The sequence below is a fragment of the Papaver somniferum genome, chromosome 2, assembly GCF_003573695.1.
Source record: "Papaver somniferum cultivar HN1 chromosome 2, ASM357369v1, whole genome shotgun sequence".
In the NCBI taxonomy this organism is placed as follows: domain Eukaryota; kingdom Viridiplantae; phylum Streptophyta; class Magnoliopsida; order Ranunculales; family Papaveraceae; genus Papaver; species Papaver somniferum.
Genome location: NC_039359.1, coordinates 20145401 through 20216878, shown reverse-complemented (window position 1 = coordinate 20216878; position 71478 = coordinate 20145401). Strand labels below are relative to the sequence as shown.

Genomic DNA, 71478 nt, shown 5'->3' with positions numbered 1-71478 from the left:
AATCATAGCACATGAGCTACATTATTACCAAGTCTATTTATAGACTTACGGAACCAAAAACTACTACTACTGAATTTGGTTTTAACAAATTGAACTAAGTTTTGATTAAACCAATGAACCTGCAATTCAATTCCAGTTATTGATTTGACTACAGCTTCACAATCCATCTCAAAGTTTGCCTTTGTTATTCCAAGCTCCAATTACCAAGTCTATAACTGCAATTCAATTCCAGTTATAGACTTCCTGTAATCATAGCACATGAGCTACATTATTACCAAGTCTATTTATAGACTTACAGAACCAAAAACTACTACTACTGAATTTGCTTTTAACAGATTGAACTAAGTTTTGATTAAACCAATGAACCTGCAATTCAATTCCAGTTATTGATTTGACTACAGCTTCACAATCCATCTCAAAGTTTGCCTTTGTTATTCCAAGCTCCTCCATCCAGCCAACAGCTACCTCTAATGCTTTGCATTCAAAATATTCATCCCCATATTCTTCATCCACCTCCTCATTACAGCATAATCCTTTTGCTCCTAGGCACGTACCCGCAAAATTTCAAAATATTAGTTCCACACTTCCTTTTTTAGTTAAAGGTATATAAGAACCATCAATATTAATTTTCACAAACTTCTTGTCCGGAGGCCTACAAGTCTTAACCTGCAATTCATTAGTAAGGGAAAACTGGTGCTGATTGTTCAGGTTAGTACATCGATTATACAAGTGATTAATTTTAGCAACAGTGATATGCAAGTTTGACTTCTTGTCTTGAAAAACCACTAAGCAACTGTCTTTCCAAATGTACCAGACTGTACACATGAATCTGCATATCAGACTTTCATTACTCAAACATAAAGCAGATACATTATTAACTACATAATGAAACCAGCCTATAATCCATTGTTCAAAATCTGTATGTTGATTTTTAATAGCATCAATATTAATATTCATAACAAACCAGATAGCCCTACTGTAATTGCACTCCATGAAAATATGATTCATGGTTTCCTCATTGCTTTTACAGAAACAACTGCCTTGTTTATATCTAGCAATCCTAGTTCTAGTGGGAAAAATATTTTTAAGATATTCCAAACAAATATTTGGATTCTACGTGGAACTTTAAACTTCCACAAATTTTTCCAAACATCAGTAGGGATAGTACTACCTGCAATAATGGAATTAACAACTTTAGAACAAATAGTATGATAAGCATTTTTCACAATGAACTTTCCTTTCCTATGGAGACCATATCATGGAGTCTTCACTTGTATTAGGGATTCTCATACTTAGAATTAGATTGGCACACTCATGATAAAAAAGGGCATTAACAGTATCAATATTCCATTGTCCATTTCCAGCTAAGAATAAATCACGGACAAGAGTATAGTTATCAAAACTAGAAGATCCAACAACTGGGGCAGGTGGGTTATTTAGACCAATAACCCAGCAATATAGCCAAATATTCATTTTAATGCCACATCTCACTAACCACCTAGTATGTTGTTGCACAACTTCAAGACCAGAATAAATACTTCTCCAAAGCCAAGAACTTTCATCTTTGATTTTATCTAAATGAAGAAAACTTCCATTTTTAAAGTATTTAGCCTTGAGGATTTTATAACAAAGAGCGTCATTATCATTACAAGCATTCCAGGCTACTTTAGTTAGCAAAGCAGTATTAAGATGTTCTAGATTTCTAAAACCTAGACCTCATAGAGCTTTAGGAATCTGGAGTTTGTTCCATCCTATAAAGTAGATGCCTTTATGAGTACCATCTTTTCCCACCAAAATTGCCTTTGTAGAGAGTCCAATCGAGTAATGGTGTTTTTAGGAACTCTAAAAACACCCATTTGATGAGTGGGAAAACGGTGCGGCTATGATGTGGTCGGGCCACATACTTTAAGTATGTGGCCCTTCTTTAAATGCTGACACCTATTACAAAGTAGAAAAAACTTGAAAAACAGTTTTATTACTTAACTATTTTTTCTTTTTCTTTTTTTAACTTCCTACTTTTTCTAAAAAAATAGAACGATAAAGGGGATTTGGAGGGGGCACGTATTTTAGTTAAATAGGTGTCAAAAAATTAAAAGGGGCCACATCCAAAATGTATATGTCCCGACCACATCGCAGTCGGGGCGGTGGGCAAAGCATTCAAGACATACTTCACCATTGTAGATCTAGTTGCATGGTTCATATTTTTTCTGTTCCAGGGAATAAGCCTAGCATTAAAACTTTGAATAAGAGGCTTGAAAGCTTTGGATTTTTCTCTCCCAATCAAAATAGTCACATCTAGATATTTATCAGTGTCTTTCATTTCAATCATGTCAAGAGCTCTAGAAAGATCAGTTCTAGCAGAAGGACTAATGTTGTTACTAAAATAAACACTAGATTTATTAAAGTTCAACAACTGACCTGAAAACTTACCAAAATGGTTGAGAGTATCCATAATACCTGTCACCTTGTGCATATCACCTTCAGTGAAGATAAGGATGCCATCTGCAAATAAAAGGTGAATGATTGTAGGAGCATTTCTAGCTGCCTTAACACCAGAAATAACTTGGTTAGAAGCATCCTTAACAAGAAGTATGGATAAATAGTCCATTGGGGGACAAAGGATCCCCCTGTATTAAAACTCTAGTAGGACAATAATCACTAGCGGGAGAACCATTGAGAAGAATAGAAATTTTGGTAGTTAAAATACATTGTTCAATGTATTTACAAAATTTCTCAGGGAAACCAGCTTTCTTAAGCATTCCTAAAAGAAATGGCCACTCTAACCTATCAAATCTTTGGATAAATCCAATTTAAGAGCTATTGTACCAGTATAACCTTCCTTATGCTTCATAGCATGAATCATCTCATGAGCTATGATTATGTTGTCCTGAATGGATCTACCTGGAAAAAAAGCAGATTGATAAGGTGATACAATCTTTTTAAGATGAGGTTTGATCCTATTTTCTAAAATCCTTGAAATTATCTTATAGATTGTATTGCACAAACCTATAGGTCTAAAGTCAGCAGGATATTTAGAAATGTCAACCTTAGGAATCAAAGATAAGTAAGTCTTATTAAATTCTCTAGGTATATGACCAGTAATAAAGAAGTTCTGAAATGCTTGAACTACATCATTACCAACAATGTTCCAGATAGCTTGGTAAAAACCAGCTTGAAAGCCATCTGGGCCTGGAGAGCTCCAAGATGCCATGTTTTTAACAACTTTAAGAGTATCTTTTGTGGAAGGAATTCTGGTAAAATCCTCAGAAAAATCATTAGTGATGACAATAGGGATTATATCATAAATATTCTCAGGAACATGTTGTAAAGTAGAACAACTACTCACAAAGCTAAAATGAGTGACAAGAATATTGGATATACCATCTCTATTATCATACCAATTACCATGCACATCATATAAACAATCAATGTTTTTCCTAAACATTCTTCTATTAGCTAGAGTATGGAAATATCAAGAGTTATTATCCATATCTATGATGAATCTGTCTCTAGATTTTTTCTTATATAATTCTGTTTTGATATTGAACCAAAATTCTAATTGTTTGTTTGTGTCATCTATCATGTTGAGTACTGGATATTGGTTCATTCTAGATTTTATGAATCTGATCCTGCAGAGCATTAATATTACTATAAATATAAATATCACCAAATTCAATCTTATTCCAGTAAAACAACATTTTCATAGTAGAATTATGCTTTTCAATCAAAAGATGAGCAGGAGAACCTGCTGTTACAGTATTCCAAGCAATTTCAAGTTGATTTTTAAAACCAACATACTTTATCCACATTAGATAGAACTTAAAATGTCTCTACAGATTCTTAGTAACTTGTTCAGTTTGTAACATTATAGGACAATGTGCTTGAGCAAGATGATATAATCTAGTATTAGAAAAATCATTACCACTGTTGATTTCCCAATGCCATATCAATCCTAGAAGTTCTAATAACAATACCTAGATTATAACTAGACCAGGTAAAATATCTCCCAATGTAACCTAAATCCATAAGACCACATTCGTTTATTTTGTTTTGAACAAACCTGTCATCTTGGGGAAAAGAAGAACTAATACCTAAAGTATGAAGATGTACATTCAGATCCTCTATTACTAGCCAAGGTTGCATGATATTATCACTTATACTAGTCACGATATCCCATTGGATTTTCTTAATATCAGTATAAGTAGAACCATACATGAAAGAAAACAAAACATTTGGCTTAGCAGGATGAAGATTAACAATCACATTGATTATATTATTGGCTTTATCTTGTATTTCACATTGAATACCATATTTCCACATCAAGAGGAGCCCACCAGCTAGACCTACTTTATCTATGCAGTCATAATTACAGTAGTTTAAGGACTTAGCTAAATCAATCATTCTCAATGTGTTTATTTTTGTTTCAGTTAGAAACAAGAAATCAGGGGATTGTATTTTGATCAAAATAGCTAATTGGTCTCTTGTAAAAAAAAATTCTAGTCCTTGCACATTCCATCATAGAATTTTCATGATGTTATTAGACAATAAGAAGTATCTAAAAATATTAAAAGAGATATGAGATGTTATGTATACCTGAGAAGAGTCTTTGACACAATCATTCATGGGTACAGAAATTATTACAGCTGGTTCACCTGATTCCATCATAGAGTTGTGTTGATGGTACATATTAGTATTATCATGACCTTGCATAACTGCAGGTGGTTGAATGTGTATATTTTGGGGATTCATAGATGGATCAGTGTTGAGATTGGAATTTCTCATCCTCTTGACATTTCTAGAATCTTCTAGATTACCTTCATCAACTATCTCCTCTTCCATGTAACTTGTTGAATTACTTTCATTTTTTTCTTTAGTAGCTTCACTATCCTCCTTAAGAAGAGCTTCATTTTCAGAAGCAGTGAGGGAGTCTATGTAGAGTAAATGAGAGGTATACTCATAATTTTCATCATTATGATCAATCAAAAAGCATTTTGGGCAGATGTTCTTAGGCTGAAGTTCCCAGTGGTATCTAATCCATACATCTTCTTCAGTTAAAGTCTTCCACCAGCCTTCTCTGTGAAGAGATTTATTCAATTCTAGCTTTAACAGTATTTCCAGCTCTAGGTATGCAATTCTTTGGTTTTCTTCCCCACAAAATCAATTGCTTCATCTATCATAGCTACATTGATATGTTCCAGCTTCAAGTATTTAAATTGCATGATGAAAATTTGTTTATCAAATACATAATCCTTCAGTGGAATATGATTATAGTATTTCTGAACATGGAAGAGAACATCATCTATTAACCAAGGACCATCTGCAATAACTTCATCTCTTTCAACTTCATTGTTTAACCTGACCAGCATCAGATTATGCCCCATAATTCTAATTTCCTTGTTATGATATTTTCCCCAAAGTGAATTGATTTCAGATCTTATGAATCTCATCTTCATCTTAGTTTTCTCTTCCAGCTTTCTTAAAATTCCATATGTCCACTTATCGGCAGCTTCATTGATTGTTTGTGATGAACCCACTATTCTTCTTTGGTTAGCAAATAAATCAATATTTGCATTCCTTAGCTGCCTAGATAACTGATTGATACGATCACCTTGAGAAGTAGACATGATTCTTCCTGAGAGGTATACTTTCTGTCTTTTTCTATGACTTTGGTTATTGATTTGTGATTTTCCAATCTTTTCCTTAGTATTAATATACCAATAGGTATTGAGATAGGTTTTGCAGATATTTGGAGAATTGATTAAGTATTTTTTGTTTTGGGAAACCCTAAATTCAATTACATATGTGAGTAAAACAAGATTTAGATTGTAACCATAAGTAGTTCCATAATATCGGCAAGAATATTTTGGAGATATTGAATAAAATGGTAACAAAAAAATTGACCGAATTTCTCTTGATTGATTGCTAAAAACTCGGAAAAAAAAATTGACTGAGATCTGAGAGCCAAATTTTTTTGAATTTTCTGATAGGGTTTACTGATGTGAAGTAATGGTTGAGAATGATGATTTTTCCATTGGAAAATTGGTTGGAAAATTTGATAAGATAGAATAACAATATCCTTACTTGGGTTATCGAATTGACTTGATGAAGATTCATACTTTGATAAAATCAAACAACCTTTTGAACTACTAATTTGAGCCATCAACACAAAGAAGATGGTTAGCACCACTGCTGGCCACACCATTGTTGTTTTCCTAACTGCAAACTTCATGCTATATCCACCACTGGTAATCCCACAAAATGATTGATCGGAGATCTGAAAAATTCACAAACTCATTATTAATGTTTAAAAAAAATTGGAAAGTTTAAGTTCAAATCATAGAAAAGGGATTAGATAGTTTTAAAATAGATTGATTCCACAACCATCAATGAAAAAACAGATGAAACATTGTTAATCATAAAGAAGTGACTAGAAAAGATCAAGAATCAAAGAAAAGACATGAGATTTTCAAAATCGGTTTTTAGCGTGAGTTGACTCGGTAATCACCCGATCCTCAGAGCTAGAGATGATATGTCTATCAGAAGACTGATGGCTGGTGATTATCTAATAGTATAACTTGAAGATGAAAGAGAACTGCGAGAATTGGTTGGGGCATTACGAGGTTCTTTATAGCTAAAATATTGCCAAATTTGCATTGTCTAATGCTTAATTTGTACTTCCTAGTTACGGAAAGAAATAATTGGGTGCTCCGCACCAGGAGCACGGTTATGCTAAAAAAATAATTGGGCGCCACTCCAATGCTCATATATAATAGACTAGTGTTAATTTGTACTTTTGTTAAAAAAAATAATCCGTTAGTGGGTTACAAATTTTCCGGTGAAAATAATCTACTTTTGTTTTCAAACGGTTGCACCATTAGTAGAGTGTAAATCCGGGCAGGCCAGGCCGCCCAGTCCAAAAACTAAGAAATGTTGGGCAGGTCAGGCTTAATATTTGCGAATCCGTAAAAAAATTCAGGTCGAGTAAAAGTAGATAAATTTCTACCCAAAATCCTCCCAAAGCCCGCTTTTTATACGGGCAGGCTAGATCGGGCCGGACATACCACTATTTTTTTTTAAAGTTTAAATTTTCAAATGGATGATATTAAATTTATATATTTTTAATACAATTTTTCTTTTCTTTCTAACATTGCATATCATAAGTGATAATATTATTTTATATTTAAATTATTACAATGAAAAACTTCTTATTTTAGCCTATAATAGATAATTAACTAGAGTACAGTAAACTTTATAAATAAGAAAATATATTACCATTAATGTTTTGAAAAGATTAATTATAAGTAAAAACAACTATATTCTTTCTTCCAGATACACAATTGACAATTATAAAATGGTAATTTTTAAGTCTTTTTTAAGAGGATACTAAATGATTGACGACATATAGAAAGCTTTCAGGCCGGGCACCAGGCTGGGTATCAGTCCGGGCATCATAATTAATTGTAAATTTCGATCCCGCTCAATAAATTAATCCAGGCCAGGCCAAGCGGCCTGCAACGGGCCATAACAGGCTTTGGTTTATTTCGGGTACAGGCAGGCCGAGTATTTTCAGGTATTATTTACACCCCTAACCACCAGTTTCAAAATCCTCCTGTAAAATGGGTCCAAATCAAAGCAAAGTATTGGGATTTCCTGCAAGGTTTGACCCATATTCAGAAACCTATAATCCTGGTTAGAGAAACCATCTGAAACTTTCATGGTCGAAGGGCCAGAGTCAAGGTCAGTTTAGTAATTCTAATGCTCCCCCAGATTTTGGCTATACTAAGAATCCTTCAGGACCAGCTCGTTTTCAGAATCAGTCAGATAAGAAAATCTAAAGTTTAGAGGAATCTGAAAAAGCGGGGTTCTAACAACCACACCCAATATTTCGCTTAGCAATCTGTATGGACAACTCCAATATAATTCCAAGAGAATCAACTAGACATTCAGACTCGACCAATGGAAATATATCCAAGAATTTGTATCTTGATTTCTCAATTCAATCCGCAATCAAACGAATAGGAATTTGCGAGCCCGATTGAATATAAGAAATAACTTGGACGGTATCAAAAACCAATATCCAAGTGTCAATCAATTTGATCAACAACCAAAGGTTGGATTCACAATTGATTGAACTTACGCACAACCTGTGATATTTCAATTATATAAACAAATATAATGCGGAAAAGAAATAACACACACAAGAAGTTTTGTTAACGAGGAAACCGCAAATGCAGAAAAACCCCGGGACCTAGTCCAGATTTGAACACAGGTGCGTGTCGTTTACACAAAAAATTAATTACTTCTTTTCACACAATTAACTGCTAATATAATGTCAAGGAGTTCGTTCCCACGAAGAGCAGGGAGTTCGTAGCTGTTAAAAATAACCGAAACGAGGGATTTTAGATTTTTAATTCAAAGTAACTATTAGAAGAAAATAATAATACTTTGCTGTAAAAAATAATGAGAAATATTATTAGGGAATCCTTCGCAGTGTCTGAACGGAAACTAATTAGATACAAATTTATTTCTTGTTGAACCTATATTGTTACCAACCGTAGAATTGCAATAAGCTCTGGTATATTCCTGCTGTCACTGGATACGGAAGCGTTCGACTACCAGATTTTATCCAACCAACCCACCAAGAATAAACTCTCAAAGTTGATCCTAGCATCAGACGCATAGGCTCGGCCTGCTTACTAGTGTTATTTTTACACACAATTGCTTAACAAAATCCCTCTGTCAGCTCTTGCGATTTACTACTTGTGTAAAGAGTTGATGTGACAATTACACGTATCACACAACCTTAAACTAGTAGAAGAATTATTGATTGGTTAATTTAATTGATCATTTTAAATAACCCCTCAATATTCTTAGACATTAAAAATAATAAAGATAATCAACAATAAAATAAAATTTCAAATAAACGTGGTTAAAAAAATTAATGCTTCATTGTTCAGGATTTTGAAATCATCCCTATTCAATTAAAAATTTAGCTACTCATAATTATGGAGTTCAAATAAAATAGAAAGATTTAGAATAGAATTTGCAAACCAAAACAAAGTCACAAACTCCACTCTAAACCGTCTCCTATTCCCTCTATATTTTTCTCCACCCCAACAGTGAATGTAAAGGAAGAAGGGTCTTTTTTTCTCTTTCACCCGACCTCTATTTATACAGAAAGGTCACCGCCACCATTTCCTTAATTCCTCCGTCAAATCCGTTCTCGATAAAGACACCAGCCTATGATAAAATAAGTGATTGTAATTCAATGGCACGAGGAGCATCTTAGTAGAGTATATATGGCTTGATCGGATCGTATTTTTGATGAAATCCATGTGAACCAATGTGTCTTCTGAACGCCTGAATATGCATCGAGATTGATAATCCTTTAGATAACAAATCATCATTTTTCTGCAAAAACCACGTGAATCTTGTACCAGATAAGTAGAAAAATGTCTGCCAAAAGAGGATTGTTGCCGCTGAAATTAATTGGTGCTGATTTGGTGTAGCTGGAGCATCATAGCAGGATGTACAAGCCTTCTTATTGGGCCAAACTGCAGCGGTACCCATTGAAAGCTCATGTGTCCTCTTCTAATGTTGATTGCACATCCTACTCGATGCATGATGCTACACTAAATTTCCACCTAACTCCAACATGTCAGAGACATGTTTCTGCTACTTTTTAAGCCGGGTCCCACTTCACTTTTCTTTGTAAACCAAAGAGAAGTAATTAAATTCTCTTCCTTCATTTCCTGGCCTGTCAATAGCACTTGATCGTAAGAGTACTTGTTGTTAATTAATGTTTTGTTGTTTATAGGAGGAAGATGAAAAGGGGTCGCCCCTTAGCTATTCCTGACCTGTCAATAGCACTTGACTGTAAAATGACCATTTTACCCCTTAGCCTTCCAAGTTCCTTTTTTGCTCATAACTTCTTCATACGAACTCATAATAACTCCGTTCTTTCACCAATGGCTTCCTCATTTCCTCCTCTTCAATGTGATATCAAGAACTCCTAAACTTGAACGAGTTCCACTTGGTATTTAGCTTTTCTCCCTTTGTAGCTAGCTTCTTTTATTGCACAATTAAGAGAAAATTCACTTCTTTTTGGACGATTCTCCTAACGAAACACAAATAAGAGAAAACAAACATAATATACAATATTTTGCAAGAATATAAGCAATTATTAGCATGGAATTGACACTAAAATCATGTGAATTATGCACTTTTCAGATTCCCCCACACTTGCCTTTTGCTAGTCCTCGAGCAAACTATCTAACCTAAAATACGACAACTTCCTTTCGTTGGAGACCCGGTTGCACTTAGCATGTGCAACAAGCCTTTAAACCCCTTGGTGTCCCTAGTGGACGAGTTACAGTCTCTTGAGATATACCCACAAAACCTGCTCCAACTTCGAAGCATTCCGGCATCCCAAGCATCCAAAGATCTATGAGGACATAAGGGTTCTCAACCTATTGTCAAGAAGTCAGAAGTACAAGAGAAAATGAACCTGTAAAATGCCATTAATCGAAGAAAGTGTGACCGGTCAGCCTATGACATATTGGAAGAAATGCATGTTTGAGAGCGACTAATAAGCATTTCTCCTCGACTTCTGCCTCACTTAGAAGGGTTTTATGATAATTGCACTCAATAAGACGACCTTTTTGTATGGGTCTCACATGTGTGCAGGTAGGAATGAAGAGATAATTCCTACACACGTTGAATGGTGGGAAGAAAACCTTCCGAATTATTTCTGGAGACCCCACAAGATCGTGGGAAATAAGAATCTTTTTCTGATGATCTCTAAGAAAGGAAATCAACCATTATGCAAGGATGGGAGTACTCACTCACCTTCACATCCGATCGGCATTAATGGTAGCACCACTCTCACAGCATCCAATAGAAACGTCTTCGGCTCATGTTCTTCATCTTCTTGGTCTTCGTCTTCGGTTTAAACTGTTGATGATAACCCTTAAACTTCATAAAACTTTGACAATTTGTAACTCTTTTCTTCTATTTTCTTGTTGCTTGAAACTTCTCTATAGATTTTTTCTTTCTCATGGCTTTATTGATGAAATAACAACCAAAGTGCAAATCTTTTTGTATTTTTGTATTTTTTTTTGTATATATATATTTGTAATTTTGATAAAAAAATATTGCAACTACAATAAAAATTAAATTAAATTAACATGGTCATAAAAGAAGCACTGTACCACTTGAATTTTCACAACTTGTAATGTCTTTGTATCATAAACTTCAATAACTCTCATCTTTTGATTTTCTTTGCTCTTGTAAATAAGTCTTCGTACTTGGATATAGAATTATGCTCATTATATGTAAGTCTTCAACGCGTATATAAAATCTGCTCATTGTATGTTGCTTCACTTGGATATGAAATTTTCTCTTCCTTGTAATGTTGCTTATAAACCTTAAACGTCTTCATATTTCCTTGTAGATTTTGATGTCGCTCCCTTGTTGATGATAATGGTGTGTTTCTATGGACCTGTTGTTGGCAAGAGAGAGAATGGTGCTAACTTCAAATCAAACTACAAGAAGGTGGTTTTCATCTATAGATGTCACCCTCATGATTGATAAAATTAGCACTCAAGAGATCAAAAATAGTGCTGAAAATGGTGCGAATTTCGGTAGCTCACCATTCTACCCGGAATTAACATACGGTGACACACACTCAAAACAAAGCTTTTTTTAGTCAACTACAAAGAATTTAAAGTATGGTGCCTCTGTTGATGTGAAAATAGGTAGTCTCAACTAATGATTGATCAGCAACTCTAATAATGCATTTCTCCTCCACCTAATTTTCCACCGGCATGGTTAAGTTGAGCCATAAACAGTAAATGACTTCTCGCAAAGATTAATAACACATAATGTGTAGTATCCTCAAGCACTTCTAAGTTCCATTATTTCGGTGAGAGTTCCTTATGTAAACATTTTTAGAAGTATGCTAGTGACTCTAAAATCTCTACAAGTTGGAGGGTTTTTTTTTGTTTTTTTTTAATGCAAATATTTAGAAACATTTCTGAAAAATTCGACTCAAAAAGGGTAAAAACTCTATATGCAAAATACTCCCCCACACTTAAACTTTACATTGTCCTCAATGTAATTGAGTCATCCAAAGTAAAATAAGGTGGGATATCAAAATATTATAAAAAAAACTAAAAAAAAAAGATAAAGATAAAAAAACAAAACCAATGGGTTTCCTCCCACGTAGCGCTTAGTTTATCATCCTCAACCCGACTTAGTACTCATTCACATTACTCCTCCAGAGGGAGCAAATCACGAAGCTCAATCTCATCAACATCCAATGTAGTGAAGTTCTCGTAGTATGGCTTCAGTCTATGGCCGTTGATCTTGAAAACTTTCTCAGTTTTGGGACTAGAGATTTCAAATGCACAAATGGTCCCACCCATCGGGACCTTAGCTTTCCAGGAAATAACTTAAGACGAGAATTAAATAAAAGAACTTTCTGGCCCACAACAAAACTTTTTCGAGAAATCATTTTGTCGTGGAATAATTTTGTCTTTTCATTGTATATACGAGATCTCTCGTAAGCATCATTTCATATTTCCTCTAGCTCATTGATTCGTAGCTTCCTTTGTTTTCCAGCTTCATCATACTCCATGTTGTACAAATTTACCGCCCAAAAAGCCTTATGCTCAAGTTCAACCAGGAGATGACAAGCTTTTCCATAAACCAACCGATATGGAGACATACCAATTGGTGTCTTATACGCTGTTCTATATGCCCAAAATGCATCGTTAAGCATAAAGCTCCAATATTTCCGTGTAGTGTTAACAGTTTTCTCCAGAATTGACTTAATTTCATGATTTGAAACTTCAGCTTTCCCACTAGTTTGTGGGTGATACGGCGTACCAACCTTGTGTGTAATGTTGTACTTCTTAAGGAGAGCATGGAAGGATTTTTTTTGAAGTATGAACCTCCATCATTGATAACCACTCGTGGTGTACCATGTCGAGAGAAAATATATTCCTTCACAAACTCACAAACAACTTGAGAATCAGTAGTATGGGTGGCTTTAGCTTCCACCCATTTTGAAACATAATCCACAACAAAAAGTATAGAAAATTTTCCATTGGAATTAACAAAAGGGACCATAAAATAAATATCCCACACATCAAATATTTCTACAGCAAGAATCGGTGTGAGTGGCATTTGATTTCGAGCACCTAGATTGCCCATTCGTTGACATCTATCACAAGATTTGCAAAAAGCATATGCATCCTCAAACAGTGTAGGCCAAATAAAATCCACTCTCAATAACTTTGAGAGCGGTACGTTTAGAACCAAATTGACCACCACAAGCATAAGAATGACAGAAAGAAAGAATTGATTGAAATTCAGAGTTAAGTACGCACCTGCGGATAATCTGATCAGTACTATATTTCCACAAGTAGGGCTCATCCCACACATACTGTTTGGTTATTTTCTTAAGCTTTAGCTTTTAAGAATTAGACATTGTACTAGGTACTTGCCTTGTAACCAAATATTTCACTATATCAGCATACCAAGGTGTTGATTCTTCAATCGAGAAGAGTTGTTCATCTGGAAAACGATCACCTAGGGGAAGTTCTTCTTCAGAAACTACAAGTCTACTAAGATGATCAGCAACAATATTCTCAATACCTTTATTGTCTCTGATTTCAATATTGAATTCTTGTAGCAATAGAATCCATCGTATAAGTCTTGTCTTAGCCTCCTTCTTTTTTAATAGATACCTAAGTGATGCATGATCGGAATATACAATCACTTTTGTACCCACTAAATAAGATCTGAATTTTTCCAATGCAAATACTATAGCAAACAACTCATTTCCAGTGGTCGAATAGTTGATTTGAGCCTCATTTAGGGTCCTTGATGCATAATAAATCACATGTGACCTCTTGTGTACTTTCTGACCCAAAACAGCTCTGACTGCATAATCACTTGCATCACACATTAACTCGAACGGTAAACTCCAGTCAGGTGACTTAATAATTGGTGCAGTAGTCAACAACTCCTTCAATTTGTTAAAAGAATCCCTGCACTCCTGGTCGAATTTAAAGGCAACCTCCTTTTGCAACAATTTGCACATCAACATTGAGATTTTGGAGAAATATTTGATAAACCTCTTGTAAAAACCTGCATTACCAAGAAACGAGCGAATCCCCCTCACCGAAGTGGGGTATTGTAAGTTTCTAATCAAATCTATCTTTGCTTTGTCCACTTTGAGCCCTTGAGAGGACACGATGTGACCGAGCACTATACCATGGTTTACCATAAAGTGGCATTTCTCCCAATTTAGAACAAGATTAGTGTCTATACATCTTTTAAGGTTCAAGATTATTTAAAAAAATATCAAATGCATCACCATAAACACTAAAGTCGTCCATAAATACCTCAATGATGTTTTCCACATAATTAGAAAATATATTGACCATACATATCTGAAAAGTGGCAGGCGCATTGCAAAGACCAAACGGCATCCGTATATATGCAAACGTACCAAAAGGACAAGTAAAAGTCGTTTTCTCTTGGTCCTCTGGTGCGATAACAATCGGATTGTATCCCGAATAACCATCCAGAAAGCAATAATGAGAATTTCCCGCTAGCCTCTCTAACATCTGATCAATGAAAGGAAAAGGAAAGTGATCTTTGCGGGTAGCCGAATTGAGCTTCCTGTAGTATATGCACACTCGCCATCCTGTTTGAACTCTTGTAGGAACGAGTTCATCATATTAATTTCTGACAACAGTGACACCTGATTTCTTAGGCACCACTTACACCGAACAAACCCATTTGCTGTCATAAATTGGGTAAATCACCCTCACACTTAGTAATTTGAGGATCTCTTTCTTTACGACCTCCATCATTGGGGGGTTAATCCTACGCTGAGCATCACGTACCGACTTGACATCATCTTCCATAAGGATTATATGCATGCACGTGGCTGGACTAATGCCTTTGATGTCAGCAATTCTCCAACCAATAGATGTTTTGTGCTCCTTCAAAACCCTAAGTAAGCGTTCTTCCTGTACTGCTGTGAGATTCTTTGTAATAATGACTGTAAGTTCTTTTCCATCACCCAAGTAAGCGTACTTAAAGTGATCAGGTAGAGGCTTCAACTCTAATTTAGGTGCCTGCACAACAGAAGGTAATGGAACTTCATTAGTTGCGGGTAAAGAAATATAAGAGATATTACCTGTTTGAGATTCTTTTGATGATGTTAATGCACCACATGTCTCAGAAAACTCCTTGGGAATATCAGTGTCCAAGTTAGGCATGCCATGGACATCCAAATCAATGTTATTTTGTAGCACGGACTCAAGTTCATCTTCGTTGTTCAAATCAAACATCTGTTTTGATAACGAACCAATAACATCAACAGAAAATGCAGACTGGATATCACTTGGATAACACATAGCTTCAAAGATATTGAAGCGTATAATCTCTTTGTCAAATTCCATAGTGAGTGTCCCAGTATCACAATCAATCTTCGTCTTAGCAGTCTTCATGAATGGTATCCCAAGAAATAATGAAGTAGACAAACAATTGTCTCTATTATGCATATCCACAACAAAGATATCAACCGGAAAGATAAATTCATTCACTTGTACCAACACGTCTTCCACAAGTCCCTTAGGATATATGTTAGACTTATTAGCTAATTGAATGATAATCCCTGTCTCCTTTAACGGTCCCAGATTTAAAGAATCATAAACATCGGCTTACATTACGCTTATGGAAGCTCCCAAATTAAGCAAACCACGCTCAAATCGTCGGTCACCAATAGTAATTGGCACCGTAAAACCACCGAGATCTTTGCATTTTTTAGGTATCTTCTTTAGCAACATAGCTGAAGCACTTTCTCCCACCTGAGTGATCTCGTTAGCAATCAACCTCTCCTTCCTTGTACACAAATCCTTCAGAACCTTGGCATACATGGGTACCGTTCTGATGGCTTCAATAAATGGAATATTGATATGCACCTTGCTGAAAATATACATAATCTCCTTGTCTAGAGCTTGCTTCTTTGACTTAGAAAAACGACTAGGAAAAGGAGGTGGTGTGGTAAAAATAAGAACTGTATCCTTAGGTTGGCCAGTTGAAGTTGGCTTTTCCTTTGGAACAGTTTCCACCTCTACTTCCTTTTATGAGTCGTGACTGACGTTTTCTTGTTTTTCGGCTCTTCTATCTGCTTTCCTCTCCTCAAAAGTACTGCATTAACATTCTCTCTTGAATTCACAAAAGTTTGTGATGGTAGCTTTGAGGATGCTTGTACCTTCAGTTGATTCATCTCAGTTTTCATTTTCCCCATCTGAGTCTGTAGATCTCTAATCGCAGAGTTGGTCTTCTGCATATGTTGATCGGCCTTTTGTTGACTCTGTTGGAACATAGATGAGAGACTTTGCATCATGGTAATCATCTTCTCAGATGCGTCATCCTTGGGAACTTGAGGTTGCGACTGTGACTGGAATTGTGGTTGTTGAAAACCACCTTGCCTAGCATACAGATTAGGAGTTGTAGCATGCTTGTTTGTATACCTGAAATTCAGGTGATCTTTACATCCTGGATTGTAGATATTAGAGTATGGGTTATACCCTGGCCTGATGAGTGCCAAATATTGTATATATCTATCCCTTTTTGTTGGCATTTTAACTCATCTTTTGTGCATTAATTCTACATTTTATCCCATATTCTGTATTTTCATTGTTTTCAAGAATAAATATTTTTATTAATTAATTTTGCATTTTTAGGTAATAAATAAAGTTCGGATGAGTCGCGGAGCGAAAAGAGCAGAAAAGTAGTGAAAAGCCGGGAGAAATTACGCAAGGAAGCCGCGAAGAATGGTGCGCACAACCTCATTTTCTACACACAAAAGCGCCTCCGTTCTCAGCCATCAGATCATTTCTCAGAAGCATCCGACGGTCGCTCCTTCATAGATCATCAAAATCTGATGTCCTTGCCAAGCACCACAGCGCTGAAATTCCAAGCCTTCAGATTAGATGGTAGTTGAATCCAACGGTCGCTCCCTTGCTGCGCATCGAAGTTTGATATACCCGCCTAACACTACAGTACCTAACTCCATCAAATACCGTTCATTTTGTTGTATCATATAATCCAACGGTCGCTCATCGCTTGCCTCCACATCACCGTCCGATCTACCTACCAGCTTCGCATCCAATGACTCAGCGTTGCAGAACATCAAATTCGATGGACCCATCTTACACCCTAGCGACCGAGCACCTACACCCCAACCAAACGGACCCTTCCTTCCCAAACCATCGAACCCTTTCTTCACCACCATACCCTGTTTGCAGAGCCTTCCCCTTCCACCGTACACCACCACCTTCTCCACCTCTGTCACCATCATCTCTACCACCTAACCTCCACCAAATCACCACCAAACACCACCTACACGCCGTAGCTACCTCCCCTACCTCTATAGCCATCTAACTTATTGATTTTTCACCACTGAAACCCTAGGTGATAAATCAATAAACTAGGTGAGGCTATAAGACGTAATTGAAGCATGGGAATGGAGCAGGAGACTGAGGAGAAGAATGGGTCGAAAGAAGACTCGTCAAATCACATGTTAGGTGAGTTTAATTCCAAACCCTAATTTCAACTGTTTTGGGAATTTTTGAGGGAATTGTGTAAAACCCTAAATTGAGGGAATTGGGTATAAATAGAAGCTTTGGGGTGTTGTAAAAACTATGTTAGGATTAGCCTACATCCAGAACTTTCAAGTTCTGTTAATTTTCATGTTTCAGTTAAATGTGCTAGTAGTTGCTGTGTTTTGTTAATGTCTTGCTTTGTTCTGTTAACTGTTAATTTCAAGTCATATGTTAATTTCAGTTCATGTTGTTTTGTTTCAGTTCATGTTGTTATGTTTAGTTCAATCTGCTGCTCTGTTAAATTCTCCTGTTATTTATGTTAATGTTCATGTTCTGCTAATGTCCTGTTTAGGTTTTGTTCATTGTTAGTTCAGTTAGTTATGTTACTGTCATGTTTAATTCACTGTCATTTGAAGGAATGCTAGGCTAGATTTCTTAGAAGCTTTGTGCTGATTGTGTAATGGAAGAAATCAGTGCTTAAAGCAAGCTGATTTTCTTGCCATTCCCTGTGTATGCTTAGGTTGTAGTGTTGATTGTGCATTGGGAGAAACTAGTGCTTATAGCAAGCTAGTCCTCTTCCCATTCTATAGGAATGCCTGTATTCTTGCCTTAGTATTGTTTCATTTCAACTTCACCTCAACCCTGCCCTTGGCTTAGGCCTTGGTTCATCTTGTGTTGTTTTCTGTTGCTTTTGTCCTGTCATGTTACTTGCACTGTCATATTATGCTTATGCTTATGTTTTCTGTTATGCTTTTGTCCTGTCATGTTACTTGCACTATTTTCTGTGGCTTAGGCCTCTACTGCTGTTTTCTCCTGCTGTGCACTTGCACTGCTTTGCAACACTGCTTTGCTGCACTTGCATTGCCTCTGCTGCAGCTGCAGTGCAGCACTTGTGCTGCTGCTGCTGTTGTTGCTGCTGCTTCCTGCAGCCAAGCAAAGGTCCATCAAATTGAAACCACAGCTCAGGTTAAGACCCAAAGGCCTAGCTAAATCAAAGCTCAAGTTCAGTCCACCAAAGCCCAAATTTCATTAAGGTCAAAAGCCTAAATTTAAGACCAAAGCCCATTTGCACTTCAAAGATAACTGAGCCCAAGCTCAGTTCATTTTAACAAACCCATTAGTATATTAAGCCCAATAGTTCCAAAGGGGTATTCTAAGCCCTAAGCAAATCTAGGAACCCAAATAGCTAAAACACTTCCGAAACACACCCGATCTCTGTGGATCGACCCGTACTTGCACGAGCTACAACTGACGACCGTGCACTTGCGGTATTACTGTAGGCCCCCGTTTTTCTTGCGCTTAATTTATACACCCTTTCAGGGCCCACCAAGTTTTTGGCGCCGCTGCCGGGGACTACCAAGTTTTTGGCGCCGTTGCCGGGGATAATTTTTAGGACCTTTTACAAGCCTACCATGGCCTTTGATTAGGGAACACAACATTCACCTGCTCAGACTCTTCTTCATAAGTAGGAACAATCACTGCTGCCATTCGTTGCACTACCTTTTCGATGTTGTTTATCCGTTGCTCTGATTGTGCAGACTCTCCTATCTCGCTAAGTCTTCTGACACTTGAGTTGTTTCTGGTGTATAATTGTTGAGCCTTCGAAGCCATACTCTCAATCAAACTAGTTGCCTGCGAGATTGTCTTTTTTCAGTAAGTGAACCACCACCAGTTGCATCAATCAAATTCCTCTTTTCTGGAAGTAATCCTTCATAAAAGTATTGGATAATAAGTGTTGAAGATATGTTGTGGTGAGGATAACTTTCCAACAAATTTTTGTACCTTTCTCAATATTCATAAGAGACTCCCCGGTAATCTGCAGAATGCCACTAATCTCCTTGCGAATAGCGGCTGCCTTGGAAGTAGGAAAATATTTCTCCAGAAAAAACATTTTCATTTAGTCCATGTTGTAATACTCCCTGGGGGAAGATAATACAACCATTCTTCCGCCATATCTATTAAATAAATTGGGAAAGCTTGCAGCATTACCGTATCACTGTCTTCGGTACCTTGCCTAAGACTTGTCATCTTGTGCTGGAATTTTTTGAAGATGACGGTTTGGGTCTTCACCCGGAAGTCCTTTGAAATTTGGTAAATGATGAATCAGATTCGACTTCAGCTCCACTGTGTTAATTAAAGTAATACACAATGGTTGCGAATCTAAGCATGTAGATGTCAACTCTAATAGCTTCTTCTCCTAAGGTGGAGGTGGTGGAGGATCTCTCTCGTCGTCTATATCAACCATCTCTTCAGTAGATGGTTCTTGTTGTGACTGTTGAGGTTCTTGTAGTACTGTCCCCATGCGAGTTTGAACTCCGCACCTCGGGTAATCCCACTGTTTAGGTGCCAGAGAATTAATACCTGAAACAAAAAAAATCTAGAGTAAAATCTAAAAAATAAATTTAATAAAGAAAAATTATTATTTTTTGAATTTTTTTAATAATAATAATAACTAGAATAAAATAAATTAAAGAACAAAAAATATAAAGAAAAATCTAAAAATAAAAGTACTAAATAAAATTAAAGGAAAATAAAATAACTAAAAGCTACCGACTGCTCCCTGCCAGCGGCGCCAAAATTTGGAGCGCGTCGTTTACACGACAAATTAATTTACTTCTTTCGACACAATAAACTGATAATATAATGGAAAGGATTTCGTTCCCACGAAGAGCAGGGAGTTTTTAACTGTTAAAAGTAACTGAAACGGGAGTTTTTCGATTATTAATTCAAAGTAACTAATAGAAAAAAATAATAATACTTTGTTGTAAACAATAATGAGAAAGATGATTATGGAATCCTTCGCAATGTCTGAACTGAAACTAATTAAATACAAATTTATTTCTTGTTGAACTTATATTGTTACCAACCGTAGAATAGCAATAAGCTCTGCTATCCCCCGGATTCCTACTGTCACTGGATACGGAAGCGTTCGACTACCAGATTCTTTCCAACCAACCACCAAGAATAAGCTCTCAAGGTGTAAATTAGTAGAATGCTTTACACTCTGTGAATCAGGTTGATCTTACCATCAGACGCATAGGCTCGGCCTACTTACTAGTGTTATCTTTACACACAATTACTTAACAAAATCCCCTGTCAGATCTTGCGATTTACTACTTGTGTAAAGAGTTGATGTGACAATTACACGTATCACACAACCCTAAACTAGTTGAAGAAATATTTATTGGTTAATTTAATTGATCATTTTAAATAACCCCTCAATATTCTTAGACATTAAAAATAATAAAGATAATCAACAATAAAATAAAACTTGAAATAAACGTGGTTAAAGAAATTAATGATTCATTGTTCAGGACTTTTAAATCATCCTTAATTAATTAAAAGTTTAGCTACTCATAATTATGGAGTTCGAATAAAATAGAAACATTTAGAATAGAATTTGCAAACCAATTTCAGGGTGTTAGTCCTCAAGGGAGTTGAGGGAGTTGGGTGTAGTTGTGTTTTTTCCCGTTAGTCATGAGGGAGTTCGAGGGAGTCTCTCAAAATCCCCGTTAGTTGTGGGAGAGTTTTGAAGAGTCTCCTAAACTCCCTAAAAAACCTTGTTAGTCGTGGGGAGTTTGAAAGAAACTCTTAAACTCCCTGTTAGTGGTAAAAATTAGAATCATAGGGAATTTGTTTTTTTTTTTTGGAGTTCTAGGGAGTTTATAGTGTATTTTTGTCTCACTCCAAATCTCTCAAAAAAGTAGAGATTTTGGGAGAGTCTCTCAAACTCCCTACACTCAATACACCAAAATATCTCAAACTCCCTATACTCTCTTACAATCCCTCAAAATCCCCAAAATTCAAAATACATTAAACTCCCTCCAACTCACTCGTGAACTAACGTCTGAAAGTCGCACCCTCCCCTCTAAACCGTCTCATATTCTCTCTGTATATTTGTCCTCCCCGATAGTGAATGTAAAGAAAAAAGTGTCTTTTTTCTCTTTCACCCGACCTCTATTTATACACAAAGGTCACCGCCACCATTCCCTTAATTCCTCCGTCAAATCCGTTCTCGATAAAGACACCAGCCTATGATAAAAAAAGTGATTGTAATTCAGTTGCACGAGGAGCATCTTAGTAGAGTATATACGGCTTTTGATTGGATCGTATGTTTGATGAAATCCATGTGAGCCAATATGTCTTCTGAAACCCTGAATATGCATCGATATTGATAATCCTTCAGATAACAAATTATCATTTTCCTGCAACAACCACGTGAATCTTGTACCGGATAAGAAGCAAAACGTCTACCAAAAGTGGACTGTTGCGGCTGAAATTAATTGGTGTTGATTTGGTGCAGCCGGAGCATCATAACAGGATGTACAAGCCTTCTTATTGGGCCAAACTCCATCGAGATCCAATCAAAGCTTATGTGTCCTCTTCTAATGTTGATTGCACATCCAACTCGATGCATAACGCTATACTAAGTTTCTACCTTTTCTGCTACTTTTTAATTCGGATCCCACTTCACTTTTCTTAGTAAACCAAAGAGGAGTAAATTCTCTTCCTTGATTTCCTGTCCTGTCAATAGCACTTGACCGTAAGAGTACTTGTTGTTAATAAATGTCTCGTTGATGGTAGGAGGTAGATGAAAAGTGGTCTCCCCTTAGCATTTCCTGACCTGTCAATAGCACTTGACCGTAAAATGACCATTTTCCCCTTGGTCTTCCAAGTTCTTGTTTTGCTCGTAACTTCTTCATACGAACTCATAATAACTCCGTTCTTTCACCATTGGCTTTCTCTTTTCTTCCTCTTCAATATGTGATCAAGAACTCCTAAGCTTGAACGAGTTCCACTTGGTATTTAGATCTTCTCCCTTTGCAGCTAGCTTCGTTTATTGCACAATTAAGTGCAAAATCACTTCTTTTTGGACGATTCTCCTAATGAAACACAAATAAGAGAAAACAAACGTAATATACAATAATTTGCAAGAATATAAGCAATTATTAGCATGTAATTGACACTAAAATCATGTGAATTATGCACTTATCAAACACCTCACTGTATTAAGCCGCTATAGACACTAGCATATTACAAGTTAACTTCGGATTGGAATGTAGTTGAGACCTAACCAAGTCTCACAGGGATTAAGGTATACTCGCGTTCCTTACGTTTCTGAATCCCAACAGGACTCTACGCACTTGATTCCCTTAGATGATCTCACCCACAACTAAGAGTTGCTACGACCCAAATTCGAAGACTTATAAACAAATTTGTCTCTCACAGATAAGTCTATTCTCATAGATAAATCTGTCTTCCACATAAGTACCTATGAATTTTTTGTTCTGTCTTCAAGGTGAACATGAACCAATTGATAATCCGGTCTTATATTCCGAAGAACATCCTGGAAATATCAATCACCTCACAATAACTTAACTACATGATAGTAGAAGAAGTTATTGTGGAATCATAAAGAATGTGACGAAGAGCTTTGTGATTACTTTTTATATCTTATCTATCAGAGATAAATCTCGAGTTAATCTTAGAGAATATAGTACTCAATATGATAGAACAAGTAAGATCATATCACACAACTACATAGAAAATAGTTGGGCCAGGCTTCACGAATCTCAAATGAAGTCTTCAAGTCGTTAACCTATAATGGTTTTGGAAAAACCTAGGTTAAAGGAGAATCGACTCTAGTCACAACTAGGAAACAAGAAAGTGTCGAGATCAGGTTTTCCAGTTGTTAGAGTTCTCCGTTATATAGTCTTTCAAATCAGTGTTTCTTTCAATTAAAGCTAAGATAGCTTAGTAACAAAGCATTCAATATTCAGCGTTAGGTGAAAACCTGACTTAAGATTCTAGCTAAGTATGCTTAAAACCAAAGCAATATCTCTCCACCGTTAGATGGTCTTAGCTTGTTAGACACAAATGAAATATACTCTCATTTAGATATGGGTAACCGTACCTAAACGTGTATATTGAGTTGGCTCAATAATAGATAACCGAAGTTAGCCATATGAACACTTTTGTCTTAACCACATTCATCTAACACTTATAGATCAAATATAATGGTCAATTAACCATGAAAGATAATCAAATGAATCTAATTGTGTTACTAATATAGTTGTTCAATTGTTTACTATTTCATAGAAATATATATGAACCAAGTTAATCAAAATAGGATTGATTCATGAGAATCAATTCATGAACATTAAGTCACAGTTTGCAAAAATTGCATTCCTTAATTCATAAATGTATTTGTTCGTGAGTATGAAAAAGCACTTAACCAATTTTAGAACTTTAACCACTAAGTTTGCAGACGGGTATGCAAACTATAGCTTCCGGACTTTGGTCTTGTACAACTGTTTACAAACCGGTATGCATACTGCTGTCCCAGGCCTTAACTCAGGTAGAACCGTTCGCATACTGGTATGAAAACTTGGTTCCCAGACTTTAACAGTTAAAACCGTTCACATATTGGTATGCAAACAAGGTTTCCGGACCTGAATCATACTATAACATTTCATTTGTTCTAAACTCCCATTTCAATCATTGAAACATCCTTGTAAGATAACAATAGTTGTCTCACACAAATTATTAGCGTATAAGTAATTTTCAAGTGATCGAATAATCAATACGAAACTTTCCGATTCGACATCAAATGATTGTCTCACACAAATCATGTAAGATGTTTCAAGGCGATTTTCACATGATCATCTTTTGAATTATTATTTAGTTTCCAACAAATAAATGGTTTCCAACTAAACTTGTCAAGAATACGATGAACGTAGCTAAAGCAAAAAGATTGCAACACATATTTCTAGAAATAGATAACCGATTTAAACTCAGCTCGAAATATCAAATGTGTATAATATAAAAGTATATATAACTACACGACTTAGTCTCATTAGGAGATAAAATATAATAGACTTCTGAGTGATAGATAAGTTTTAGTATCCACATACCTTTGTTGATGAAGTTCCTCCAAGCTCTCCTCAGTAGATCTTCGTCTTCAATGGATGAATGTCGTGAAGTCTAAAGCTCATCTACACATTCTATCCTAATCCGAGACATAGCTATAAGTAGACTATAAATCAAGAATTATAGTTTTGATCACCTAACTTGACAAACAAGCATGAGATAGCAACGCTTGTGAGTTAGACCGAGAAGTGCTCTAACAATCTCCCCATTTGTCAATTTTAATGACAAACTATCAATACATATGGATTACAAAATAAATAAACTTTGTATATTCTCATCCATCATTCTTGATTTCCTTGGTTCTTCAACATTCCTTTAATTCTTCGCCGCTCCAAGTACTCCAGTGACTCTGAACGTGTTCAACTCAACATCATTGTTGTTGAAGACCCGAAGCCATAACAATAAGAAAACATATGAAAAAATATGTTCCCAATCATTGTTATACAGTGTCATAGTATTATTACACAACATCAAAGTCCAATTATATCACAACTTTGACAATAATACACGGTGATATGTATCACTCTCCCTTAGTCAATACTTCCATCTCACAATGAAAACCAATCCCCCTTACATCATGATCTGTAAACCATATCTATGTAGTGTGAACTACCAAATAATTCTCCTCCTTTTTGTCAATATAAATTGGCAAAGGTAAGAAAATTGCGGGATCATAATGAAATTCTCAAAGAGATAATTCATGACTAAAAGTGAACATATCAACTTTGTTTCGATGATTTCACATAGTCGAAACTAGTGTATTCATCAAGAAGTTTATAAAGATACAAGGTAACTCCTACAATATTCCACAGCCGCACTCCCCACAAAGACTTGTCAATTAAGAACAAGTTCAATTAAGAACTCTCCTCCATAAAATGTCATTCCCAAAAGAACAACAAGAGCGACCTTAGTTTTACAAGAAAAAAATTATTTCTTTGGACAAATTACATGAAACATGAATTTGTATCCAAAAAACTTGAATAAATTAATCACAAGAAGACCTGATAGATTAATTTAGTCGGAAATGATCAACATAAGAAAACATATGGAGCCATACAGTACTTCCAAATAGAAGTGGATCAGGGAAAGATCAAAACTGCGGAATATTCAAAAGTTCAGTCTATATTTTATCAATATTGGCATAAAGACATAGTAGACTTTACTTTTGACATATATGAGATAATCATAGTTCACGGGCGTAAGCACACATATCCCATAAAATATTTTTACAATATATAAAACCAATAAATAATAGTACTGCAAAAACATCTTCCAAATAACTAAGAAATTAGATAAATAAATTTTAAACATTGCAAGATGAAAATCTTTGGCAATAGCAATGTGTAATCACAATATTTTCTATTCCAAACCCTAGTTATTCTTCTTAAAACACAAGAATAAATTCTCATAAGAAGTTTCCTAGACATTGTAGAGATTTATCACATCATCTACAGAATTCCTTCTCATAATTGAATAACCCATTGATTATGGGATCATTTAATTCCTCCAGATCTTCAGAAATATCAGTTAACTCACTAAGTTATCTTTTCAGTTCATACATAGTGTTCTTTGTCAGAGATAACATTTTTTCATAGCGAGTTATCTTTTCCAAAGAGAACATGATTTGATATTTTAAATCATTTCTTTTGTTGATGAAATCCTTCACCATAGCCCTAAAGTTATTATCATCTTGAAAAATGGAAAAAAACAGTTAGAAGACGAACCATTTTCATCATTTGTAGACTTCTCATTTTTCTTCCTTGAGGATTGGATTCCTTCACAAAGATACACATTAACTGCTTTTACTGCATCCCTTTTTGTGATACCTCTAGTTACAGGAGCCATGATACTGTATCTTTCAAAGGAAAAAAAAGTGAAGGGCATTTTGATCACAAATGAATATAAATAGAGCACCAGATGAGTAAATCCTAAAAATTTGAAAAAATCTTCACGGTTCGCAATCCATTATCTATTTTTTTTAAATAAAAAATCAATTGCAAATCTTAACTTATATAAACCCAAATAAAAAAAAAGGATTAATAACTATACAAGAATTGAGCAACCTTGATGCAATCCTCATATTCTCAAGTTAATAGTGAGGATACATACATCACTATAATTAGATAGTGATGGAGTGAGCAGAATGCTCACATCTTGTGTCACATGGTGACTTATCAAGGTTTGTTGTATAAACAGACTTCTTACCTCGTCTGACTCTGGTTCTCTTAGACTTCTTCTTGTCTTCAGGAGTTCCATGTTGGTTACCCAAGGCCAGATTCATCCTTAGCATGTCATTCTGAAGTTTGGAAATTCGTTTGTTGTTCTTCTTGAATTTCCAGCACTTACTTTGAACATGATTGGTATTTCCACAAAACAAACAATTCAAAGATGAATCTTCATTTTGCAGAATTGACTCATGTTAATCACAATTTTTAACATGCATTATTCGAGACCCGGCCGGAACAAAAGAGTTGGTTATGCCCATAATCTTGCTTTTGAACCCTAAACCATTTGTGTTTCCAAAAGATTTCTGACCAAATAACATTTCTGAAATCTTGTCAGAGCTTCCAGAAAACCTTTGCAGGTCACATTTAAGAGTATTAATCTCTTTTTCTTTTAGAGATAAGGTAAAAAAACGGGGGTCTAACAATACCACCCAATATTTCGTTTAGCAGTCTGTATGGAAAAACTCGAATATAATTTTAAGAGAATCAACAAGACTCAATCAATTAAAAGTATATCAACGAGTTAATATCTCTCTCTTGATTTTATTAACTCAAGCAGGAACTACGAGTTCTAATCAAATGCAAGGAATAACTTGGATGGTACCAAAGACCAATATCCAAGGATCAATCAATGACAATCAACAACCAAAGGTTGGATTAATCTAATTGATGATCTAACGAACAACCTGTATTATTTCAATTATAAAGATAAAACAATATAATGCGGAAATTGAAATAACAGAGACACCAGCAATTTTGTTAACGAGGAAACCGCAAATCGTACTGGACTGTAGTTGAACCCCGATCAGTCTCCCACCGATCCAAGGTACAGTTGTACTCCCTACGCCTCTGATCCCAGCAGGATACTGCGCACTTGATTCCCTTAGCTGATCACACCCACAACTAAGAGTTGCTACGACCTAAAATCGCAGGCTTCGATAATAAACAAATCTGTCTCATACAGACAAGTCTATCAAAGGATCAATCTGTCTCCCACAGATAAACCCTTAAGGTTTTGTTCAGTATTTTTATAATAATCAAGGTGAACAGGAACCAATTGATAATCCGGTCTTATATTCCCGAAGAACAACCTAGAGTTATCAATCACCTCACAAAAATCTTAATCGTATGGTAGCGAAACAAGATGTTGCGGAATCACAAACAATGAGACGAAGATGTTTGTGATTACTTTTTATATCTTGCCTATCAGAGATATCAATCTCAAGCCAATCAATCTGATTGTACTCGTACTATAGAAGATGCAAGATCAGATCACACAACTACGATAAAAGTAGTATCGGTCTGGCTTCACAATCCCAATGAAGTCTTTAAGTCGTTAACCTGGTTTTAGAAGAAGAAAACCAAAGGTTAAAGGAGAATCAACTCTATCATGCAAACTAGTATCACACGTAAGGTGTGGGGATTAGTTTTGCACAATACTAGATGTCTCCTTTATATAGTCTTTCAAATCAGGGTTTGCAATCAATGTTAGCTTAGTAACAAAGCATTCAATATTCACCGTTAAATGAAAACCTGATTTAGATTCAAGCTAATATTTCTCAACCGTTAGATCGAAAACTTAGCTTGTTACACACACTTGACAATGCACGCTTCTAGGTTTGTTAACTGTACCCAAACGTATTCACTTGTTGGTTCAACAATAGTTAACCAAAAGGTTAGCCATATGAGAATTTCATATCAACCATGTTCTTCTTCACCATAACTAGTTCAAATGACTTCAAAGTAACTAGTTAGAGAGTTGTTCAATTGCAAGGAAATCTTATGTATTACACAAGACACAATTGAAGCAAAGATGATTTGATTCACTTGAATCGGTTCATAAACTTTTATAGCCACGGTTTGCAAACTGCATTCCTTAGTCTTTTTAAGTGTAATTTCAGAAATCATCTTCAGATATATAACCTTCTCAAGTTCGCAGACTAGGTTCGCGGACTTAAGTTACCGGGCAGAGTTTACAAACTCCGGGAGAAATTATCGGGTATGAGAACTTCGCCGGTTCGTGGACTGGGTTCGCGGACTTAGCTTCACGCAAGTAGTTTGTCAACTCCAGCATAAATTCTCGGGTTTGAGAACTTCGGAAGTTCGCGGACTTGGCTCACGCTATTCTTTCGGTTCTCTTGATCAACAAAGTTCGCAAACTGTGGTTCAAGGAATAGGACTTATACATAAATGTGGTTCCACAAAAATGCTTATGTCTACCATTTGTTATGTAATCTAAACTCTCATTTCAATCATTGAAACATTCTTAGAAGATGTTATATAGTTGTTACACCATTTCTCGTCAAAACAATTTTCAAGATGATTGAAACATATCATGACTTTCGTCATATGGTAAAGATAAACTTGATCGAAGCGAAAAGCTTACCAACACATATTTCGAGATATAGATAGGCAAGGTATACTCGGCTGGAAATACCAAATGTGTATAATCAAAATCTATATATATATAGCATACGACTTCTTGTATCAAAGAGTAGGAGATAAACCAGATATACTTTTGAGCGATAGATAAGCTCAAGTCTTCACATACCTTTTTGTCGAGAAGTTCCACCGGTTCCTTGAGTAGTTCTTCTACTTGTATGATGAATCTCCACGAAGTCCTTGAGCTCAACTACACTTTCTATCCTAGTCCGAGACTTAGCTACAATAGACTAGAAATCAAGACTTATAGTTTTGATCACTAACATTGACAAACATGATTGATATAGAAACGCATGCGAGTTCGACCGAGCAGTGCAACAATCTCCCCCTTTGTCAATTTTAGTGACAAAACTATCAATACGTTGTGGAATACAAAAAAGATAAAGAAACTTTAGTAGCTCTTATTCCACATGTCTAATCTTCAACGTTCCTCGAAATATTCGTCACTTCCAAGTACTCCAATGATCCCAAAGGTTGTAAGTTTAGCATCACCGTTGTTGAATATCCGTATCTATAATAATGAGAAAGCATCGGTCTCGATCATTGTTATACATTGTCATAGTATTATTACACAGCGTCAAAGTTCAATTGTATCACAACTTCAACAATAATACTATGGTGATATGTATCACTCCCCCTTAGTGAATACTCCATCTCACATGGAAACCACTCCCCCTTACATAATGATCTGAAAACCATATGTATTTGTAGTATGAAGTACATATTAATTCTCCCCCTTTTTGTCAATAAAATTGGCAAAGGTACAAGAACATGGTCATAATGAAATTTCCGAGAGAGATATTTCATGACAAAAGGAATAAAAATACATACCAACTAATTTAGATGCAATCATAAAGCCGAAGCTAAATGCATTCATCAAGGAGTTTAAAGATACAAGATAACCCCTATAAAATTCCACAGCCGCACACCCCTCAAGATATGACCATTAAGCACAAGTTCAAAAGAACTCTCCCCCATTTGATGTCATTCCCGAAAGAACAACAAGAACGACCTTAATTTCGAAAGAAAAGAAGGATTTTATTGTACACCAAAAACCATGAGAATGATTTTCTATATCCAAAAAACTCAACAAATTAATCACAACTAAACCCATGATTAATTTAATCGGAATACATAATCAAATTAAACACAAGATGTGATCAATTCAATTGATTATGCTCAACATAAGAGAACTTATGGATACACGAAAAAAAACTCAACTAGATTAATTACAAGAGAACCCATAATTAATCTAATTGGAATACACAACCAAACTAATCACAAAAGTAATCAATTTAATTGTCATTTATTTTGCTCGACATAAGAAAAACTTACGGAGCAATAACTAAATAACCAAACAAGATGATTAATTTAGTTCAATATGCTCGACATACATATCTCACGGAACACCAACTAAGCTAATAAATCAACTTGGTTGTACAGTGCTCAACATAAGATGCATTACGGAGCCTCACAGTAATACATGAAATATGGATCAGGGATGATCAATACTGCGGAAAACACAAGGATTCATTCTATCTTCAATCACTATTTGCATAACGACAATTAATAGACATAATACTTGAAAAACAAAAGATTTTAACCTATCTTCCATCAAATGTTTGACAATATAGGCTTAACTTTGTATTTGTCAAAAGTCTATTCATTCTTTTACCAGTACGTGAACACCGATCACAAACGACTTTACTTTTGACAAAGTATGGGACAAACATAGTTTACGGACGTAAACACCAATATCCCATAATAAATTGCAATATGTCAAATCATAAAGATTAATACTGCAAAACATCATCCTACAAATATTATTAGAATTTAATACCAATAAACCTAAAAAAAGAACAAGAAGGTGACAAATGATAGCTATGTGTAGTCACAATCATTGTTATTCAAGCACTAGTTATTCTTCCAACTAAACCAAAAATAAGACATACTAGGCAACAATTGAATCAGGTTTCTTTGACCACTTCATACCTTTGAAACGGACCATCAAAGTAAATATCGCTGATATCCTTGACATTCTTGACAGTCGAGACACCATGTTTAAGAGTTAAAACATTAGTTTTTCGGTCAACAATGCGAGCAAGATGTCTAGTTTTGGCATAGTCAAGGATAACTTTCTTCTGATTCCTAATTAAGATATTCTGAATATCAAGGATTTTTTCCTGTCCATCAATAAGTTGGTTTATTTGCAATTGAAGGTTAGCAAGTTCGTTCTTAACCTCACTTTGAACGAGAATTAAATACTTGACAGATTCTCCAATCCAAGAGTTATACTCTTTTCTTTCGAGCATCTTTTTCAGAACAAAATCTTGAGTTGGATCACATACTTTTAGGTCTTCCTCCATTATACGGTTAACTTCTTCTTTAGGAACAGTTTCCATAGACATCCTTTATGAATATTAAGAACACACACACACACATATATATATATATATATAGTGCACCCTAGATAGAAACCCTAGAGTTCCTTGAGGAGATATGGACGTCTGTGGGCTAACCCGAACGTATAAACAAAAAGGATGGACCAAACAGGGAAAACTGCATATTGTGACATTTTCAATGCTTATGAACAAGTTAGAAGAGTCACAATGAAGAAATACTAAAAACTCACAAAGTAAGCTATCAATCATACAGACAGATGAAAATCAACTAAATACTTGAGCATCTCTTATTCATCATCCTTGTATCTCTAAAGTTAGATACGAGAATGGGACTTTCTACTATTAGGTAGCAGAGGGAGACATAGTCTCACCATAGGTATTGAGAGGATAGTTGTGATTTTCACCTGGATGTCTGACCTAAGTATTTCTTGTCTTCCCTTGGCTGTTTTCAAATTTAGAGAATTTTCTCCCATCCCTTCCTGAAAGCTCAAGAAGTTCAAGTCTTCACATACCTTTTTGTCGAGAAGTTCCACCGGTTCCTTGAGTATAACATACGAATTCTTGTCTCAAAGAGTAGGAGATATAGGAGATATACTTTTGAGTGATAGATAAGTTCAAGTCTTCACATACCTTTTTGTCGAGAAGTTCCACCGGTTCCTTGATTAGTTATTCTACTTGTATGATGAATCGTCATGAAGTCCTTGAGCTCAACTACACTTTCTATCCTTGTCCGAGACTTAGCTATAATAGACTAGAAATCAAGATTTATAGTTTTGATCACTAACATTGACAAACATGCTTGAGATAGCAATACATGCGATTTCGACCGAGAAACGCTCTAACATAGGGTTTTGGTGAATTCATCATTAAGACAGGCAAGATTTTTTACCTGAAGTGATGATTCAAGTTTCTCCAACCTCATCTTTAGTTTAATATTTTCTTGGTGAATTTCTTCATTTTTATCCAAGAATCCAAAAATCTCAGTGTCAAGCTCGTATTCTGAGTCATAATTTGAGTTAGTAGAAGTTTATGCTGTGAAAGCTGAAATTTCAGTGCACACATCGGAAGTATACGAATTGACTAACTGATATATATATATGATTTTTCTTGTATTGAATCATCTAAAGCATCAGAGAAAGAGAGAGAGAGAGAGAGATGTTCCTCGGGTCTTTTGCTCTTCTCACAATATCCTTGATCTTTTGCAAAATCAATGACCTGTAAGGATCAATATGATTTGGACAACATTCGCCAGCCCAAGACAAGATATGAGAATTATTTGTGCTGGTGAACGCGGAATTTCTGACTGTGTTCTGATCATGATCAAGAACTCTTAACTTTCCAATAAGTGAGTTTCTGGAAAGTGTTTCAAGGTTATTTCCTTCAACGATGGCATGTATTAGAGAACTTCTCGGTCGAACTCGCAAGCGTTGCTATCTCAATCTTGTTTGTCAAGTTTAGTTGTCACAGTTATAAGTATTGATTTCTAGTCTACTTATAGCTAAGTCTCGGATTAGTATAGAAAGTGTAGTTGAGCTTTAGACTTCACGAAATTCATCGATTGAAGACGAAGAACTACTAAGCTTGTGGAACTTCACCAACAAAAGGTATGTGGAGACTTGAACTCATTTATCGCTCAAAAGTCTATCTATTCTATCTCCTATTTGAGACAAAAATCGTATAGCTATATAGACTTCGATTAATACACATTTGGGTTATTCCTTGCTATATAACTACCACACCAGACACTCGATCTAGTTACAACACCAGATGAGTAAACCCTAAAACGTTTTAGTGTTGTTTATATACACAATCGCTCCACAGAATCCCTCTGTAAGGTTTTGTGTTCTCTACTTGTGTACAAGTTATTCGTCGATTACCTATCTCCTAACTCAATACTAGCAATAGATTAAATCAATAAATCAATTTAGTTGACCACCTAAACAATCTATCAATCAATCATAAATACACATTATAGTATAAACAAACGATAATCATATGAAGAACTTCAAAGTAGATTCATATAATAATTCAAATCTTTTTTACAACTTAGAATTCATCCTTAATCAATAGGTGTTTACCTACTCATGGATGTAGAAACATCCATGATATACATATGAGAAAAGTTAAGAGACATCTTTACGATTGATGAATCGTTCCAAAACCCTAGCTTTTGCTTCGTGTGTTGTTTCTCCTCTCCAAGACTTACAATTTCGTGATCCCTTGATGTTATATGATTTTTCATGACCTAATACCTTTTTATAGGTTTACATTGCTTGGCTATCAAGTATCTAATTCTATTCAAGAACCCGATCCGTAAATAAGAAATAAGGACCCTAACCGTGAATTTTGGCCTTCAACAGTATGCATATCCATTTGTATACTGAAAATCCGTTTGCATACCCGTTTGCATACTTTTCCTGTCTTCGGTATTCGATAAAAAGCTTGTTTTGGCCACAACTTCTTCGTCCGAATTCGGAATGACCTCTTCTTTTTTTGAATTCTTTTCCTCTTTAAATTGTATTCAAGATGGTGATAAAAAATCCTGAATTTGAATGAGTTAAGCTTGGTCTTTGGCCCGTCTCTTGATTTTGAGCGTTTTTCTCCTTTCTGTCGCACTTCTTCAACTTCTCTAGGAATTGTCCACTTGGATACTTGGAATACTTCTATTCTTATCTATTTTTGGCACTTGCAGCTCCTTTTTGGATGATTCACCTAATAGAGATAAATAAGAGAAAACAAGAGTAATAACAAAAATACATGCAAGAATAATAGCTAAAACAAGTATGGAATGGATACTAAAATCATATGAATTATGCACTTATCAGTAGATCCCCGAGATTAACTGTTCGAGGATTGAAATATTAAAACGAAGGTAGACTTTATTAAGATTTCGGGGTGGAAATAAAAGAGATGAAGATAACAAAGAAACTTTGGGAAATGATGGTTTCCAGCTACCAACTAACAAGCGAGGATAAATACTGATGGTAGTAAAGAAATTTTGGGAAATGATGATTTCAAGCTATCAACTAGAAGGTGAGGATAAATGCTCCATGTTTCTAGCGCCAAAATGTAGTTGCGGAAAATCCCACAACTACACCCTTTGTAATGATCTATAATAAAAAACATAAGGGGTTTTTGAGCATTGGATGGTCGGATAACATTTTGAGAGACAAACAGAGATCCGACCATCCCAGTCTCATCCCAACGAAAGACATCTAGCGGTCGTGGTGTTTGTAACCTCCTTCCATTATGGAAATATTGATAACTTTCTTAATTAGTTCCTCATCAATTGAAAAAAATAAATGTGCCATTAAAAAAAATAAAGTGAAAAATTAAATGTTACAACCATAGAAAAATAAAATAAAAAATCTTTGAACCATATCTTTAAAAAATAAAATTAGCTAGCCTTCACCAATCTGCAAAACACAAACAACGTATTCTTATAAAAAAATAAAATAATTTTCACTATGGAAAAGACGGGAAAAAAATCATTATACTCATTGTATAAAGGGAACAATCGGAAAAAAAAAACAAAGAATAATTTTAATTATACTCATTGTATAAATGGAATAATCAGAAACAAATACATATCCAAAAAATGACTCACCAAAAATTTACACTTACGTCATAGGCCTGATTTTATTTTTCGCAATTGAATAAACCAACCTTAATCAACCTACAAGACCCAAATAACATTAGAGTTATAATGTGTAAAACCTAAAGAAAAAAGAACTTTAGAATCATTTTCTAGCATACGTAACAAATGTATTTTCGACTGAGACATTTGACCAACCGAAAAAAGAACTCCGTTTTCACCCATAACATTTACCATTCTTGGGAATAGTTGAGCATTCTTGATCAATATCATGATTGTCTCTTCATCAGATCTTAATGCCATGAATAGTTTAATCAAAATCTTCAACACAAACAAAAGAAGAACAAAAAACCTTGATCGGGTTTTTTTCTTCTAATCGACAACATAAACAAAGCAAGAGAAACTCAAAAGGGTGGGATGGAGAAACCATTTCGCGGGAATACTGAGTCGTGTAAGTTTCAAGATACTTTGATTTTAATTTTCCAGTAATACTTTGAAAAACCAACAATATGTAACATCTTTAATGAACAATGGTCGTGAATTTTTTATAGTATATATACACCGGACGTTAATATTGATGTGTCTCAGCTAAGGAAAAGCCAATGGATCGTAGTGGTAGTTCAGAAACTCAGAAAAATCAAATATCAAGGATGAGAGAAGGAAGTCAGAAAAAATCAAATAAGAAACTGCATTGACGATACAAATATGACCCAGAGTATGCAATGAACAATGAGGCATACAAACACTTTGGGATCCGTGAACCGAGATGAAATGAAACAGATGGTTCTCCTGCCATAATTTAGACTGGGTCACCCGTTGGGGAGGTCCAATTCTAAAGCTGACAAGGGGATAACGCAACTTATCGAGGATGCTAAACAATTTCGTGAGGAATTGAGACGACGGTGTCGAGTATAGAATATCAATGTTCCTTTGAGGAGGAAGATGACGGAAAAGCCATGCATCATGCATCATCTGTATGCGTAACTATTGATGATTTGGGAAGAGAATGAGAGAATGAATTTGAGGTTGCGCTGAAACCATGCAATGGAAAGGAATTGGGATCATACCATAATGGAATCACCAGAGCATATGGATAACGAGCCAAGTAAGATAGTCCCAGCGATCGATGAAGAATTTCTGGGAGGATGTAATTACATTTACTTCTCATCAGATGAAAATTCAACATAATAGTCTGAATACAACACAAATCAGTATCAAATACTATCAATCTATGAGGATCGGAAATAAATTCATTATTTAAGGGCAAAATAAAGGAACTTTTTATCAAAATTTGTTATTTTAAGTCTAAAGAATATCGTGAGGAATTATTAAACTATTATTTAAGGGTAATGGAATTTATAATTATTTAGATTAAGATTTTCATGTCTACAAGTTCTCATGGGTCGAATTAAATCTCATAATGTGCAGTAATTATTAAGATCACTATAATCAAAAATTAATTCGTCACATGTCGTGCCGTTACGTCACGGGTCATTTTTAGTAATAACATAAAGCTTAAGTTATATTAATCAACTCAAACATTAATGATATTATTCACCACTTAAACACCAAAATGATCTTCTCAAACACCTTATAACAATTGTATATCGATCTTACAGTGAGTTCAAGCTAGGTTTGTATATCAACAATGGAAAAATATAAGATGAAAGTTAAATACAAAGATGGGACTTCTTTCTCTTTTCTCTGCTGATTTTCTTAGCTTCTCAATCTCAATTGGTCTGCCTCTCTCTATTATTTTGAGTCCTTATATAGGCAAACTTATCAGTAGAAGACAACCATTGTTCACGTGCAAGATCATAGTTGACTAATTCTGTTTCAGTTTGTCTTATTCGCCAAGTTTTTGGGAACTGTCTCTATCTGCCGCGTTGCTGCTCGGTTCTTCGTGCTTCTTCTGGTGGAGATGATCATCGCATTGTCTTTACTGTGTAACTATCCTTTGCGCTCTTCTACTATTGCCACGTATTTAGTCTTCGCATTTTTTCCTGGTAATTGTTGTATCTTCGTGCTTAATATTGTTTTGATTAGAGCCAAGTTGAGTTGCATCTTTACCTTGTGCGATCTTTCGCCCCTACAAAGTAAGTGTTAAGAAAGGGATCATAATAATACTGTCAGTAATTATAGGGTGTCATTTGATGCATACGACTATGATAGGCCTCCTTGTAAGTGAAAGCTTTATGTTTGGAAGTGTTTGAAAGTTCATTTTTTTTATACTTATGGCTCTTTAAGTTTTTCTTTTTTTTGTTGCTAAGAACTTTTGATCTAAATTCGACTGCAGAGAAATCAAACAAATTGGTTGGTCGAACTGCGAACGCACTGCTGTTCGCTCCATATTAAATTTTATTTATCCGAATACAACTAGTACTACTACTAGCTAGTACAACATACCAAAGCAAAATAAAACTTTCCTGCTAATTAACCTGTTTGACTAATCCCTCAGTGATTTAATCAGTGTGCATTTTAGCTTATTAAGATATAGTTGATAGTTTACGAGATTGTTGACTTATAAGTGCAGCTGTTGATGGGCATTCGGTCAAAATTACTTCATATCCATCTTTGAAGCTATCCATGCCTTGGGCCATCAGTTGCCAAAAAGCACCACCGCCGCAGGGGCCACCACTCCTAGCACATGCATAGATGGTGTTGTATAGTCTCTCAAAGTAGGCATCCCTTTGGCCAACATTATATCCTGATGTCCTGCTCGATTTTCCAAATTCAGCCAACAACAATGGTTTCCCAATTGCAGCTGAGTTGGAGTCCTGAATATGAGCTTGCACCCATTTGTCAACGAAATCTAATTGGGCTTGGTCACTTGAGCTTGGTAACCATTGATCTGGGTAGAGGTGAATTGTGGTGAAGTCTATTTCAGGGATCTGATTGTTGGAGATGAAATCTGTACCAACTTGGTAACCAGGGTTGTATTGCTTCCTGTCAGGAACCGATTCCCCGTAATATCCTTCCATTCCGATCTCCAGGAGGTGGTTTGAATCTATCGATTTCACATGTCTAGCCATCTCTGTGATCCAATCCTGCATGCATTTGATTGAACGAAACAGTCAATGAGGTAAAATATCAGTCAATGGATAAATATAGTGCGAAAATATTCAAAAATGAACGGGCACATAGTACCCTTTGCATCACTGTATCAACACGTGGTACTCAAACACACAATAAATAAGCCTGGACAAACCCCATGGGAGTGAGGTCCTCGTGAAAAAACACAAAGATTGAGCTTGTGGATGATAGTACCTGAATTGTCTTCCCGGATAGGTCGGATTGGCAGCGAGGTTCATTCATGAGTTCCCATGCAAATATGGTGGTATCGTCTTTGTACGCCACTCCCGTAATCGAGTTGATTCTCGTAAGCACAGCCTACATTATACGGAGATTTCTTAAAGGAAACACGAATACTTGAAACATTTAAAGATAATTATAATTTCTGATGGATTCTTGTTCACTTTGAATACAGAGAACTAAGCATTCAATTCGAGTTAGGAAATACATCAACATCATTCCTTTCAGTTCAAGAATCCATCTTACGATATGAAAACAACAAATGATGAATTAAATATGATAGTAAAAGTAGCGCTCTTTTGAAATTCTTAACCAAAAGAGTTAGGTTGGAGGGGTCAGAGGAAAAGAGAGACCCAGTGTGTAAGCCATTTAATGCACAAAGAGCTTACCTACCAGCAACAATAACTCGAACAATAAACTAAAACTCCTATTAAGATATGTGCACATTCATGCAATGTGCATTTGCTGGATTAAGCCATCATATATGGTCATCATCTTGATTTTTATGATAAAGAAGCCATTTTAACCAGCACAAGATCAATTTTTTGCTTGATCCTAGACGGAATATAGTGTACTTTTTTCCGCGAGTTGCAGTACGAGCAAATATATGCTCCTCTATTTAGTTTTTTTGGTTTATAAGTTATTTATACCTTGATATTGTTCTTGTAGAAGGCTTTGGTCAAAGGGTTAGTATAAAAATCATCATCAGATTGCAAGTACTGTCCTTGCCCACTGAACATACTGCTTTTTGCCACCATAATTCTCATAGTTGTTTGATAAGCTTAGCATCAAATATATTCCATTTCTTTTAGCTTCAGAGATCACGAAATCCAAACCCTGAAAATCAGATTCACAATTTACCATAAGTAGTAAGAAATATTATATATCAGCACAGTGTGTTTATACATGTTGAAATGAAATCTCACATACCTTGAACATTTCCTCATTATAAAAACCAGGTGAAGATTGTAAAGGCTTGTAAGAAGTACCATCACTGAAAGCCCAAGTTCTAGCTACATTCATTCTTAACCTGGAGGCTTGCTCAAGAGTGGCTGTCACTTTCCCTTTATCTGATGATGGTTCAGATGCCATGTACATTAACCAATAGGCATTGAAACCGTTTAGGTACAGTGGTTTACCATTTATAACAAAATGGGTTCCCCTTGTTCTAACAAAACCACCTCTCCCGTTTTCGTCGTTAAGGTTCAGTGATGATAACGACGATGACAAGGATGAGTTTTGCTCGCATGATTCTCCTACTTGATGGTACAGTGATATTGCTAATACAAGAAGAGCCAAGATTAAGCTCAACCGAGAACCACTACTGTGGCTATTGTTAAACAAATTCTTCATCCTAAAGATGACTATCTGTGAGTAAGTATAGTGTGTGTGAGAAAGAGATTAGAGATCTAGAGAGAGGTGGGGGTTGCAGTGGGCAAGTAAAACAGTGTGGTTTATATAGAGCTCGAAAGTGAAAAGACTGACAATTAAGGAAACAAATAATGTGGTACGCAAGAGGTCAATTTAGTGGTGCATTAATGAAATCGAATTGACCAGCATGATCAAATGCATGATCCCCAAGGCAGTTACACTTTGATAATTAAGTCGATATGCCTGACCACCGATATCCGTTCTCCATCATCATCATGGATTACGGTTTTAGTAGATCATTCCTAGTGTTGGTGGGACCGAATATTCTTTTTTTTATCCTTTCATTTCATATAATTTGAGATTATTTTGATTTTTCTGCAAAATCTTATTTTGAGGCGTATTTTGAGAGACTTCTCTTCTTTTCATATACAGAACTGCTGAGATTTTTTGTTAGTCTACTACCAACTTTTAAGTGAGGTTTTTGCACATATCTACAGTGGACCAATTGTGATTTTATGATTCTAACAAAAAAAATATCAATGCATCAAGGCAAAGAAGAGAGTCAAATGTAGATGTGTAAAATGTTTTCGTTTGAGGGAGGTTGACCGGTAAGCCCATGAAGCTGTACGAGTTGAAACACAAGCTTTAGCCAAGGCCATGCTTTCTTCATAAGCAATGTGAGACTGACTATATATATCTCACTTCTCCAAGCAATAGTGCATGGACTTCTTGTTGACAAGCTTATTTGCACAATCACTAATGATGGTCGTCAAAATATTGAAAGATTGGTCGTCAAAATACTGAAAGATTGATGTGAACTTAGAGGAGACTATATAAAATATAGATTTATTTATATAATTTTCCTTTTTGATGGACCTTTGCATTTGATTAAATATTTTTATTGCATCCTTACTACACAACATGTCATGTAGTAACTGATCTCCGTTCTCAAAGATGCTCTAGCATGCCATTGCAAGGCGGACATACGAGAGTACATGCCACAGACAGCCCCATGATCTTACTGACCATGTACAACATTCACAAACCTATCGGTATACAAATATCCATTCGTATTGTAACTTTTGATTTGCCGAGGATGAGAATTTTTTTTGATTGTTGGTGGTTACTACTCTTTTGCTTGCTGATGTAGCCCTGACAGCTCCATTAAATTAAAAATACTTTAGAGATAAAAAGAAACTGAATTCAATTTTCCTTTTTGTTAAGAATATTCAAACGTCATTCTCGAACGGTTTCTTATTTCCTACCTTCCTCACATTAGCATGGATTATCATCCAATGACGCAGCTCATTAGGTTTTACGCCAACCAATTGAACTGTTCAATTACTAATAAATTTATGCGGAAAAACTGAAAGTTAACTGACAGAAAAATCGAAAAACAGAACCATCAAAGAAGAAAAGGGCATCATCATATCATAGATTTAAGCAAAATATTTATCAACACCAGATTTCGGAAATAAATATCAGGCGATCTCATAGGTAAAATCCAGTGTTTTCTATCCTATGGGCATTACGGGTAGGCCTGTCAATGGATGCTAACGTAACGGAAATAGGCTGAGCCGCTGCCGTTTCCGTTAAAATTTAGCGGATATCCGTTACCGTTCATTTCCGGCGGAAATAAGAAATTCAAAAACGTTACCGTTACGTTGGACTTACCGGATAACGGATATTTTTCCGCTGCCATCCGGTAAGTCACAGGACAGCCACAAAACAGGCTAAAAACACAGAACAAGTACACATAACAGCTTTAAAATCCAACAAAACAGGTTCTAAATCCATGCCACACCAAAAAAAGACATACAAATGTTCATGCCATTGCCAGACAAGAAAACAATTTCATAATCTTCATGTTTTTTTTGCAAAAAAAAGACATCTCCATCTCCATTTGAGTCAACAACTGCAAATGCATTCCTCCTCCATCTCCAGATTCTCCTCTGCCAAGTCCCAAGTGCCAACTGCATCTGCAAATGCATTTACCTTACTCCTTAGTCCTGAACTTCTGTATTTTGAAAGAAAAATCAAAAGTGTTAGACATTTTAAGCTGGCAATGTCATTGTCAGTGCAATAAGCCAATAAATTGCAAAAAAAAAGAAAGAAAGATTAAGATGTACCTGTAACACAACTATCATTGTCACTGAGAGTGAGATCTGGCAGCCAATCACCCAAACAAAGCAAAGCTTCAACAAGATCTGGAGCTAATGAACTCCTGTGAGATGTGAGAACTCTGCCACCAATATTAAACATAGATTCTGATGCTACACTTGTCACTGGAACTGCCAATACATCTCTTGCAATCCTTGAGAGAATTGGGTACTTAGGAGCATTATTCTTCCACCAACTTAAGATATCAAACCTCATTTCTTCAGTGGCTGTGCCTTTAGGAAGAACTGGTTCTGCTAAGTATGTCTCTAATTCTGACTTCTCAACCTCAAACATATTGTTTTCCATAATGAAATCATCATAACCAAATTCATATGATGTTGTTGTACCTGCAGAGCTCTCAATTGCAGTTGAATGCATTCCAGTATCAAAGTAATCTGGAGTTGTAGTGTTAGTTTCATAAGCACAGAAAAGAGCATTGAGTTCAACCTCAAATTTGTTATAGTGACTTTTATAGTGTTCCACACCATATACTCTCTTCATAACAAACTCCACCCATTTAGATTTGTACCTAGGATCCAAAACAACTCCAATTCCCATCAAAGTGTTACTTTCTTTCCAGTAGCTATCAAATTTCATCCTCATATTCTTGGCCATGTCTCTGATATACTCATGCTCAATTGATTCCCAGAGCTTAATGCATCTATTAACTTCTTGAACCCCATTATAATACAAATTTGTTGTGGGATACTTAATCCCAGCAAATTTGGTTGAAAGGACATCAAACAATTCCAAACATTCACATATGTGTACTCCTTGTTGCCACTCCTTAGAGGTTGGTAGTATCTTGAAGTCATCATCCAAATCAGCTAGCCTAGCAAAAGCTTGTCTCAAAAAAATTGCATCCTTTAGCATCTTAAAGGTGGAGTTCCACCTGGTATCGACATCTAAACCGACAGACCTTGAAGCAGGAAGCTTAACTTGGGAAATTGCACATTCAAATCTCTCTTTTCTAGCCTGACTTGACTTGACATATTTTACACACTCTCTAACTGCATCTATAAATGGAGCAGCTACTCTCATTCCCCACCCAACAATTAAGTGCAATATATGATTACAACACCTAATTTGGAACATATTCCCATTAAGAACTAAACAGTCTTTACTATCAAGCCATTTCTTCAGCTGTTCCATCATAACATTGTTGGAGCTAGCATTGTCAGCAGCTACAGCAAAAAGCTTATTGTCTATGTTCCATTCTAGACACACTGATTTCACTACAGATGCTAGAACCTCTCCAGAGTGTGGTGATGGCACTAAAGTATATGCTAGTGTTTTCTTAACCAGTTTCCACTCCTCATCTATGTAATGCAGTGTCACACAACAATAACCATCCTTTGTATGCTTACATGACCACATATCTGTTGTTAAACTACATTTAGATGTAATATTCTCAAATTGTTCTTGTAATTGCAGTTTGAACTCAGTTGTTAGTCTCATGATGTCTTCCCTAACTGTATTCCTAGTGTAAAGCTTAGCAGTAGGATTCAAAGACTTAACAAACTCTCTAAAATAAGGATGCTCAACTATAGTGATTGGATAACCATGTTTAGCAATCATTTTGGCAACTAGTGTCCTAGTAACAACATGATCAAACTTCCAATTCGCTAACTTGGTTTGAGCATTACCTGTTTTGACAGAAGTAATCTTGCTTTGTCCTTTCTTATTGTCAGGCTTTTCTTTGCAGATTTGGCATGGTAATGCAAGCGGCTGGTTCCTTGGTTACTGGGAGCAGGTATTCTCTTGTGACAGTGTTTGCATTCAGCTATCAGTACCCCAACCTCCTTCCCACCTTTTACTGTCTTCTTTCCAACCTTCCTTTCAAAATCAACCCATACATCAGACCTTACTCAGCGCATTTTTTTCTTCTCTTCAACTATAACTGGGTCTTCATCTACTTCTACATCTTCTTCTTCTTCTTCTCTAGGACGAATTGCAGGTGTAATAGAAGTAGGTGTTGAATTCACTCCAGAAGCTTGAACTTGGTTGGATGCAGCAGCAGCAGGTAAATGTGATGCAACTGAAATAGAGAGATTTTGTGAAGACCCAACATGGTTTGATGCTCCTCTTTCGCTTTGGGACATGATTAATTTCACAAATCTGAAATTGTGAACTCTAATTTCAGAAACCCTAAATTGAAAATTGAGTTTTGAAGATTGAAATTAAACTCAAAGGAAATTGAAGAAGAGAACCCTAGTTTCTAATCAGTAATCACACAGAGAAGATGATGATTTCTAAGGCAGAGAAGACGATGCTTGATTCAGCATCCGTAGTTTCTCTCTTTTTCTCTCTGAGAACTTCTCTGTTATGTCGAAGTGAAGAACACTGAATGCGATGAGATAAACCAAACAATACATAACGTATAAAAAGGGGAACTTAGGCGCAGGCCCAAAAGAAATGTGCATAACTAGTTATGCAGTACAAAGAAAATGTGCATAACCAGTTATGCAGATGCATAACTTGTTATGTGGCACAAAAAAAAAGTGCATAACCAATTATGCAGATGCATAAGACATTATGCAGTACAGAACAATGTGCATAACTAGTTATGCAGATGCATCAAAGGTTATGTTTATCATAAATCACTGCAGATGCAAAGAAAATGTGCATAACTAGTTATGCAGTACAAAGAAAATGTGCATAACCAGTTATGCAGTACACACGTTAGCGGATAACGGAACTAAACCTAACGGAAATACACGGTTCCACTACCGTTACGTTAAGAAGGGATTATCCATTAGCTTATCGGTATCGGATATCCTTTTACCGCTATGTCGGATGGTAGCAGTAACGGCTAACGGATTATCGGTATCGGCTAACGGAAAATCGGTATCCATTGACAGGCCTAATTAGGGGCTTCTTCTGATGCAAACAAAATATTTGTTAGGTTCATTAATAAAAAAAAAAAAGCCTCCTCACTGACATTTTAGTCATCTGCGGTCCAGTCCCCCGAACCCATAAGCACACCAAACAAAAGAAAATGCATTCTTACAAATTCTGTATTAAATTAAAAAGCAAACTGCAATTTGGAATTACTATTAACCTTTTTTTTTTTTACCAACCAGCCAAAAGAGTCTATAAAGCTTTAATATTGTTAACAAAAATAGGATCCAGAAAATAAAAAACATTAAACTAAATTAATAACAAACGCAAACCCATCCTTTCCCTTCAGGGGACTACACATCCGTCACTCACGCCCACGAGTCACCTATCATTACCTTCCCCCACAGTCAAGTCTATAATATGGTACAACACTGGTTGGTTTTCTTTGCCTGCTTATAGAACATCTGTTTCAAGCATTTAGTAAATGAAGAGTTAGGAGGATTGTTAGTTGGCGTCTTTCTTAAAGAGATATACAACATTCAAAAGAAAAACCCAACAAAAGCCTGTTGTCCACATTTCAGAACCAAATTTAGGAATCTTTTTATAACTTGATTCCTTCGCCAAAAAAATTTGAAGTTCCTACTAACAAAGCTAAAAAAAAGCAGCATACACAAGCTTGCATCTTGCTTTATGCATCAACAGCAATGCAAGCGATAGTAATCTACAAACAACATTCATACTAAACTGGCCACATGTAATTCATGAACGTGTACCAGCAATAAGTTTATTAATTGTAAGGTAAACACCAAATTTAATGGTATAGAACCAATCTAATAAATGAACCATCTCATGGGTTGCCTGCCATCTTCTATCTGAACCCAGTTTCAATCCCAATCCAAGTACATTCTAGAAAATAATGTTTCATGAGTAAAACGTGATGACAATTTCGTGGGGATAATGTAACAAGCTGTTATGTTAGTGGTTCACATTTTCCAGCAGAAAAGTTCAAAAGCATTCAGGCAGATAATTATTAAGAGCCCAGGGACCCGAGATGCGGGAGATGACTATTCCAATAAAACGACTTAACTTGCCACTAGAAAAAATGTTTCCCACAGTTGATCCGACATCTAGCTGCTTAGACTAGCATAGGCAGGGTGTTTTCCAGTTATTACTTTGGTGATTCTGATTCTACATTCCAATTATATGTGTGACAACGGGAAACACACAAAAAGTCAACCCATCAGGCTGGTAGAGATATATGTAGCTGTTCTAACTTGTAAGCTTTGCTAAGTAGAGTACAAAACTGGGGAAGAGACTAGGATATATGGGTGAGTCCTTAAACTGAACCAATGTAAACCGTACTACCCCATCATCATCAACCTTCTTTATCGAAGGACGTTCGAAAATAAATAGACTTCCCGAGTTGCATGTATGTACTTTACTTATACAACTCACATCCTTTCTAACAAAGCAGTTAATTCAATTACAAAAGAAATTTCCATGTAACATATATATCAGATGGACACCACATATCTTCTAATAAAGTATAATTCTGGAATGCATATATATACCTGTGATGCTGCACTCAGATCAGAACTTTTCTCCACTAAACTGTCCAACCTCTCCCCTCTTGCTAGCACACTGTCAATTGTTTTGTGCTGTATATGTCAAAAGAAAAAGAAACAGTCCTTATTGGGATTGATATAATCATATAAAGAACAAAGAGACCAATGTGGAAAAAAGGTAAAGGCAGAGATATAAAAATACTCTACGGATTATAACAATGTAGAATAAAAAAATAATAATAGACAAGGACATATCATATATGTGTGACCTATAACTTAAAACTTACAAGGATAATTTTGGTCTCATCCAACTCCCTCTGAATCTTTAACAATTTATCAGCCTCAGCGGGATCCTACAGAGAAAAGGTCAAATCTCTGGTCAGTTGGATGAAAAAGAAATCGGAATTTCTTCATGATAAACTTGCTTAGGAATAAATAAAACAGATCGCAATTAGTAGTTTATTTTATTGTTCCGAAACTATAATAAGGAAAAAGATGGACAACCACCTGAAATTTAGTCAGAGCTTCAGTTAGATAAGGCCATGGTTGAGTTGCATCTTCCTTTGCAGTTTTCCAAGAGTCGCCGAAATTCTTCTCATATTCATCTAGTACCTGTGAATAAAACGTTTATGTCATCTTTCTCTGTATGTATCAAACTACGTGCAACACTCCCGTGAACCAAATGGGGGAACACCAATAATTATTAAATTAGTAACAAATAATCAACAAAATACTGCCTCATATTGGGGGACTTGAAGCCACAGTTCTCCACCATCAAATCCATCAGGAGTGAGTGAAGAATAATCCCAGTTTTAATCAAGAAACAGTACAACGCAACAAGAAGTGTGAGAAGTTAAGCCACCAGATAACAAAGGCATATGGCAGGACTCACATCCAAAAATTAAATCAAACAAAGGGTTCCGACTTCCAACAACACTGGTGACTGGTACCAGGTGTCGGACACGTTGAAGCAGGAACAACCGAAGCATGGACAGGTCCTACTTAAACACCTACTTGTTTCAGTAATTATGTGCTACTAGATCTAGAATTTTATAAGACAGTCTGTTATAACTAAAAAAGACATTTAAACACAATCACGTCCAAAGTGATCTAAAAAGTGGAGTCTCCTTGTTGCATAGTTAAACCATGCTAAGTTGAAAAACACTGAGCTAAAGGTTTTATATAGGTCAAAGAGATGAACTAATCATGAATTGGTGGTCCAACTGCAGAGAACCCATGGCTAAAGCTAGAGGCATCACCCATAACTGATATTTCTTAGTCTCCTCGGAATGAAACTTTTTTTTCCTAGAGCCCTAGATGCTTTGATATAATAGGAAAAATCAACTGACTTGGCTAAGTAGCTAAAAGTACAGGGTAGAAGGGGCAAAGGAATGGCTCCCTGCAAGCACAAAAATACAGACTGACAGAATTGGAAACACCGCCAGGACTCAAGTTTCAAAGGGAAAAGTAGCTTCCAGAAAACCACTGCTGAACCCGCTGCATATCATGATTAAGTACTAGTTGTATCATTTACATTCTTCTTAGGAAAAAGTTACATAAGGTACCCAGATGGCCAAAGTAACATGAAGACCTGACACAACAAACTAATAAAAGATGCCTTTGAAATATTCTTTAGCCAGAACCACTGAAAAGAGAGCTCTTTTTCGGTTGAAAAATACAAATAGTACTAAAATATCATAAGAAACCAAAGACACAGTAATTAAGATCATACAAATAATAGCCAAAACCTATGAAGAATTTCCTCAGACTGATCATTGCCAATTGACCTATTTGTGTATAATACTACATAACTAAGCTAACATGTGTGCATGACCATTACACACTCTTCTAACAAACTGCAATAAACATTCCAAGAACTAAACATCGCATGCTATCCTTAAGCATTATTCCCAAAATTCCGTGAGTGGATTACTAACAATTCTTCTAAAAACATTGTGTAATTAAAGAAAAAGATCGAATTATGGCCGAGTTGAGACAACCAATTAGGGCAGAGGTACATACCTTGTTAAGAAGGGAGAAGGCACTACGGACAGGGTAATGATCATCCATAAATCCCAACACACATAATCCATTCCTATTGTAAGAATGCACCTTGTATTCTACACAGAACAAAACAACAACAACAACAACAAAAATAATTAACAAAAATACAAATCTCTAAAAAACCCTAACAAAGTAGAAAAATTGAAGATCAGACGGAATTAGGTTAAAATAAAATAAAAACCTTCGTGTTGAACAGATTGACGTTGTCCAGGAGGAGTACGTTTAGCAACAGTACGACCAACAAAAACAATGAATTCACGAACACCAGTTCTTTGAAAATACCCAAATTGACTTACATCACACGCGTTTGCTAATATTATTGGATTTGGTTCTGTTGATGATGATGATGATGAAGACGATGAAGATGGATTCACTCCGTTACAATTCAATACCAACAGAGCTGTGATCTTCATCTTCCCCCAAATCTCAAAATACTACTGCGTTTCTTTTGAAATTGAATTTTTCTGATTTGTTTGTTTTTATACTATTCTGGTTTTTGTTTGTTTAGATCGGAAGGAAAAGGAATTCCAACAAGAAAAAGAGAAAGTGAGTTGTCACTCTTCTAATTAAATTCCCGAAATATAATAATAAACCCGATAAAACAGCAATCAAATACAACCTGATTAAGACACGAGGATTTTATATTTCAGCCCCACTCAGAAAGCAACTTGTTGGTTTCGCAAAACCGAACAGTACATATATAGGAAATCATAAAACGAGGATTTCAGCTGTTGCGCATCCGAAGTGAAGTGCTTCTTTCTCTGCAACAAGTAACAAGGTATTGTCTCTCCCTACCTCTTCGCGCTGTCAATTTATTTTCCATGACCGTCTCTTTCATCTTTGCAATTTGATTTCCCTGAAAATGGGTTTCTGATTTTGCATGGACTTCCTTCATTAGAGGTAAGAAACTTCCCTACCTCATGGTGAATTATTGCTGATTAGGGTGTGTAAACTGAATTGATATATCTTAAGGTGTCTATGAATGATTAATGATCATCAAGTTAAAGTTATTGATTAGGAATTTAGGTTTAATATTTGGATGCCCTTAAGCTAATTGTTAAAATGTCTGTTAGAATCTCATTGAAGTTTTAATAAAACCAAAATATTGCTCATGAGAGATTTCTTGGTTTGAATTAGTAGTGGTAATGTTATTGTTAATCAATATTAAGGGATAGTAGTATGTGATATACTAGGTGGATCCCTGTTAAATCACCTATAGTTAAGGTATTCATTGAAACATATATAGAAAAAGGCAAACTCTTTCAATTGCCAAGGTAACCAAGTTTGATTTTTCTGCTGGATATAGTTTTTTTTTTTCCAGGCCTGTGTGTGTGCTTTATATGCTGTCAATTAATCTTTTCATGTACAATAATTTGCTCTATAGAATTTCTGATACACTGTGGGTTCAGCTGTATAAGTTAGTAGCTTAGAGGCCTTTCGAGCTATCATAATAGTCTTCTCCTTCGTTTACTTGCTAATTTCCTTCCCTATAACCTCACTGTATTTTTCTGGGTGACTGAAATTACAGATGTCTAGTTTGCTCCTATTGCTGCCCGCTTTGATATAGGCTGTATTAGGTTAATCTCTATTCATCTAGCTGAAAGTAGGTAGGTTTCTTAGTTGTTCATCTTGTGATGCACAAAGGGGATTCTAGTTGTCTTGGTGAGAAAATGGCTAATGCGCAACTCTGTTCTATTACCATTGTCATGATCATTGGTTTTCTGTTGGGGTTATGTTAAGATCCTCATTTCAGCTGGTTTTTATAACTAGGTGTTTAATTCTTGATTTGGTTATCATGGCTTTGCCCCACTGAAACCCTGCATTATGCTCAGCTAGCTAGCTTTACCTCCAGAGTCCATCCGAAGGAATTTCTGTCTCTTAAAGTTCTTTGAAATAAAGAAGAAACATTATTTTCTTGTTGTTTACTTTTCAAACTTTGGGATATAACTCTTAAAGTAAGAACTTCTACCATAAACAGTATGGGATATCAAATGTCTACTAATCATACGTCGTACAAATGTAGTTTTAAATTTTCACTATTTGATCTGTTATTCTGCAATTTTTTTGATGAGCTTTTGTGTTTTTCTCCAGGAACAAGAGACCGGAGTTTAGTACGTGAAAGAGGTATTTTATAAACCTTACAGGAAAAGAACGTTACCTTCGACGCTATTTTGTCTACTATTGTGATTCATTACTTGCCTTACCTAGTTACCTTAACGTCATATTCAATGTTACGGATAAAGTATTCGTGACAAGATTTAGTTGTGTGTGCGTTTCTTAACTTGTTTTTGCATTTAGCCTTTATTTCTCCTCATTGATCATTCTCATTTTCTTTTTGACTCATTTTGTATCAGTCAGTTTATATTTACATGAAGTTGCAGTCCTGAAAAAAAGGCTGACCAAAACATATTGCAGTCATCTTTTGTACTTAGTTTGGGGCCATCCTAAACATCCCGTTGATTAGCTGCCGAAGTAAATACTCAAATACACAAGTAAAGAACTTTGTTAGAGCACCGCAAAAAAATAAATAAGATCCTTGGAAATCTCTACTAGGGTTTTATCAGGTGATGATGAGTGCAATTTCGTTTTGATTGATTGGTGTGGTTTATTGATTATTAGTTAGTGATAATGGAGGAGCAATTCATACTAAGAGTTCCACCATCCGTGGCTGAGAAAATCGAACTTCTATTCAATGAGAATTCTGCTTCTACTTCTGAAGATAAAGCCTCCTCCTTGGATATATCATTTTTAGGTACTTCCTCTCTTAATTGATTTATTTTAGATTCTAGACTTGGGTGATACTGGTATTTGGTGAGCTAATTGTAAAATTTTTGGTTCAAACGTTGAATATAATAGATTTCAATATCAAAATGGGTGAGAAAATCTATGTGCATGTGGCTAAGTAGAGCATGTATCTGAACCACACATATAGCCAACTGAAAGGACGAGGACTTTTAAGTCACTAGTTTGGATGACTATTAGAAAAGGCTTCCCTGCTAATAGTTGCAACTTACTTATGCTGGTGTGTCAAGATCATAGATGTTGTATCTGTTAGTATAATGTTGATTGCAGTTGGGGGTTCTGAAGAGTCTGTTTGCTTGCAAATGTTCTATGGTAGTCTTAGCTATATATTTCATTGTAGTTATTAGTAGTAACCTGTTATCCTGCTCAAGATATTCATCCAACGTTGTCGGTGCTGGCTTTTTAAGAAAAGCTATTTTAGTTATATTTTTATAATTGTGGATTGGACTGGAATGATTATCATATATGTTTGAATGCATTGCTTGAGTTGCTTCTCATTTTGTCATAGTTAATTTAATATTATATCTCTGACACCATTTGACAAGTAATATCAGCAGTAATCATCTTATTGTAATTATGGGTGATTGGGGAGATAGAAATGGTAACCGCTGCGAGGATTGCCGATGTTTTGACCTAATTCCGAGCAACAATGCAGTTAGTTGGAAGAAACTTCGATGAAAAATTCTATTGACATTCTAGTTAATTCCTTTTTGCTGAGGGGATAATAATTACTGACCGACGGGCGTCACTTGTAGTCACCACAAAAGGGCCTTCGACGTCAGCCAGTTACTTCTTTAATGTCTTTGTACATTTGTGGTTCATTTAAATTTCTATTCTGTTACTGTCACCCATTCACTCAATAACTCTTAGTGGCTATCTTTTACATTATGTTGTCGTTGCCATTGCTGGGTTTGAAAAGTTAATGAGTTTGAAGATTCTAACGAACACCTTCATTTGTAGAGGATGGAAGGACCGGTACATTTGCCATTGGTGATGAACGTTTTCCTGCCTCACTCTTGGATCTTCCCGGCGTTGTCGAGTCGTACAAGACTTATGATGATACTAATCTAGTCAAGACTGCTGACATTGGTCAGGTAATACCAATTGCATTTGCTCACGTATCGTTATGGTGGCAAAGTCATTGGTTTCTTTTATAATATAAAGTTGACCTGCAACAGATAATTATGGTTAGAGAAGAGGGAGACCATTCTCCAGATGGGGTGGAGTATAGACATGGGCTCACCCCTCCGATGAGGGATGCTCGGAGGAGAAGATTTCGCAGGGAACCTGATCTAAATGTGAGCAACAATCTCATGACTTGTTAATTTCATCTTTGTTCCGACTTTATGAAGTGTCTCCCTCTGCACCCTGTGATGTGTAATTATCACTCATGTTGTTTAATTTTTGCAGCCTGAGCTTGTCCAGAGGGTAGAGAAAGATCTGTTGAACATTATGGCTGGTGGAACAGCTGGGAATATCGATATCCTTTTCTGACATTTTTGGTTGTACTTCTATTGCATTTCTGGTTATCAAAAATATTCTCGCGTGAACGGTTCTTGGATTTTGCTTAGATTAAAACTCCAGCGGTGTACGCACATTGAACATGCAGCTAATTTCATGTGTCTTTTTGGCATCAACTGATTGTGACTTATTCCTTGACCTGTAAAGTATTTTCACATGTGGAGCAAGAGGATGGTGGGGATGGAAATGCACGTGGAGCAGATCGTGGAAAAGCTGCTGCTCCTCCACCCGGAACAACAGCAGCACTAGCAGTAAAACCACCAGAGAAGGAGGAGGATCAAAAGAACAAGGAAAATGATCGAGAGCCTAATAGGAGCGACGACAGTGAAGAAGAAGATGATGACTCGGATGATTCATTGTGATTAACTTAGGGAGGTTGGTAAGTACTGGGGGTACATAACAGTTACTCTGCATGTAACATATTAGAGTAGCCCAATGGCTAATGTTGGGGCAAGATAAATGATTGAGCCACTGGGTAAAATTATTGTGTAATCATGAATTCTGTATTCTAGTGTATTTTAGGCATTATGGCAAACTCCTAAGTCCTATCTCAATCAATTATTGATTAGTTTTGAATTAGCAGCTAGTATTGTCATGTTCATCTTGTGACTATACGGTGGGCGCTGTGCAACTACTCCGTACATGTTCAACCTATATCATCATTGATCTCCTGCACTCTCATAATGAGGATTGAATCATACATAAACGATAACAGACACATATACATAAATCTTTCAATGATCATGATAGTAAGTTGCATACCTGCCCGGAAATTAAACACCGGCAGTGGCAGTAAAGTCTTCACTGACCAATCAAGTACGTCAGACACCATTAATCTATGTAGTCGGTGCAATATATATTGAGCCGTATAGACATCATGGCATGGGAACAGAATCAATAGAAATATGAAGCGATAAGATGAAAGAAAAATGGTATTCCCCCATAAGACAAGCCACAAAATGTGGCACAACTTGCTGCAAATGGAGACCGTACGTTGATATATCATACGATCCATATACGTACGTACAGGTTGACTTGATGAAAAGAGGGGGGCAATGGATCGAGCTGGGAATAAAATAGGAGGAGAGAGGACTACTTGGTACCGTACTCGTCATCAATTCCTCCTTGTTATGTGCTTTTTGCATGTTCAGAAGTAGCCAACAACAAACATTGAGCTAATATTTTAAATAGTCCCAAGTCCAATCAACGTACCTAAATCAAGCTAGCCACTGCCCATATGTAATAAGTACTATACTGCGGCTATACGGCCTAGCACTTATCTCTTTTTTTATTAACCAATTACGCGTTAATTTATATTTTATGGATATTTTTACACAGCTATAAATACAGATGCTCTTGCTCATGAACACACCAACAAGATATCTAACATTGCAATTCAGAGCAATTCAGAGAGAGAGGATGGAGAAGCAGTTAAGTAGCCTTAGAGGAAGTAGTACTTGTATTGTTCAGAAGATTATGATAAATATGGAACTTGTAGTAGTACTGCTAATGGCCTCTAATTTTAATGGAGCTTTTGCAGCTAACTGGCAACGTGCTCATGCTACATTTTATGGTGGAGGTGATGCCTCGGGAACCATGGGTGAGTTACATATCTCATCAGTATTTCTCCATTCATTACTTCAGTAGCTAAGATGCCCAAATGCAGCTTTTTTGTTAGGATGATATTGACGAACCGATGCATGTGTGGCTGCAGGGGGTGCATGTGGTTACAGGAATCTATACAACGATGGTTACGGAACCAAAACTGCTGCTCTGAGCACAGCACTCTTCAACGGTGGCAAGACATGTGGTGCTTGTTATCAGATCGTCTGTGACGCCTCTCAGGCACCCAAGAATTGTAAAAGGGGAACCTCTATTACCATAACTGCGACTAATTTCTGTCCACCAAACTACGCTCTCCCAAATAATAATGGTGGTTGGTGCAATCCACCACTAAAGCATTTCGACATGGCTCAACCTGCCTATGAAAAGATTGCCATTTATAGAGCAGGAATCGTTCCTGTCCGTTTTAGGAAGTAAGCAGCTCATATTAATGCATATTCGTCATCTATCAAACTGATGAGCAACACTTAATTCTAATTGTTTGATCTCTATTTTGCAGGGTTAAGTGCACAAGAAGGGGAGGAATGAGATTTACAATAAATGGCAGGAACTACTTTGAACTGGTGGTGATCAGCAACGTAGCCGGAGCAGGTGACATATCCAAAGTGTGGATCAAAGGAACAAAAAACAAGTACACATGGATTCCCATGACAAGGAATTGGGGTGCAAACTGGCAGAGCCTTACTTATCTCACTGGGCAGACCTTATCCTTCAAAATCCAAACCAGCAATGGTAGAGTCCGCATAGCGTATGATGTTGCTCCTTCTAATTGGAGGTTCGGACAGACCTTTTCCAGCAATGTGCAGTTCTAAATTTCTGGAGATCTTTTATGCATCTTGTCTTGAACTCTTTGTATTATCAAAAAGAGTATTATAAATGTTGTAATAATGGTATAGATTCCTTAGGTTGTGGCTAATTATATTTTAGCGCCCACCTGGCTAGTTAGTAAACATAAGATTAGATAACTCAATAAGTTAAGAGGATGGCGAGTATGGAAATGTTTGTAGCTGCAAATACTTCTCCTCCTGCACCTGCAGCATCAGTAAACAGCAAAACCACCAGAAGGAGGTTCCATAGGGTAGGATGAACGACAGAAAGCTGAACTGGAACTACGATACTGAGGAAAATAATAATGAATACCGCAATAAACTTTCCGGGGTCATCAAGAAGAACTGATGGTACCTAACAGCTACACCAACATTGTTTCGGAAGAAGGAAAAAAACATGTAATGAGTAGAGAAGCTTAATTGCAATTGTATGACCCACTTGGTCTAGAATCATTTTATAAATTAATGGAATATGGGCTTTTTCATTTCCTATGAGAATATGGATGCCAGTTAAAAAACTTAAAATTCCTGCATATATCTGAAGGTCAAAGAAATGAACGCATTAATTAAGGGACTGCGAGAAGTAAAATGTAAGAACACCATGAACCAGCAAAAGCACAAGTGGTTGTAGATTTTTTTTTTTTTTTTTTTTTGGATATTTTGACTTTGGGTCACATAAAAGTGACCAAAGTTGTGTTTGGGTCACAAAGAAATTTTAATTAGAATTTGGGTCACAGGACCGTCGTTGGCCGTATTGACCGTTACTAAAATAATGATCATTTTAATTAATTTGAATTTAGTTAACAGTGTTAGTGACTGTCTGCATGTGACTGACACGTGTACCAAGACCCAATTTTAATAACCTTAAAATCCAAATCGAGAAGCATATATTTCTTCCCCTTCTCGTCTGTGAGTTTTTTGTTGTTGCCGTAATTGATTCGATGGGCTTCGGTCTGTGTGAATTGGGCAAAGATGATGAATCAGTGAACAAGAAAGAAGGCGATTAGTTGGTTGAGATTGTAAATTAAAGAGGTCGAATTGATGGTGATGAACTGAGGGGAACAATAGGTTCAGGTTTAGGGTTTGCTGATTGATCCGAGAAACAATACAATGGGAAATGAATGGTGAATGAAAGATTTGGAGAAGAAGACTCTGTTGCTGTGAAAATTAGGGTTTGCTTTGAATTCTATTTGAATATTGGTTTGGTTTAAAAATCGATCGTAGATAGATGGTGCTGTTCTCTTGGTGATGAGTTCAGGTGGTGGTCGATGATAGACACATTTATGTGTCTAATATATCTCATTTGTGTATATCATTAGTGCTCGATTTTGTACTTATTATGGTCTTTTATGCTTTTGTAGGTGTTTTTGGATAAATAAGGCTTTGCAGCAAAATTGGCTAAAAATGTGGCCCTTGGAAATGCCCCAGAAGTGTACCGGAAATACCCCGGAGGAACCCTGAAAAAGTGCGGAAAACATCCCAGAAGAATTGCTAAAGGCACCCCTAATTTGGATAAGGGGCACCCATTTAAGGGCATGTACTAAAGGGACACCGGAACTGGATAGGGGGAGGTCATCTTCAAAATTCAAAACAAGTTTTGGCGGGAAAATGCATGCAGCGAAGAACAGTTTTGGAGATCGAATTCTGACGAGATTTTAGGAGATTCAATGGTTGTATTTGGTACGTATGGACTCTAACTGACTGAACAGGCCTGGTACGATCGATTTTAACCCAACCAGTTGGGCTGGAATGACCGGGAGAAGCAATCAAAGTCCAAAAAGGACACGTATGTTGCTGTTCACGTTCAAATATTTTGTGAGAAATTTTTGGGAGACTTTCACGCTGGATATTCATGTATCTAGTTTTGTTCAAGTCAGAAGAGTGTTTTGTGGCAATGGGATAGCTAACAGACGCGTACAGAAGAGAGAAGAAGATAGAAACCCGTAACTCGCAGAGAAGAGAAATAGGAGATTTCATCGGGATTTGATGACCCTGTTGAGTTATAAAAAGGTTGGGTCGAGTCATAAAAGGGGTTAGAAACCCTTAGGAGAGAGCTTAGATTCCAGGAGAGCCGAGGAGAAGCGATTACAGAGAAGACAGTGTTGCTGCTGCTGCTGCCATTGAAGATCCTGAAGAACACGAAGAACAGACTCGCAGAGTCCGTCGTTCTTCAACAGTCTTAATTTCAATACCCAGTGTCGTTGTTTTACATCACTTGGCTTGTATCGTTTATTTTCAGCCTTTTCCACTTTGTAACAGTGACGCTGTAACACTTTTACAGCGTTGTAAATTCCTGTTTCATCTTATATTCATCAATAAAAACACCTAATTTAGCCATGAATTTATCTTGTGAGTGTGTTTTTGGGATGAGGAGCTAAACCCATTAGCCGAGACGACAGAGGAAGCCATTGACACAAAATTTATTGGTATAATTCTAATTTTTCTATTTATTTGCAATATTATTATTTAATTATTTGCATGAATTGAATTTGAATTATTAGTTTTTATTGAATAATTGTGAATTAACTTGATGAAGCATGCTGGGTTTTAATAACTTTTGATGTTTTATACTTTTTGATTACAATTATTACTTCAAAAACATATTTGAGGCAAATATTAGAATTGATTTTAAAGATAGAATTGCATAAAAACTATTTAGAGTTTACTATTTATTTGGTTAATGGTGGAATCCTAGTCTTGGTAATTTTCTCTAAACTTGAATTATTTTATTTATTTTCCTTTTTAAATTAAATCTAAAAAAAAAATTGTTTTCTTCAAAAGTCTGAAAAGACCCTTTTTACCACTATTACAATCACTATTTGAAAATACATCAGTCGATGTTGATGGGTTTTGATTTGTATTTATTTTGAATCTGAGGAAGAACAAAGAAGATGTAAAAGTTAGCAGTTGTGGTTGCAGAAAATGGCTAGAGTTTTGGTCATGTTAATTGATGTTGCTACACAAACTAAACATAAGAAATTGGGATCAGGTTATTCCCATAACCTCGACATGGAGCAAAAATGGTTTGATGTGCTTACATTTTTCTCGACGCATAACTTCAATTGGGGTCTTGTATTCTGTAATTAGTGGATTTTTATCTCTGGTTTTTATTTTTTGACATTGAAGATGAAGATTCGTTAGGTTTGTGAAGATTCGTTCGGTTTAGTTAGTAAAACTAGGAAATTGTTAAGGTCAGTTTAGTAATTTCAGGATATAACAGAGTTCTCAAACGGTCAACGCGGTCAATAATGGTCATGTGACCCAAACTCTAATTAAAATTTTTGGGTGACCCAAACGCAACTTTGATCACTTTTCTGTGACCCAAAGTCAAAATATCCCTTTTTTTTTTCTCGGTCAATAAAATTCATTAAAAAAGCAAAAATATGTACAAGGCTAAGACCATGATAGTCCAGCTAGCCAATATGGGTCTATTTGAAACAAAAATAAATTTTATTTTAGAGCAAGTCTTACGGTGGAATTCATCCATCTTCCATCTTCCACGCCACCTCAGCAGTTGGAATTGGGATGGAAGCGCAAGTGTAATGGTGGAATAGTAGAAACGATATTCTTAATGGAACTAAAAAAACGCAATTAAGAATGAAGCTTTTTTTTTCAGCCGTTAGATTTCAACAACTCATTTTAAATCTATGGATAAAAAAACGCAATTCTTAATTGCGTTTTTTTAGCTCCATTCTTAATTGCGTTTAACGCTATTCTTATTGGCGTTCAGATGGATTCCACGAACCCTTACACGAAACCAATGAACCTTGCTTGGATTTTCTGTGGAAGACCCCAACTTGGAAGCCACTAGACTTGACATTCCATGGTTTTTCCACACTTGGAATAATTTGGATTCCACCATAAGACTTGCTCTTACCAGGCCATTCCACAGACCGGATGAACTCTGGCCTACCTTCAAAAAAACTCATAAATATTCTCAGCCAACAAACAAGCTCGTTTGGCCAAGTTATCTGCAAAAAAATTAACTTCCCTGTAACTGTGCACATAGCGTATATTGTCATAAACTGCACAAGCCATCCTCCACTTCTGAGTTAAATCCCAAGGTAATTCACCTTACTGAAAAGCTTGTATTGCAACTCATAGAGCCCGACCTTACACAAATCCTCTTCGTATTCCATCTCTTTGCAAGCATCAGACCATAAATAACACAAGTGGTTGTAGATCACTACCAAGTTATTGGTATGTGGATTAGAGATTGTATCAGATATTCCTTCTTTGACTATCTGTTTTTACCTAAAACATATGCCAGTTATACTTATTGATGAGATACAATACCATGACCTGAATTCACAATGTCCACTGAGTATCTACTACCGATCAACAATGTCCACTGATTAGTTTTAATTGTAGTGCAGTAGTCATGTTTGCTTTGCTGATAAGGTACAGCTGCTATGTAAGTACTAGGTACATGTGCATCGATACGGTCATTGATACTGTGTCTGTTATCTGGATCAATTTTTAAGTTCCTGATATGCCTGTTTAGGCATTTACCAATAGTGGTGGGCATGAAAGAAGACCTGGCTGACCTAATGCAATACGTCAGATACGTAACCAGATTATGCATATACTCGGTGCAGAATACATATATAGTCGTATAGGCTCCATGATATGCATGTGACAGAATTAATATACTAGTACGGAATGTGGATGGTAAACGCCCCCACATGACAAGCCACAAAATGTGGCATGATTTGCTACATGATGAGATTGTTATCCATATAATATGATAAATCGAGGGTTGACCCGAAGAGAGGGACAACGAATAGAGCTGGAAATCGAATTTCGCCAGACGCCAGAAAGCTGAAAATCGTTGGGCGAAATTTTCAGTCATCATAAACTTCTCCGCGTTATCAGCTTTTGCATGTTCAGCTCAACAGCAGCAAAGCAACAAACATTAAGCTGATTATTCAACCAAGACTTCCTGCACAGTACCTAAATTAAGTAATGCAAGTACCACTAATAATTCGTATATATGACCTAGCACTTATATGCCTGTTTCCAATTATCATTTATCAATAATGAATTTCTTATCTATATGCTGCGTATATAAATACATTAACAACATGAAGAGCTAAGATATCTGAGTTGCTAGCTATCTATTGAGAGAAAGAGAGAGACAGAGAATGGAGAAGCAGTTGAGTATAGTTAGAGGTACTTTGAGCAGGATGAAGATACCTGTGGTACTGGTATTTGGACTGCTACTGTCATTTAATTTTGATGCAGCACATGCAACTAATAACTGGCTACGAGCTCATGCTACGTTTTATGGTGGAGGTGATGCCTCAGGAACCATGGGTGAGTTGTGATATATCATATTATCATATATGATCGTTGTATCTGACAAACTACTTTGTTCAATGCATATATTTGTGTTAGATTTTTTATTTGGTTTATTGATATATGAATATGTAAAATTTCTGCAGGGGGTGCATGTGGGTACACGAATCTATACAATGATGGATATGGGACTAATACTGCTGCATTAAGCACATCACTCTTTAACGGTGGCAAGTCATGCGGTTCTTGTTATCAAATTGTCTGCGACTCCACTCAGGCTCCCAGAAATTGTTTAAAGGGAACATATATTACCATAACTGCAACTAATTTTTGCCCACCAAACTACGCTCTCCCAAATAACAATGGTGGTTGGTGCAACCCTCCACTGCAGCACTTCGACATGGCACAACCTGCCTTTGAAAAGATTGCCATCTATAGGGCAGGAATCGTCCCCGTCCTCTTCCGAAAGTAAGCTTTATTATACACATCCACTGATCCGAGTTAACATGCTATATTGGTGTACCAAAAAACATAAGTGCTTGGTTTCTAATTCTGAAATGTATGTTGCAGGGTTAGATGCAGAAGAATTGGAGGGATGAGATTTACGATAAACGGAAGGAACTACTTCGAACTGGTGGTGATAAGTAATGTTGCAGGAGCAGGTGACATAACAAAAGTGTGGATTAAAGGTTCCAAGGACAAGTACACATGGTTACCCATGGCAAGAAATTGGGGTTCAAACTGGCAGAGTCTTACATATCTTACAGGGCAGAGCTTATCCTTTAAGATTGAGACGAGTGATGGTAGACAACGCATTGCCTTTGACGTTGCTCCCTACAATTGGTACTTCGGCCAGACATTCTCAAGCAATGTTCAATTTTAAATATCTGCGTTTCTTTTTCTTTTTCAACTTTTCTATGGATAGTGGTTACCCCTGTATGTTAAAAAAGGTAATACACAAAGGGTGTATCAGTATAGGTTTCTTGGATTGCGGCTAATTATGTAGCGCCCACCTTGTGAGCTGGTGTAAGTAAGATTAAGCAAAATGATTGATTTTTCAATCTCTTGTACTTAATGGAGATACTGTTGTGTGCCATAATGGCAACTGCAAGATGAAACTTAGCTTATATAAAGACAACTCTCTTTATTAATGTTTAGAAAATCTCTCATAACTAAACACAAGCTCTAATCTTGCTCATATGATCAACCACAACTTTGGTGATCATATATATATAGAACTATGACTTCCTTTTCCTAGTCCTATTACCTTATTACATGTCTTTCCTTTTCTTAGAACTAGATGACTTCTAATTCCCTTAGGATTACATCAATTTCCTAATCTTGTCCTAATCAACTTGTTAGTGACTTCTATGTTGAAGTTAATCCAACATTCTCCCCGTTAAGCTTCAACCTTACCCGTGACATATCTTGTACTCCAATCAGTTGTCTCATTTCTTCAAACTTGATCCGAGCTAATGCCTTTGTCAATATATCTGCTTTCTGCTCAGTTCCTGGTATGTGTTCAACGTTGATGATCTCCTTCTCGATACATTCTCGTATGAAATGATACCTTTTGTGAATGTGTTTCGTCTTCCCATGAAACATTGGATTTTTATGAGTGCTATTGCAGATTTATTATCAATTCTGATGAGAATTTGTTCTGTATCTCTTCCTTTGATTTCACCCAAAATATCTTGAAGCCAGATTGATTGTTTAGTTGCTTCTGTTGCGGCCATGAACTCAGCTTCGCATGATGACAGAGCTATTGTGTCTTGCTTCTGTGAACACCATGTAATAGGTGCTTCTCCTAGATAAAATATATGACCAGTTGTACCTTTTCCATCATCTTGGTCAATATTATGACTGCTGTCACTATACCCAACAATTCCTTTTGATCCTCCTCGACCATACTTCAATCCACAGCTGATTGTTCCTCTTAGATATCTCAATATCTGCTTTATTACATCACCATGAGACTTGCGTGGACTCTGCATATAACGGCTTGCTACTCCCACAGAGAAAGCCAAATCTGGTCTTGTGTGTAATAAGTATCTAAGGCATCCAACATTTCTTCTATAACTTGTTGGATCAATCTCTGCTTCTTCTTGTGCCTTTGAAACTTTAAGTCCAAACTCCATTGGTATCTTCGTTGGATTACAAGTTTCAAATCCTGCTTCTTTCAGAATTTTCCTTGCATAAGCTTCTTGTTTAATCTGAATCCCATCTACTCCTTGATGGACTTCTATGCCAAGGTAATAAGTGAGTTTTCCGAGGTCTGACATCTCAAACTTTGATGACATTTCTCTCTTGAACTCATTGATCACCTTAAGGGAATTGCCAGTCAAAAATAGATCATCTACATAGACTGCAATCACAAGAAGTGTTCCCTTTTCTTCTCTTCTGTATACTGATGTTTCTTTAGAGCACTTAACAAATCTGATTTCTCTTAAGATTTGATGTAACTTTGTATTCCAGGCTCGAGGATCTTGTCTTAGACCATATAGAGCTTTTGATAACTTATAAACCTTATGCTCTTGTCCTTTTACTTCAAAACCTTCTGGTTGTTCAACATACACATCTTCTCGCAATTCACCATGTAAGAATGTTGTCTTAACGTCTAAGTGGTGAATTTCCCATGAGTTTGATGCAGCTTCTGCTATTAAGAGACGAATTGTCTCTAGTCTAGCAACTGGTGCGAAAACTTCATCAAAGTCTATTCCTGATTCTCGTACATATCCTTTAGCTACAAGCCTTGCTTTGTATTTATTAACAATACCATCAGCATTCCGTTTTATTTTGAAGATCCACTTAATACCAATCACTTTTACCCCACCTGGCTTATCAACTAGAAACCAAGTCTTGTTTCTGTTGATTGAAATAATTTCTTCTCTACATGCTTGTGTCCATTTAGTCGAGACCTTTGCTTCCTGAAAATTCCTTGGTTCATCATTAACAGAAAGTAGCATAATCTCACATTCTTCTGCAGCTTGAAGAACATAATCCTCCAGATACTGTGGCTTTTGTATCTGTCTTGTTGATTTTCGCAGTGGTGGGATAGCTTGAGCTTCTTGGTTTTCTTCTTCTTCTTCTTCTACGTTATTCTCAGTGTTTTCAATATTCTCTTCTTCTTCTTGATTAACATCATTGTTTCCATTGGTATTGATGATTATGGATCCTTCGCCTTCATCAATTACTTGACCCTATCTCATGTGAGACATTCCTGGATCCCTACTTGGTCCATCATTAGTTCTTTCCAGTTCCAATGTGTTGTCTCATCAAACACCACGTCGCGACTTACTACCATTCTGTTGTTGCTTTTGGAAAACCTTGACGCGTTTGTTTCCCAACTAAACATGATTCACAGATCCTTGATTCATCGTTTATCTGTGGTAGCCCTCGAACCATCTTGTTCTGAGACATAGTTTTTAAGGTTCTGAAACTTATGTGTCCTAACCTTGCGTGCCACTTCCATGTCTGATCTTCCAGTCTCATATTCAGACACAATGGCCTTCCAATCATGAGACTTATCTTGTAGAGTCTATTCTGTGAGCGTGAGACTCTAACTACAAGTCTTCCACTTGGGTCATGAACTGTTAGATAATCTTGTCGCATTCTAACATCACATCCAACTTTTGTAGCTTGTCCTAAACTTAGAATGTTGCTTTGTAAGTTTGGGATGAAGTAGATGTTTGTGACAAGCTTCTGTTCTCCGGTCTTGCTCTGAAATAGAATTGATCCTTTCCCTTCAATTTCTACAGAAGATCCATCCCCAAACTTCACTTGTCCTTTGATTTTCTCATTGAGGTCAGAAAAGTAGTGTCTCTTACCAGTCATGTGATTGCTGGCTTCATTATCTAAATACCAGATTCCTTCTTCTCCATCCTTTGATTCGTAGTTCTTTGGTATTAGTTTCCCTTCGTTTAAGAATACAACTTCGTGCATGAAAAGAGTTGTATCTGCTTCCCTTGTTTCATTCTTGTTTGCTTCTTCCATCTTTTGTATTCTTTCAGGGTATACAGAGGAGAAGTGTCCTGGTTTATCACATCTGTAACAAATAATGTTTGATCTATCCTTCTTTTCTTTCCCTTGGTTTTGATCATTCTGACTTGTTGTTCTATCTTGTGAGTTAAACCTTCCTCCCCTTCCTTGGCCTCTGTTTACTCTACCACCTCTTCCACGACCTCTTCCTCTTGTCGCAGAGTTTTGTTGGTAAGAGTTTGTGTACAAGAGTTTTCCTTGAGTTTCTCCATTGTTTTCTTCATCAAGGATTCTCTCTTCATATGCTTTCAATCTTCCAATTATATCTTCATATCTAGTCTTCTTTAAATCTAAGACTTGTTCGAGAGAAGCTATGATATGAATATACTTGGATCTTGGTAAACTATTGAGAAATTTATTTACCAGTTTATCTTCATCAATGGATTGTCCAAGTGACGCAACTTTTGAGGCTATTTCTGATAGCTTTCCTGCAAAGCTATCAATAGTATCAGTGTCTTTCATCTTCATTCTTTCAAATTCAGACATTAAGGTTTGCAGACGGGCTTCTTTAACTCGATCAGCTCCGAGATTACGTGCCTTTATTGCATCCCAAATTTTCTTTGAAGTTTCCTGTTCACCAACTTGTAGAACAAGACATTCTGGTATTGCTTGAAAGAGTAATCCAATGGCAACATTGTTTTTGTCTGGGTCCAATGTACCACGATCAATTGTTTCCCACACCTTGTAGATTTTCATCAGTACCTTCATTCTCATGGCCCATACTGTGTAGTTTGTGGCTTTGAGGATTGGAACTTGTATTGATGGTGGCGTGAACTGTTTTGCACCCACAATGGTGGTTTCGTTTTCCATGGCTCAGAAACAAGCTCTGATACCAATTAATGGCAACTGCAAGATGAAACTTAGCTTATATAAAGACAACTCTCTTTATTGATGTTTAGAAAATCTCTCATAACTAAACACAAGCTCTAATCTTGCTCATATGATCAACCACAACTTTGGTGATCATATATATATATATAGAACTATGAATTCCTTTTCCTAGTCCTATTACCTTATTACATGTCTTTTCTTTTCTTAGAACTAGATGACTTCTAATTTCCTTAGGATTACATCAATTTCCTAATCTTATCCTAACCAACTTGTTAGTGACTTCTATGTTGAAGTTAATCCAACATGCATTAATGTAAAAGTTGATCACATTTTTTCTACACCCATTTATTGGAAAGAGTAACTGAGCTCATCAAAAATATAGCATAACTCAGTGGGTGCACAGAGAAAGTTAGTAACTCGACCAGAAGGAATCAACCAGTGGAGGCCAATTAGATATAACACTGAATGAGGACCATATGTGCAGCTCGAGTCTGTTCATTTCTCATTACGGTTAATTTATTAGTCGTCCCAAATGTAATCTCGTCCGAAATAGCAATCCCAGACACCCTCAGCAAAATTATGTACCCTTGATGAGACGATCTGTTGTTCCTCTTCTTCAAGACAATCACCACCAACTTTATCATTACTATTGTCGTTTTCAGTATCCCTTTCCAGCTCCTGTTTCTTGTTCCCTTTCATAACTACTTTCACTCTCAAATGATGGCAATTTTCATTTTCTACATGTTTATCCAGTTCACCATCTACTAGTGAAACAGGACTTGCTTCAACAACATCCTCCATGAAGAATGAAAATTGATTACCGTAACTTCGTTGTTGTTGACGAGCTTGATCTCCTCTCATTTCCTCTTCAAAATTTGCAATTCCTCTATCCCAGTCACCCTGGTGATGATAATTCCCTGATGACAATAAGAACTGATAAGCAACTGTAATGCATATTCCAGTGGAGAAAAGGAGGGGAAAGAAGAATCTGAAAACCTCTAAAACCTGGGGGCATGTTAAGATCACCACAACAGTCAGAAGAGTTACACAGAAAACAAGGAACACTATGATGCCAAGGCTGTTCCAGTGAACAGATTGCCTAATGTGGCTTCTGATAGTTTTCAGACCAAGTAAGTTAGTCCTCATACTGGCTAAGCTTTGAGTAAGGATGTTAGTAGGAAGAGGAGAATGGGGTCAGATGTGTTATGAAAGTATAAACACTGCTAAGAAGTTTTATAAACTTGACAAAAAGTACCAAAAGATATGAAAGACCTCTTCTTTCTTTCTTTTTGAGGCTTTTTGAATTAGTGGAAGCTGAGTTGTGATCCAAAGAACATTTTGCTTTTCTTTTAAGAGAGATAGACAAATACATATTAAATACTGCAAAATAGTTTACTTTGCAAAAACAAATGGATAAGCAGATGCTGGGAATTTCTTCACATTGAAGCCACAATTGTTCCATACCTTGTTACTACAAATGAAGAAGGATATATATTCATGGATGGAGTCATGGACAACCAAAAAGAAATGCTCTTTATCTAATGCTAGATCTACTCTGATCTAGTAATTTGCCATGAAGCCATCATGAAAACCAAAAGTTATTTGGAGACGGTTACCCACTAGTCCACCACTACCCATTAAAATGACTTCCAATAGAGAAAATTTCAATTGCTAAAGATCAGATACAGAAATGGCTAATTAAAATCCTTCCACTGCAAGGGAATATATTCTATGTAACAATACAGAATAATACAGATTAAAACCTAAAAAGAAATTAGACGGTTAATGGAACTCCATTCAGACAAAAAAAGAAAATAACAAAAACAAAAGAATATGGGGAATATAACGTGAAATGCAGTACGAGCACCATTCATACACAAATAGGCATTACCACGAGTTCCACATCCTCGAATGGTCAGCTTCCATATACTCACTGATTTTGATCGGTGATGCCTGTACGGCGGGAAAGCAGCACTATCCAGATAGAATATCAAGGAAACACTACCAAATCCATGTTAACCCCATTTGAGAGATCTGTTTACTGTATAGCTTTTACACTAAGCACTGCGAGCAGTAGATCCAGAAACCATTGATAGCCCATGAAATTAAGGGTGTGACGGGGCAGGCAACTCGAAAGACGAAACCCACATGAGCTATCTCCGCATACCACGTTGGCGTTCTCGTCTACGGAATCGCTCAAGCATGAATTGATCTGTTGCAGCTTGCCTCCGACCTGCTGCATCTGTATTAGCCGTGTCCGTAGGTTTTGTACTAGCATCATTATCCTGTGTGCTTTTATCCTTGTACAGCTCTGGATGTTCTGCACAACAAATTTTGTTATTTTGAAGCAATTCAAGGGCAAGCAAAGAACTCAAAGTAGGAACACCTATTGTATCCACTTATAAGTAACTTCTGCAATTTTATAAATTGTGTGATAGATGTCCACAAATAGTTTCATAAAAATAACTACACAGGATTTTTGAACAGCCAAGATACACACCTTTCCGAAGTTTTTCTGCATAGTCCTTGCCACGTTGGAAAAAATCTGCACTATAACTTGCGGGGATGCTAGACTCTGTCTTCGTCCGGCCAGCCAGCCTCTTTTCCTGCAAAAGCTTTTTGGCAGCCTCTGTTTCTTCAATATTCCTCAATTTGTATCTACGAAATTAGAAAGAAAAGGACTTACCTATCAAACACAGGAGAATAGACAAACTGAACTGATCATCAATTAGAATGAATTAACCAGGTATCTCTGCTCAAAAACATGGTAATATGGCATGCTCATGGTCTAAGCTGAACTGTTATGAATGACCAAACACAGACAAAGAGCAGAAAAAACATACTCGATGGGAAGCTGAACTTCCGCTATCCCAGTAGTCCACTGAGTAGAGCTTTCTTCTGAGTTCCTCTTTTTCACCTGAACAAAAGAGAAGCTGATGTTCAAAATAGTGGTGTACATTACCCACTATGGTCCTTGTCATATTGAAGGAAAACATGATCATCAAGATATCATACTACAATATAGTTGGAGAATTTGAATCGCCTAATACACAAGTTAATCATCTTCTTCTCTCATTATTCATTAAGCCAAGAATCAATATCACAAACCCATTTCTTAAAATCAAAAACCAACACACCAATATCAACAATGCTACAGCACAATTCAAAACTATTTTAAAACACGAACTGGAAAAACCCAGTAACTGGATTAGGATACTGGTTCAACATGCATGTTGCTGTACAAGATGTTGCTGTACAAGGAAACAACTTTGGACTTTGAGTGCCAAGAAACAGACCTAACCACGCTACTGGGACTCGTTGGACCAAAACAATTAGGAATTTAGGATAATAACTTCGAAAGCTCACACTAAACCAAACTATTTATAGCTTCATATATGCATCTTTTGGAACTGTGAGTTTAACTTAAGGTGGAGTAATCTCTCAAATCCATTCCACTTTCAGCGGCAAATCAGAGCGCAAACAAGTGTGTGCAATTGTTATCTCTATTCCATTACCTACATAGAGGGAGAAGGACTTGATTATTGAAGTCGAAGTTATATATAGATTAAAAAAAAATAGCAGTGTTCTTGTCTGAGTCACAGTTTCAGTGTTACGTCTCATCAACTCAATGTCACTCATGTACTTAAAACTAGCTGGTATACTAGCATGCACACAAAGATCAAAAAAATTCATCGAAACAAAATATAAGTCTAACCTAAAATACTAGCATGATCAACAATGAAATACTTTCTTACAATCAGATTACAATATCTACAACTCACCTTAAGATGGTCCGGAATAACATATAGTTCATCCTCAGCACGTTTTAAATCATTCTCAACTTTATCAACATCCTCAATTTGCTTCCCCTTGTTCTTTGCCATTTCTTGTTCAATATACTTTACCCTGTTCACCATAGAATCACGGAATCACTCACTAACTACATATGCATAAATCATCTAAAATCGACAACAAAATGAATATATTCTTACATATTTGGATCTTCATCCAATACAGCAGTTTCTTGAGCAAATGTATCTTGTAAAACCAAATCTTCCTCTCCATCTCCTCCTTCATTATTTTTTTCACTTTGCTTTGGAGCAACACTATCTGTCTGTAAACTAGGTAAGGCTGGAATCCCTGATTTCCTCTCCCTTTGTTTCTGAAGAAATTTAATTTCCTCTAATGCCAATCTGAAAAATTAAAACCCTAAGCCCATTAGAAAACACAAATATGTGTAAAAACGAAGAGTACACATACAAAGTAATAATCAATCAGAAATAGACTACCTACAAATTACATCTATATGCAATTAAATACAAAACCCTAGGTGTTCGGTTTTTGAAAGAACTAAAAAAGAGGTCAAGAATAGACAAAAGTTACCTCCTTTCTTCTTCATCCTCTTCTTCTTCTTTGGACTGATTCTTCTTAGATTCTTCATCTTCTTCGTCTTCGTGAGTTCTTTTCCTTCTGAAGTTTTTCGTCTTCGTCGACATTGATTCCTAGAGTTGTTAGAGAGACAGAGAAAATCCGAAAATCCTTCTGAAAGTTCTTTTTACTAGTCAAGAGGTTACACGTACGATACACTCTTACACTCCCAGGGATGAGTATATAATTCTAAAATATAAAGGAGTGTAGTATAAATAAAGTAGCAAATAGGGGGATGTATTTTGAAAATTACACCGGAAGCATAAGACCAGGTTTTTTATTCGGACGCACGAAGTTTATTGGCTCTAGCTCAACCACTAGGAATCACGACTGCCTTAACTGCAGAAACCTGGACTCTGCATCAAGAACAGCAATAGGAAGGCAACGGCCAAGAATCCTCTTTGAAACAGATTTAGAGAACCTTCTGGGATTCATCAATTCCTCCACCCCACCACCTTGGCATATATCGGGAATGATAGAAGAAATAAAAACCAAATTTCGACAAATCCCACAGGCATCTATTCAGCACAACTACAGGGAAGGAAATCAAGCGGCAGACGGGTTAGGCAACTTGTCATGTGCCTTCTTGAGTTATTGTGTGAGGGTGCCCTCATCATCATCCCGCCTGCCTAAATAATGTTGCCAGCCGTTTAGTTACTGGTCCAGTTGAGCCTGCGTGCTCTTGACAGGTGTCTTATTCGGGTTAGTCACTTAATTTAGGGTTTCCTTTTCTATTAGTCAGTATTTAAGCTGTAATAATACTGTTTAAGAACTTAAGTTGATATTAATGGAGTGTTAAACAGGGCTGCTACGGCAGAGTTACTAATTACGGTCTCAATTCCGTTCATTTATTGTTAAACCTTTCTCGATTTGTACTAGATCAGTATAATTGGCATCAGAGCCATTCCTTCCTATCCATCATGGTACTTCCAACTTGCAAAGATCTAAATGATACTAACAATCGACAGCAGATTGAACTCGATTCTTTACATCAAAAAGTCAATAATCTTGCTCTGCAACTTAGTACTACAGCTACTAAGGAAGATTTCTAGTTATTAAAGGTTGAAATTCAACAAGAGATGCAGTCTCAGCTACAATTTTTTTTTTCAAATCGAGATCTGCAACGAGACCAAAATGGATCTCAGGGTTCTACTGGTGGTATGTAAAATCAAGCTGAGGGGTCTAACTTTCAGGGTGGTAGAGACAATTCGCAGCAATACCATATTCCCAAGATCGACTTTCCTCGATTCGATGGTGAGAACCCAAAGAGTTGGCTTCAAAAATGTGAGTATTATTTCCATATGAACAATATTCAGGATAACCATAAGACAAAGATGGCTGATATTCACTTGGACGGCAAAGCAATTAAATGGTATGATAACTTCTGTCTGAATCGAACCCATATTTCTTGGAAATATTTCTGTGATATTGTTTGTGTTCGACTCGAAAATCCTGCTCATGATAATATTGTTGGATTATATAATAAATTGTCTCAATTAACCACTGTGGATGCATACTTTGAGAATTTGAGTATTTGAAGGCTTTATTTCTCAGTCTTCATAAGGATTTTCCT

The 71478-nt window shown here is 36.3% G+C and overlaps 6 protein-coding genes and 1 pseudogene across 8 annotated transcripts; 3 read left to right on the top strand and 4 right to left on the bottom strand.

Moving 5' to 3' along the window:
• Positions 1–37538: 37538 nt before the first annotated feature.
• On the bottom strand, positions 37539–39947 carry LOC113347100 (annotated as a pseudogene).
• Positions 39948–45087: 5140 nt separating this feature from the next.
• On the bottom strand, positions 45088–49087 carry LOC113347101 (VAMP-like protein YKT61). The gene is made up of 6 exons (XM_026590690.1): positions 48719–49087; positions 48496–48593; positions 46981–47085; positions 46761–46826; positions 46480–46566; positions 45088–45372 (listed from the first exon to the last, which is right to left on the bottom strand). Exons 1-6 carry the CDS (start codon positions 48948–48950, stop codon positions 45322–45324), a joined length of 639 nt encoding a protein of 212 aa, XP_026446475.1. The 5' UTR covers positions 48951–49087; the 3' UTR covers positions 45088–45321.
• Positions 49088–49246: 159 nt separating this feature from the next.
• On the top strand, positions 49247–53439 carry LOC113347099 (transcription initiation factor TFIID subunit 7-like). Of its 2 annotated transcripts, none has more exons than XM_026590688.1 (7): positions 49247–49315; positions 50629–50661; positions 51157–51289; positions 52300–52433; positions 52518–52637; positions 52750–52819; positions 53017–53439. In XM_026590688.1, the coding sequence occupies exons 3-7, from the start codon at positions 51166–51168 to the stop codon at positions 53220–53222; spliced, it is 654 nt and encodes a 217-aa protein (XP_026446473.1). In that variant the 5' UTR covers positions 49247–49315; positions 50629–50661; positions 51157–51165; the 3' UTR covers positions 53223–53439. The 2 variants fall into 2 exon arrangements, with proteins under 2 accessions (XP_026446473.1, XP_026446474.1); XM_026590689.1 differs by lacking the exon at positions 49247–49315 and adding an exon at positions 49366–49437.
• An 810-nt stretch (positions 53440–54249) lies between these two features.
• LOC113347098 (putative expansin-A17) lies at positions 54250–55788 on the top strand. The gene is made up of 3 exons (XM_026590687.1): positions 54250–54460; positions 54575–54896; positions 54983–55788. The coding sequence occupies exons 1-3, from the start codon at positions 54280–54282 to the stop codon at positions 55293–55295; spliced, it is 816 nt and encodes a 271-aa protein (XP_026446472.1). The 5' UTR covers positions 54250–54279; the 3' UTR covers positions 55296–55788.
• A 4640-nt stretch (positions 55789–60428) lies between these two features.
• On the top strand, positions 60429–61691 carry LOC113353021 (putative expansin-A17). The gene is made up of 3 exons (XM_026596743.1): positions 60429–60626; positions 60755–61076; positions 61179–61691. Exons 1-3 carry the CDS (start codon positions 60455–60457, stop codon positions 61489–61491), a joined length of 807 nt encoding a protein of 268 aa, XP_026452528.1. The 5' UTR covers positions 60429–60454; the 3' UTR covers positions 61492–61691.
• A 3966-nt stretch (positions 61692–65657) lies between these two features.
• Positions 65658–66792, bottom strand: LOC113353020. Of its 2 annotated transcripts, none has more exons than XM_026596741.1 (2): positions 66474–66792; positions 65658–66394 (listed from the first exon to the last, which is right to left on the bottom strand). In XM_026596741.1, exons 1-2 carry the CDS (start codon positions 66490–66492, stop codon positions 65997–65999), a joined length of 417 nt encoding a protein of 138 aa, XP_026452526.1. In that variant the 5' UTR covers positions 66493–66792; the 3' UTR covers positions 65658–65996. The 2 variants fall into 2 exon arrangements, with proteins under 2 accessions (XP_026452526.1, XP_026452527.1); XM_026596742.1 differs by having other exon boundaries at positions 66483–66791.
• A 357-nt stretch (positions 66793–67149) lies between these two features.
• On the bottom strand, positions 67150–70048 carry LOC113347097 (protein COP1 SUPPRESSOR 2-like). The gene is made up of 6 exons (XM_026590686.1): positions 69861–70048; positions 69470–69670; positions 69260–69383; positions 68321–68394; positions 67978–68135; positions 67150–67797 (listed from the first exon to the last, which is right to left on the bottom strand). The coding sequence occupies exons 1-6, from the start codon at positions 69971–69973 to the stop codon at positions 67631–67633; spliced, it is 837 nt and encodes a 278-aa protein (XP_026446471.1). The 5' UTR covers positions 69974–70048; the 3' UTR covers positions 67150–67630.
• Between the last annotated feature and the right edge of the window lie 1430 nt (positions 70049–71478).

What these genes read in the sequence shown, in the direction of transcription:
- LOC113347101 (XM_026590690.1), bottom strand. Translation starts at nt 48,950, where the DNA reads ATGAAGATCACAGCTCTGTTGGTATTGAATTGTAACGGAGTGAATCCA. An exon ending in AAGCTCTGACTAAATTTCAG is followed by an intron (nt 46,827 to 46,980) that starts GTGGTTGTCCAT and finishes TTTTCTCTGTAG; the next exon opens with GATCCCGCTGAGGCTGATAA. An exon ending in ATGAGACCAAAATTATCCTT is followed by an intron (nt 46,567 to 46,760) that starts GTAAGTTTTAAG and finishes TGACATATACAG; the next exon opens with CACAAAACAATTGACAGTGT.
- LOC113347099 (XM_026590688.1), top strand. Translation starts at nt 51,166, where the DNA reads ATGGAGGAGCAATTCATACTAAGAGTTCCACCATCCGTGGCTGAGAAA. An exon ending in AGACTGCTGACATTGGTCAG is followed by an intron (nt 52,434 to 52,517) that starts GTAATACCAATT and finishes GACCTGCAACAG; the next exon opens with ATAATTATGGTTAGAGAAGA. An exon ending in TGGAACAGCTGGGAATATCG is followed by an intron (nt 52,820 to 53,016) that starts ATATCCTTTTCT and finishes AAGTATTTTCAC; the next exon opens with ATGTGGAGCAAGAGGATGGT.
- LOC113347098 (XM_026590687.1), top strand. Translation starts at nt 54,280, where the DNA reads ATGGAGAAGCAGTTAAGTAGCCTTAGAGGAAGTAGTACTTGTATTGTT. An exon ending in TGATGCCTCGGGAACCATGG is followed by an intron (nt 54,461 to 54,574) that starts GTGAGTTACATA and finishes GTGTGGCTGCAG; the next exon opens with GGGGTGCATGTGGTTACAGG. An exon ending in GTTCCTGTCCGTTTTAGGAA is followed by an intron (nt 54,897 to 54,982) that starts GTAAGCAGCTCA and finishes TCTATTTTGCAG; the next exon opens with GGTTAAGTGCACAAGAAGGG.
- LOC113353021 (XM_026596743.1), top strand. Translation starts at nt 60,455, where the DNA reads ATGGAGAAGCAGTTGAGTATAGTTAGAGGTACTTTGAGCAGGATGAAG. An exon ending in TGATGCCTCAGGAACCATGG is followed by an intron (nt 60,627 to 60,754) that starts GTGAGTTGTGAT and finishes AAATTTCTGCAG; the next exon opens with GGGGTGCATGTGGGTACACG. An exon ending in GTCCCCGTCCTCTTCCGAAA is followed by an intron (nt 61,077 to 61,178) that starts GTAAGCTTTATT and finishes TGTATGTTGCAG; the next exon opens with GGTTAGATGCAGAAGAATTG.
- LOC113347097 (XM_026590686.1), bottom strand. Translation starts at nt 69,973, where the DNA reads ATGTCGACGAAGACGAAAAACTTCAGAAGGAAAAGAACTCACGAAGAC. An exon ending in TTATTCCGGACCATCTTAAG is followed by an intron (nt 68,395 to 69,259) that starts GTGAGTTGTAGA and finishes TCTTTTGTTCAG; the next exon opens with GTGAAAAAGAGGAACTCAGA. An exon ending in GAAGTTCAGCTTCCCATCGA is followed by an intron (nt 68,136 to 68,320) that starts GTATGTTTTTTC and finishes CTAATTTCGTAG; the next exon opens with ATACAAATTGAGGAATATTG.